Genomic DNA, 69,923 nt, shown 5'->3' with positions numbered 1-69,923 from the left:
TTTTTTTAATATACATACATACTTAAGTAATTATATTGATATTCGTTCAGAAATGCTGTATTGAGTATCTTCACATGAGCAAAGAATCTACACTGCTCACGTGGTACAGTTGTGTCAAAAGTGTGTCTTAAAATGTCGATTTTCACATAAGCAAAGTATTTGCACTGTACACGAGGTACAGTTGTGTCGAAAAGTATCGTAAAATGTTTAACACGCTGCATCGGTAAACTATACAATTTTTTTTTGAGGATTTTTTACACAATACTAAATAATAAAAAATTTAGGGAAAAAGTTAAAAGCCATTTTAATATATTTACAAGTCGGCGTGTAAAAACAATTTATTTATTTGTATAGTAGAATTTAACTGGGGCAATCTGGATGAAATTGAGGGAATTATTCTTTCTATCTACAATTTTTAGTGCCGTGTTAGTTTCGTTTTTCATTTTATTTAATAATTAAAATATATTGATTATCTTCTCTTTTAGTGAATGTTTTGGTGGTCCTGAAAAGGACCGATTGATGTGGGTTTTGAGTTTGCACTTTGTAGTAGATACAAATTTTCTTAGCCGCCGAAACCGTACAGAGTGCGGCCTTGCCTCTTCAGAGCGTACACAACATCCATGGCTGTGACTGTCTTCCTCTTGGCGTGTTCGGTGTATGTGACTGCATCACGGATAACGTTTTCCAAGAAAACCTTCAGCACACCACGAGTTTCCTCATAAATAAGACCAGAGATGCGCTTCACACCGCCACGACGAGCTAGACGACGGATAGCTGGCTTCGTGATACCCTGGATGTTATCACGCAACACTTTGCGATGACGCTTGGCGCCACCTTTTCCCAAGCCCTTGCCACCTTTACCACGACCAGTCATTTTACACTTTTAATATTTTACTTTACACTCAACGAAGTCAGAAAGATACTGTTGTTCGGTCCGACTCAAACGCCTCTATTTATACTCAAAGATACAAAAACCAGAAAGAGTCAGCAATATGTATCTACGTGCTGCTCGCACGCTGGCACGCTGGCATGGCAACAACCCGATCGCTCGTTCTCGTTCGGCAACCCACCACCAGTTTTACTATAAATACGAGAGCCGAGTCGCTTCGTCCGATTATTGTGTTTTTAACATTTGCTGTGTGAAGTGAAAATTGTGAAATAAAAATGGCTCGTACTAAGCAGACTGCTCGTAAATCGACCGGAGGCAAGGCGCCTCGTAAGCAGCTGGCAACTAAGGCGGCTCGTAAGAGTGCTCCAGCCACCGGCGGTGTGAAGAAGCCTCATCGTTATCGCCCCGGAACTGTTGCCCTGCGTGAGATCCGTCGTTACCAGAAGAGCACAGAGTTGCTGATCCGCAAGCTGCCTTTCCAGCGCTTGGTGCGTGAAATTGCTCAGGATTTCAAGACCGATCTGCGTTTCCAGAGCTCTGCTGTGATGGCACTGCAGGAAGCTAGTGAAGCCTACTTGGTTGGCCTGTTCGAAGATACTAACTTGTGCGCTATCCATGCCAAGCGTGTCACCATCATGCCGAAAGATATCCAGCTGGCCAGACGTATTCGTGGCGAACGTGCTTAAATTGTGACAACGTTGTGTGCGTTGTGCTTGACAAGCATCAAATTATCAAACAAATCGGTCCTTTTCAGGACCACAATTTTATTGAAAGAAGATTTACATTTTTCTTTAATTACTTCAGATTATATTAAAATATTGTACAAATTAAAAATAAAGAATAGGGCGAGTTTGGTAAATTGATACTATTGTATCTACATTTATATTAAATAAATCTTAGATAATAAAAAAAGCGCATGTCTATGCTGTTCAAGTGTGGTTTTATTTTCCCAAGCAATATGCAGTACAAAGAAAAATACATTTCAATCCAGAGACAAGATAGAAGAAGAAGATACATTACATTAAATAATTTAATCTTTTATTATAGATCAGTGTATATGAATAAAATAAAACATTTAAATTAACAATATTAAGATTAATAATACGAGGACGTAAATATTTATTAAATTTATTTTGCATTACGCTCTTCATATGTTGAATGTTATGTATCTGTTAGTACTTACTTTGTACTCTCCAATTGTAAAGACGGTTTTATACGAATAAAATGCATATTTAAATGATAGATTTTTGTAGATATTATACAAATCGATAAGAAAATGATATTAAACAAGTAATATATTTAAAAATTCTATTTTTTACATTTATTTCTATTTTTTCATATCAATTTTCAATAGCTTCTAACCATATGAGGTCGCTTGGTTTTCACTGTACATGGTCAAGTTTGAACCAAAATTAAAAATATGAGCAATAAATTATATTTATATTAAATAATACATTTAAAAACATAATTGTTCAAAGAACTTGTTTTCAGACTCAAATATTGTATTTTTATTGTTTTTATATTTATAAATCGAGTTTTTATATGATAATTGTTTTTGTGTAGACACAAAGTTGAATTTAAGTTGAAATTTTAAACACAGTGAGTAATTGTAGATAAATGCAAATTATTGTATATGGTTGGTCGAATATTTAAGCAAATATTTCGATACATCATTATTACAATATCATATTATTAACTATAGTAAATATTAAATAAAGTATAGGTTAGTAGCAAACTTGTTTGGCGGAAACGTTCACTGCTCTAAACATTCGCGTTGCGCCTTTCTACTCGATTCTCACAAAATCGGGTGACCAACTCATTTCAACCGCCAACTGTAAATTCAGTTAAGATTCATTTTAGTGTGAAAGTAAAGCAAAACAAAGTGAAGTGAAACATGTCAGACTCCGCAGTTGCAACATCCGCATCTCCCGAGGCTGCCCCACCAGCTACTCCCGCATCTGAGAAGAAGGTGGCTGCTAAGAAAGCAGCATCCGCATCGAAGGTGAAGAAGCCGGCAGTTCCACCATCACATCCTCCAACTCAGCAAATGGTGGACGCATCAATCCTGAACCTTAAGGAACGTGGTGGCTCGTCGCTTATGGCAATCAAGAAGTACATCAGTGCCACATACAAGTGCGATGCCCAGAAATTGGCACCATTCATTAAGAAGTACCTGAAGAGCGCTGTTGCCAGTGGAAAACTTATCCAAGCTAAGGGCAAGGGCGCATCTGGTTCATTCAAATTGTCTGCATCTGCCAAAAAGGAGCCGAAGCCAAAAGCTAAGGCTTCCTCAGTGGAAAAGAAACCGAAGAAGGTCGCTGCCTCAGCAGCAGCAGCAGCTAAGAAGAAGGCTGCCGGCACCAAGGCCAAGAAAGCAGCAGGGTCCGCTGAGAAGAAACCAAGCAAAGCTGTAGCAACCAAGAAGACCGCTGAGAAGAAGAAGACTGAGAAAGCCAAGGCTAAGGAGGCCAAGAAGAGTGGTACAGTAAAGGCTAAGCCCACAACAGCAAAGGCGGCGCCCAAATCGAGTGCTGCGAAGGCAAAAGCACCAAAGCCCAAGACCGCAACTGCCAAGCCGAAGCCAAAGAAGGCAGCGGCGGCAGCATCGCCAAAGAAAGCCGCAGTGGCTGCAAAGAAACCCAAGGCAAAAACTGCAGCTGCAGCCAAGAAATAAGAAGCGAGCACAAGGACATTGAAGATTGTCGTGCACAAGTTTCAAGACTATGAAATTTGTTATTTAACAAAGCCCTTTTCAGGGCTACTAATTTTATATAAAAAGAGAAATGAGTTTTCAAGTTACATATGTTACATTATGAGATGACTTTTACGATGATAACAGATACTTTAAAGCGTGAGTCAGGTAGCTAAATAAAAAATTCTTCGAACCCAAAAGTAAAATACCCAAAAAGGGTATAGCAACAAAAGTAACCTTTCTATGGCGCGCAATACATTTAACATGCTTCCACTTTTATGAAGTTCTCTGTTCTCATTAAACTAAAAAAGTACAGTCCCATCTCGGTTGAAAATTTATAAATGCTGGTGAAATGCCGTATTTATTTATTAAAAACTAGTCGAACTTCTAGGTATACCGTCATTAAGCACTATTATTACTATTCATATTTATACTATTTACATATATTTGAATTTTAACTCTTTGGATAGGTAATTTGTGGCCCTGAAAAGGGCCTTTTACTTTTTGTATGTAGGTTGTGCAAAGAAATCGAATTACTTCGAGCTCGTGTACTTGGTGACAGCCTTGGTTCCCTCACTGACAGCGTGCTTGGCCAATTCTCCAGGCAGTAAGAGACGGACAGCGGTTTGGATTTCCCGACTGGTGATAGTCGACCGCTTGTTGTAGTGAGCCAAACGGGAGGCCTCGGCAGCAATGCGCTCGAAAATGTCGTTCACAAAGCTGTTCATGATGCTCATTGCCTTCGATGAGATACCGGTGTCAGGATGGACCTGCTTCAGCACTTTGTAGATGTAGATGGCATAGCTTTCCTTCCTCTTGCGCTTCTTCTTCTTGTCGTTCTTGGTGATGTTTTTCTGCGCTTTGCCAGCCTTCTTGGCTGCCTTTCCACTAGTCTTGGGCGGCATGATTCGAATTCAAATTCACTTTCAAAATTCACTTCACAGTTGTTTTGCTAGGGATCCGAAACACACCCAATTTATACTTTTATTGTAGCAACGCTTTCCGTTAGACGAGCTCTCAACGTGACCGGTTATCAGCAGCAGCTGTCATCCCTTAACGGAACGAGTAGGTAGCTCGGAAAAGTATAAATAGCTGGCAATGAATTCATGTGTCCACAATATTCGAAATTTGTGTGTGAAACAGTGAAGTTAGAAATAATAAATAAAAATGTCTGGTCGTGGTAAAGGTGGCAAAGTTAAGGGAAAGGCAAAGTCTCGTTCCAACCGCGCTGGTCTTCAGTTCCCCGTTGGCCGTATTCACCGTCTGCTTCGCAAGGGCAACTATGCCGAGCGTGTTGGTGCTGGTGCTCCTGTGTACCTGGCTGCTGTGATGGAATACTTGGCCGCTGAAGTTTTGGAGTTGGCTGGTAACGCAGCCCGTGACAACAAGAAGACTAGGATTATCCCTCGTCATCTGCAATTGGCCATCCGCAACGATGAGGAGTTGAAACAAACTGCTTTCGGGTGTCACCATTGCCCAGGGCGGTGTTTTGCCTAATATTCAGGCTGTTCTCTTGCCCAAGAAGACCGAAAAGAAGGCTTAAATTCAAATTTAAACTCGCATATAACACAAATCAACTAAAACCCCAAAACGTCCTTTTCAGGACGACCAAATATTTATTAAAGAGAATCATTTTTTTAATATACATACATACTTAAGTAATTATATTGATATTCGTTCAGAAATGCTGTATTGAGTATCTTCACATGAGCAAAGAATCTACACTGCTCACGTGGTACAGTTGTGTCAAAAAGTGTCTTAAAATGTCGATTTTCACATAAGCAAAGTATTTGCACTCTGTACACGAGGTACAGTTGTGTCGAAAAGTATCGTAAAATGTTTAACACGCTGCATCGGTAAACTATACAATTTTTTTTTGAGGATTTTTTTACACAATACTAAATCAATAAATAAATTTTAGGAAAAAGTTTAAAAGCCATGTTTAAATATATTTACAAGTCGGCGTGTAAAAACAATTATTTATTTGTATAGTAGAATTTAACTGGGGCAATCTGGATGAAATTGAGGGAATTATTCTTTCTATCTACAATTTTTAGTGCTGTGTTAGTTTCGTTCATTTTTATTTAACAATTAAAATATATTGATTATCTTCTCTTTTAGTGAATGTTTTGGTGGTCCTGAAAAGGACCGATTGATGTGGATTTTAAGTTTGTATTTTGTAGTAGATACAAATTTTCTTAGCCGCCGAAACCGTACAGAGTGCGGCCTTGCCTCTTCAGAGCGTACACAACATCCATGGCTGTGACTGTCTTCCTCTTGGCGTGTTCGGTGTATGTGACTGCATCACGGATAACGTTTTCCAAGAAAACCTTCAGCACACCACGAGTTTCCTCATAAATAAGACCAGAGATGCGCTTCACACCGCCACGACGAGCTAGACGACGGATAGCTGGCTTCGTGATACCCTGGATGTTATCACGCAACACTTTGCGATGACGCTTGGCGCCACCTTTTCCCAAGCCCTTGCCACCTTTACCACGACCAGTCATTTTACACTTTTAATATTTTACTTTACACTCACGAAGTCAGAAAGATACTGTTGTTCGGTCCGACTCAAACGCCTCTATTTATACTCAAAGATACAAAAACCAGAAAGAGTCAGCAATATGTATCTACGTGCTGCTCACACACTGGAATGGCAACAACCCGATCGCTCGTTCTCGTTCTCGCTCGGCAACCCACCACCAGTTTTACTATAAATACGAGAGCCGAGTCGCTTCGTCCGATTATTGTGTTTTTAACATTTGCCGTGTGAAGTGAAAATTGTGAAATAAAAATGGCTCGTACTAAGCAGACTGCTCGTAAATCGACCGGAGGCAAGGCGCTCGTAAGCAGCTGGCAACTAAGGCGGCTCGTAAGAGTGCTCCAGCCACCGGCGGTGTGAAGAAGCCTCATCGTTATCGCCCCGGAACTGTTGCCCTGCGTGAGATCCGTCGTTACCAGAAGAGCACAGAGTTGCTGATCCGCAAGCTGCCTTTCCAGCGCTTGGTGCGTGAAATTGCTCAGGATTTCAAGACCGATCTGCGTTTCCAGAGCTCTGCTGTGATGGCACTGCAGGAAGCTAGTGAAGCCTACTTGGTTGGCCTGTTCGAAGATACTAACTTGTGCGCTATCCATGCCAAGCGTGTCACCATCATGCCGAAAGATATCCAGCTGGCCAGACGTATTCGTGGCGAACGTGCTTAAATTGTGACAACGTTGTGCGTTGTGCTTGACAAGCATCAAATTATCAAACAAATCGGTCCTTTTCAGGACCACAAATTTTATTGAAAGAAGATTTACATTTTTCTTTATAATTGCTTCAGTATATTATTAAAATAATGTACAAATTAAAAATAAAGAATAGGGCGAGTTTGGTAAAATTGATACTATTGTATCTACATTTATATTAAATAAATCTTAGATAATAAAAAAAGCGCATGCTATGCTGTCAAAGTGTGGTTTTATTTCCCAAGCAATATGCAGTACAAAGAAAAATACATTTCAATCCAGAGACAAGATAGAAGAAGAAGATACATTACATTAAATAATTTAATCTTTTATTATAGAACAGTGTATATGAATAAAATAAAACATTTAAATTAACAATATTAAGATTAATAATACGAGGACGTAAATATTTATTAAATTTATTTTGCATTACGCTCTTCATATGTTGAATGTTATGTATCTGTTAGTACTTACTTTGTACTCTCCAATTGTAAAGACGGTTTTATACGAATAAAATGCATATTTAAATGATAGATTTTTGTAGATATTATACAAATCGATAAGAAAAATGATATTAAACAAGTAATATATTTAAAAATTCTATTTTTTACATTTATTTCTATTTTTTCATATCAATTTTCAATAGCTTCTAACCATATGAGGTCGCTTGGTTTTCACTGTACATGGTCAAGTTTTGAACCAAAAATTAAAAATATGAGCAATAAATTATATTTCTATTAAATAATACATTTAAAAACATAATTGTTCAAAGAACTTGTTTTCAGACTCAAGTATTGTATTTTTATTGTTTTTATATTTATAAATTGAGTTTTTATATAATAATTGTTTTTGTGTAGACACAAAGTTGACTTTAAGTTGAAATTTTAAACACAGTGAGTAATTGTAGATAAATGCAATTAATTGTATATGGTTGGTCGAATATTTAAGCAAATATTTCGATACATCATTATTACAATATCATATTATTAACTATAGTAAATATTAAATAAAGTATAGGTTAGTGGCAAACTTGTTTGGCGGAAACGTTCACTGCTCTAAACATTCGCGTTGCGCCTTTCTACTCGATTCTCACAAAAATCGGGTGACCAACTCATTTCAACCGCCAACTGTAAATTCAGTTAAGATTCATTTTAGTGTGAAAAGTAAAGCAAAACAAAGTGAAGTGAAACATGTCAGACTCCGCAGTTGCAACATCCGCATCTCCCGTGGCTGCCCCACCAGCTACTCCCGCATCTGAGAAGAAGGTGGCTGCTAAGAAAGCAGCATCCGCATCGAAGGTGAAGAAGCCGGCAGTTCCACCATCACATCCTCCAACTCAGCAAATGGTGGACGCATCAATCCTGAACCTTAAGGAACGTGGTGGCTCGTCGCTTATGGCAATCAAGAAGAAGTACATCAGTGCCACATACAAGTGCGATGCCCAGAAATTGCACCATTCATTAAGAAGTACCTGAAGAGCGCTGTTGCCAGTGGAAAACTTATCCAAGCTAAGGGCAAGGGCGCATCTGGTTCATTCAAATTGTCTGCATCTGCCAAAAAGGAGCCGAAGCCAAAAGCTAAGGCTTCCTCAGTGGAAAAGAAACCGAAGAAGGTCGCTGCCTCAGCAGCAGCAGCTAAGAAGGCTGCCGGCACCAAGGCCAAGAAAGCAGCAGGGTCCGCTGAGAAGAAACCAAGCAAAGCTGTAGCAACCAAGAAGACCGCTGAGAAGAAGAAAACTGAGAAAGTCAAGGCTAAGGAGGCCAAGAAGAGTGGTACAGTAAAAGCTAAGCCCACAACAGCAAAGGCGGCGCCCAAATCGAGTGCTGCGAAGGCAAAAGCACCAAAGCCCAAGACCGCAACTGCCAAGCCGAAGCCAAAGAAGGCAGCAGCGGCGGCAGCGTCGCCAAAGAAAGCCACAGTGGCTGCAAAAAGAAACCAAGGCAAAAACTGCAGCTGCAGCCAAAAAATAAGAAGCGAGCACAAGGACATTGAAAATTGTCGTGCACAAATTTCAAGACTATGAAATTTGTTATTTAACAAAGCCCTTTTCAGGGCTACAAATCTTATATCAAAAGAGAAATGAGTTTTCAAGTTACATATGTTACATTATGAGATGACTTTTACGATGATAACAGATACTTTAAAGCGTGAGTCAGGTAGCTAAATAACAAATTCTTCGAAACCAAAAGTAAAATACCCAAAAAGGGTATAGCAACAAAAGTAACATTTCTATGGCGCGCAATACATTTAACATGCTTCCACTTTTATGAAGTTCTCTGTTCTCATTAAACTAAAAAAAGTACAGTCCCATCTCGGTTGAAAATTTATAAATGCTGGTGAAATGCCGTATTTATTTATTAAAAACTAGGCGAACTTCTAGGTATATCGTCATTAAGCACTATTATTACTATTCATATATTATACTATTTACATATATTTGAATTTTAACTCTTTGGATAGGTAATTTGTGGCCATGAAAAGGGCCTTTTACTTTTTGTATGTAGGTTGTGCAAAGAAATCGAATTACTTCGAGCTCGTGTACTTGGTGACAGCCTTGGTTCCCTCACTGACAGCGTGCTTGGCCAATTCTCCAGGCAGTAAGAGACGGACAGCGGTTTGGATTTCCCGACTGGTGATAGTCGACCGCTTGTTGTAGTGAGCCAAACGGGAGGCCTCGGCAGCAATGCGCTCGAAAATGTCGTTCACAAAGCTGTTCATGATGCTCATTGCCTTCGATGAGATACCGGTGTCAGGATGGACCTGCTTCAGCACTTTGTAGATGTAGATGGCATAACTTTCCTTCCTCTTGCGCTTCTTCTTCTTGTCGTTCTTGGTGATGTTTTTCTGCGCTTTGCCAGCCTTCTTGGCTGCCTTTCCACTAGTCTTGGGCGGCATGATTCAAATTCAAATTCACTTTCAAAATTCACTTCACAGTTATTTTGCTAGGGATCCGAAACACACCCAATTTATACTTTTATTGTAGCAACGCTTTCCGTTAGACGAGCTCTCATCGAAACCGGTTATCAGCAGCAGCTGTCATCCCTTAACGGAACGAGTAGGTAGCTCCGAAAAGTATAAATAGCTGGCAATGAATTCATGTGGCAACAATATTCGAGTTTTGTGTGTGAAACAGTGAAGTTAGAAATAATAAATAAAAATGTCTGGTCGTGGTAAAGGTGGCAAAGTTAAGGGAAAGGCAAAGTCTCGTTCCAACCGCGCTGGTCTTCAGTTCCCCGTTGGCCGTATTCACCGTCTGCTTCGCAAGGGCAACTATGCCGAGCGTGTTGGTGCTGGTGCTCCTGTGTACCTGGCTGCTGTGATGGAATACTTGGCTGCTGAAGTTTTGGAGTTGGCTGGTAACGCAGCCCGTGACAACAAAAAGACTAGGATTATCCCTCGTCATCTGCAATTGGCCATCCGCAACGATGAGGAGTTGAACAAACTGCTTTCGGGTGTCACCATTGCCCAGGGCGGTGTTTTGCCTAATATTCAGGCTGTTCTCTTGCCCAAGAAGACTGAAAAGAAGGCTTAAATTCAAATTTAAACTCGCATATACACACAAATCAAACTAAAACCCAAAACGTCCTTTTCAGGACGACCAAATATTTATTAAAGAGAATCATTTTTTTAATATACATACATACTTAAGTAATTATATTGATATTCGTTCAGAAATGCTGTATTGAGTATCTTCACATGAGCAAAGAATCTACACTGCTCACGTGGTACAGTTGTGTCAAAAAGTGTCTTAAAATGTCGATTTTCACATAAGCAAAGTATTTGCACTGTACACGAGGTACAGTTGTGTCGAAAAGTATCGTAAAATGTTTAACACGCTGCATCGGTAAACTATACAATTTTTTTTTGAGGATTTTTTACACAATACTAAATAATAAAAAATTTAGGGAAAAAGTTAAAAGCCATTTTAATATATTTACAAGTCGGCGTGTAAAAACAATTTATTTATTTGTATAGTAGAATTTAACTGGGGCAATCTGGATGAAATTGAGGGAATTATTCTTTCTATCTACAATTTTTAGTGCCGTGTTAGTTTCGTTTTCATTTTATTTAACAATTAAAATATATTGATTATCTTCTCTTTTAGTGAATGTTTTGGTGGTCCTGAAAAGGACCGATTGATGTGGGTTTTGAGTTTGCACTTTGTAGTAGATACAAATTTTCTTAGCCGCCGAAACCGTACAGAGTGCGGCCTTGCCTCTTCAGAGCGTACACAACATCCATGGCTGTGACTGTCTTCCTCTTGGCGTGTTCGGTGTATGTGACTGCATCACGGATAACGTTTTCCAAGAAAACCTTCAGCACACCACGAGTTTCCTCATAAATAAGACCAGAGATGCGCTTCACACCGCCACGACGAGCTAGACGACGGATAGCTGGCTTCGTGATACCCTGGATGTTATCACGCAACACTTTGCGATGACGCTTGGCGCCACCTTTTCCCAAGCCCTTGCCACCTTTACCACGACCAGTCATTTTACACTTTTAATATTTTACTTTACACTCAACGAAGTCAGAAAGATACTGTTGTTCGGTCCGACTCAAACGCCTCTATTTATACTCAAAGATACAAAAACCAGAAAGAGTCAGCAATATGTATCTACGTGCTGCTCACACACTGGAATGGCAACAAACCCGATCGCTCGTTCTCGCTCTCGCTCGGCAACCCACCACCAGTTTTACTATAAATACGAGAGCCGAGTCGCTTCGTCCGATTATTGTGTTTTTAACATTTGCCGTGTGAAGTGAAAATTGTGAAATAAAAATGGCTCGTACTAAGCAGACTGCTCGTAAATCGACCGGAGGCAAGGCGCCTCGTAAGCAGCTGGCAACTAAGGCGGCTCGTAAGAGTGCTCCAGCCACCGGCGGTGTGAAGAAGCCTCATCGTTATCGCCCCGGAACTGTTGCCCTGCGTGAGATCCGTCGTTACCAGAAGAGCACAGAGTTGCTGATCCGCAAGCTGCCTTTCCAGCGCTTGGTGCGTGAAATTGCTCAGGATTTCAAGACCGATCTGCGTTTCCAGAGCTCTGCTGTGATGGCACTGCAGGAAGCTAGTGAAGCCTACTTGGTTGGCCTGTTTCGAAGATACTAACTTGTGCGCTATCCATGCCAAGCGTGTCACCATCATGCCGAAAGATATCCAGCTGGCCAGACGTATTCGTGGCGAACGTGCTTAAATTGTGACAACGTTGTGCGTTGTGCTTGACAAGCATCAAATTATCAAACAAATCGGTCCTTTTCAGGACCACAATTTTATTGAAAGAAGATTTACATTTTTCTTTATAATTACTTCAGAATTATATTAAAATATTGTACAAATTAAAAATAAAGAATAGGGCGAGTTTGGTAAATTGATACTATTGTATCTACATTTATATTAAATAAATCTTAGATAATAAAAAAGCGCATGCTATGCTGTCAAAGTGTGGTTTTATTTCCCAAGCAATATGCAGTACAAAGAAAAATACATTTCAATCCAGAGACAAGATAGAAGAAGAAGATACATTACATTAAATAATTTAATCTTTTATTATAGAACAGTGTATATGAATAAAATAAAACATTTAAATTAACAATATTAAGATTAATAATACGAGGACGTAAATATTTATTAAATTTATTTTGCATTACGCTCTTCATATGTTGAATGTTATGTATCTGTTAGTACTTACTTTGTACTCTCCAATTGTAAAGACGGTTTTATACGAATAAAATGCATATTTAAATGATAGATTTTTGTAGATATTATACAAATCGATAAGAAAATGATATTAAACAAGTAATATATTTAAAAATTCTATTTTTTACATTTATTTCTATTTTTTCATATCAATTTTCAATAGCTTCTAACCATATGAGGTCGCTTGGTTTTCACTGTACATGGTCAAGTTTGAACCAAAATTAAAAATATGAGCAATAAATTATATTTCTATTAAATAATACATTTAAAAACATAACTGTTCAAAGAACTTGTTTTCAGACTCAAGTATTGTATTTTTATTGTTTTTATATTTATAAATTGAGTTTTTATATAATAATTGTTTTTGTGTAGACACAAAGTTGAATTTAAGTTGAAATTTTAAACACAGTGAGTAATTGTAGATAAATGCAATTAATTGTATATGGTTGGTCGAATATTTAAGCAAATATTTCGATACATCATTATTACAATATCATATTATTAACTATAGTAAATATTAAATAAAGTATAGGTTAGTGGCAAACTTGTTTGGCGGAAACGTTCACTGCTCTAAACATTCGCGTTGCGCCTTTCTACTCGATTCTCACAAAATCGGGTGACCAACTCATTTCAACCGCCAACTGTAAATTCAGTTAAGATTCATTTTAGTGTGAAAGTAAAGCAAAACAAAGTGAAGTGAAACATGTCAGACTCCGCAGTTGCAACATCCGCATCTCCCGTGGCTGCCCCACCAGCTACTCCCGCATCTGAGAAGAAGGTGGCTGCTAAGAAAGCAGCATCCGCATCGAAGGTGAAGAAGCCGGCAGTTCCACCATCACACATCCTCCAACTCAGCAAATGGTGGACGCATCAATCCTGAACCTTAAGGAACGTGGTGGCTCGTCGCTTATGGCAATCAAGAAGTACATCAGTGCCACATACAAGTGCGATGCCCAGAAATTGGCACCATTCATTAAGAAGTACCTGAAGAGCGCTGTTGCCAGTGGAAAACTTATCCAAGCTAAGGGCAAGGGCGCATCTGGTTCATTCAAATTGTCTGCATCTGCCAAAAAGGAGCCGAAGCCAAAAGCTAAGGCTTCCTCAGTGGAAAAGAAACCGAAGAAGGTCGCTGCCTCAGCAGCAGCAGCTAAGAAGAAGGCTGCCGGCACCAAGGCCAAGAAAGCAGCAGGGTCCGCTGAGAAGAAACCAAGCAAAGCTGTAGCAACCAAGAAGACCTCTGAGAAGAAGAAGACTGAGAAAGCCAAGGCTAAGGAGGCCAAGAAGAGTGGTACAGTAAAGGCTAAGCCCACAACAGCAAAGGCGGCGCCCAAATCGAGTGCTGCGAAGGCAAAAGCACCAAAGCCCAAGACCGCAACTGCCAAGCCGAAGCCAAAGAAGGCAGCAGCGGCGGCAGCGTCGCCAAAGAAAGCCGCAGTGGCTGCAAAGAACCCAAGGCAAAAACTGCAGCTGCAGCCAAAAAATAAGAAGCGAGCACAAGGACATTGAAAATTGTCGTGCACAAATTTCAAGACTATGAAATTTGTTATTTAACAAAGCCCTTTTCAGGGCTACAAATCTTATATCAAAAGAGAAATGAGTTTTCAAGTTACATATGTTACATTATGAGATGACTTTTACGATGATAACAGATAAAGCGTGAGTCAGGTAGCTAAATAACAAATTCTTCGAACCCAAAAGTAAAATACCCAAAAAGGGTATAGCAACAAAAGTAACCTTTCTATGGCGCGCAATACATTTAACATGCTTCCACTTTTATGAAGTTCTCTGTTCTCATTAAACTAAAAAAGTACAGTCCCATCTCGGTTGAAAATTTATAAATGCTGGTGAAATGCCGTATTTATTTATTAAAAACTAGGCGAACTTCTAGGTATACCGTCATTAAGCACTATTATTACTATTCATATTTATACTATTTACATATATTTGAATTTTAACTCTTTGGATAGGTAATTTGTGGCCATGAAAAGGGCCTTTTACTTTTTGTATGTAGGTTTGTGCAAAGAAATCGAATTACTTCGAGCTCGTGTACTTGGTGACAGCCTTGGTTCCCTCACTGACAGCGTGCTTGGCCAATTCTCCAGGCAGTAAGAGACGGACAGCGGTTTGGATTTCCCGACTGGTGATAGTCGACCGCTTGTTGTAGTGAGCCAAACGGGAGGCCTCGGCAGCAATGCGCTCGAAAATGTCGTTCACAAAGCTGTTCATGATGCTCATTGCCTTCGATGAGATACCGGTGTCAGGATGGACCTGCTTCAGCACTTTGTAGATGTAGATGGCATAACTTTCCTTCCTCTTGCGCTTCTTCTTCTTGTCGTTCTTGGTGATGTTTTTCTGCGCTTTGCCAGCCTTCTTGGCTGCCTTTCCACTAGTCTTGGGCGGCATGATTCAAATTCAAATTCACTTTCAAAATTCACTTCACAGTTATTTTGCTAGGGATCCGAAACACACCCAATTTATACTTTTATTATAGCAACGCTTTCCGTTAGACGAGCTCTCATCGAAACCGGTTATCAGCAGCAGCTGTCATCCCTTAACGGAACGAGTAGGTAGCTCCGAAAAGTATAAATAGCTGGCAATGAATTCATGTGGCAACAATATTCGAGTTTTGTGTGTGAAACAGTGAAGTTAGAAATAATAAATGAAAATGTCTGGTCGTGGTAAAGGTGGCAAAGTTAAGGGAAAGTCAAAGTCTCGTTCCAACCGCGCTGGTCTTCAGTTCCCCGTTGGCCGTATTCACCGTCTGCTTCGCAAGGGCAACTATGCCGAGCGTGTTGGTGCTGGTGCTCCTGTGTACCTGGCTGCTGTGATGGAATACTTGGCTGCTGAAGTTTTGGAGTTGGCTGGTAACGCAGCCCGTGACAACAAGAAGACTAGGATTATCCCTCGTCATCTGCAATTGGCCATCCGCAACGATGAGGAGTTGAACAAACTGCTTTCGGGTGTCACCATTGCCCAGGGCGGTGTTTTGCCTAATATTCAGGCTGTTCTCTTGCCCAAGAAGACCGAAAAGAAGGCTTAAATTCAAATTTAAACTCGCATATAACACAAATCAACTAAAACCCAAAACGTCCTTTTCAGGACGACCAAATATTTATTAAAGAGAATCATTTTTTTAATATACATACATACTTAAGTAATTATATTGATATTCGTTCAGAAATGCTGTATTGAGTATCTTCACATGAGCAAAGAATCTACACTGCTCACGTGGTACAGTTGTGTCAAAAAGTGTCTTAAAATGTCGATTTTCACATAAGCAAAGTATTTGCACTGTACACGAGGTACAGTTGTGTCGAAAAGTATCGTAAAATGTTTAACACGCTGCATCGGTAAACTATACAATTTTTTTTTTGAGGATTTTTTACACAATACTAAATAATAAAAAATTTAGGGAAAAAGTTAAAAGCCATTTTAATATATTTACAAGTCGGCGTGTAAAAACAATTTATTTATTTGTATAGTAGAATTTAACTGGGGCAATCTGGATGAAATTGAGGGAATTATTCTTTCTATCTACAATTTTTAGTGCCGTGTTAGTTTCGTTTTCATTTTATTTAACAATTAAAAATATATTGATTATCTTCTCTTTTAGTGAATGTTTTGGTGGTCCTGAAAAGGACCGATTGATGTGGGTTTTGAGTTTGCACTTTGTAGTAGATACAAATTTTCTTAGCCGCCGAAACCGTACAGAGTGCGGCCTTGCCTCTTCAGAGCGTACACAACATCCATGGCTGTGACTGTCTTCCTCTTGGCGTGTTCGGTGTATGTGACTGCATCACGGATAACGTTTTCCAAGAAAACCTTCAGCACACCACGAGTTTCCTCATAAATAAGACCAGAGATGCGCTTCACACCGCCACGACGAGCTAGACGACGGATAGCTGGCTTCGTGATACCCTGGATGTTATCACGCAACACTTTGCGATGACGCTTGGCGCCACCTTTCCCAAGCCCTTGCCACCTTTACCACGACCAGTCATTTTACACTTTTAATATTTTACTTTACACTCAACGAAGTCAGAAAGATACTGTTGTTCGGTCCGACTCAAACGCCTCTATTTATACTCAAAGATACAAAAACCAGAAAGAGTCAGCAATATGTATCTACGTGCTGCTCACACACTGGAATGGCAACAACCCGATCGCTCGTTCTCGTTCTCGCTCGGCAACCCACCACCAGTTTTACTATAAATACGAGAGCCGAGTCGCTTCGTCCGATTATTGTGTTTTTAACATTTGCCGTGTGAAGTGAAAATTGTGAAATAAAAATGGCTCGTACTAAGCAGACTGCTCGTAAATCGACCGGAGGCAAGGCGCCTCGTAAGCAGCTGGCAACTAAGGCGGGGCTCGTAAGAGTGCTCCAGCCACCGGCGGTGTGAAGAAGCCTCATCGTTATCGCCCCGGAACTGTTGCCCTGCGTGAGATCCGTCGTTACCAGAAGAGCACAGAGTTGCTGATCCGCAAGCTGCCTTTCCAGCGCTTGGTGCGTGAAATTGCTCAGGATTTCAAGACCGATCTGCGTTTCCAGAGCTCTGCTGTGATGGCACTGCAGGAAGCTAGTGAAGCCTACTTGGTTGGCCTGTTCGAAGATACTAACTTGTGCGCTATCCATGCCAAGCGTGTCACCATCATGCCGAAAGATATCCAGCTGGCCAGACGTATTCGTGGCGAACGTGCTTAAATTGTGACAACGTTGTGCGTTGTGCTTGACAAGCATCAAATTATCAAACAAATCGGTCCTTTTCAGGACCACAATTTTATTGAAAGAAGATTTATATTTTTCTTTAGAATTACTTCAGAATTCTATTAAAATATTGTACAAATTAAAAATAAAGAATAGGGCGAGTTTGGTAAATTGATACTATTGTATCTACATTTATATTAAATAAATCTTAGATAATAAAAAAAGCGCATGCTATGCTGTCAAAGTGTGGTTTTATTTCCCAAGCAATATGCAGTACAAAGAAAAATACATTTCAACCTAGTGAGATTTTTCTAGAAGATACATTTCATTAAATTATTTATCACTTACTTTTGAATATGAATAATATAATACATTTAAGTGAACCTTTAACAATATGGAAAATAATACGACAACGCAAATATTTATTAATTTTCTTTTGCATTGCACTCTTCAAGAGTTGAATATTATGTATGCAAATGTACAAGTATATATGTACATACTTTGTACTCTGCAATTGTAGAGACGGTTAAATACAAATAAAGTATATATTTAAATAATAGATTTTTTTAAATATTGTTCAAGTGGTTAAAAAAATTATATTAAATATATAATATTTTTAAAAATTAAATTTTTTACTTTTATTTATATTTTCCCATAGCAAATTTCAATAGCTTCTAACATTATGAGCTCGGTTAATTTTCACTGCACATGGTCAAGCTTAAACCAAAATTAAAAATATGAACAATGTATTTTATTTATATTTAAAAATCTTGTTTTCAGACACGAATATAGTATTTTTATTGTCTTTATATTTATAAATTGAGCTTTTATATAATAATTGTTTTTTGTAGAGACAAAGTTTAATTTAGGGTGAAATTTTGAACATAGTGAGTGATTTTAAAAATTTGGTTGAATATTTAAGGAAATATTTCAATACATAATTATTAAACTTTTAAATATAGTAAATATTAAATAAAGAATACGTTAATGGCAAACTTGTTTGGCGGAAAAGTTCACTGCTCTAAACATTCGCGTTGTGCCTTTCTACTCGATTCTCACAAAATCGAGTGACCAACTAATTCCAACAGCCAACTCTGTTAAGATTCATTTTAGTGTGAAAGTAAAGTAGAACAAAGTGAAGTGAAATATAAAAAACTCTTGCTGTATTTCCGCTAGGTGTCTTTGCAAGAGCGTAGTTCTAGTTTTATTAGTCGAACCGGTTCACGCTGGAAAGCTCTTTTCACGCGCTAACACGTGTTTGATTTATTGTTATTTGTTTGTAGTCTTTCGTGAGTTATAGCGTCGCAAACATGGATCACAATAAGGAGAAAATACGTCATATTTTACAGTACTATTACGATAAAGGCAAAAACGCAACTCATGCTGCCAATAAAATTTGTGCAATTTATGGACCCGATACAGTTTCCATTTCCACCGCACAACGATGGTTTCAACGTTTTCGTTCTGGTGCAGAGGTGGTCGAAGATGCGCCACGGTCCGGAAGGCCTGTCGTCGACAATTGCGATAAAATCGCTGAATTGATCGAAAGAGACCGGCATAGTAGCAGCCGTAGCATCGGCCAAGAGCTGGGCATGAGTCATCAAACAGTTTTAAACCATTTGAAGAAGCTTGGATTCAAAAAGAAGTTCGATGTATGGGTGCCACAGGACTTGACGCAAAAAAACATTTTTGACCGTATGGATGCATGCGAATCGCTTCTGAATCGCAACAAAATCGACCCGTTTTCGAAGCGGATGGTGATTGGCGATGAAATGTGGGTCACTTACGACAACGTGAAGCGCAAACGGTCGTGGACGAAAAGCGCTGAAGCTGGCCAGACGGTGGCCAAGCCTGGATTGACGGCCAGGAAGGTTCTTCTGTGTGTTTGGTGGGATTGGCAGGGAATCATCCACTATGAGCTGCTCCCTTATGGCCAAACGCTCAATTCGGACCTGTACTGCCAACAACTGGACCGCTTGAATGCAGCACTCATGCAGAAGAGGCCATCTTTGATCAACAAAGCCCGAATTGTCTTCCATCAGGACAACGCCAGGCCACACACATCTTTGGTGACGCGCCGCAAGCTCCGGGAGCTCGGATGGGAGGTTCTTTTGCATCCACCGTATAGTCCGGATCTCGCACCAAGTGATTACCACCTATTTCGGTCCATGGCGAACGAGCTTGGTAGTCGGAAGTTGGCCACAAGAGAGTTCTGTGAAAATTGGCTCTCCGAGTTTTTTGCCAAAAGGGAAGCGAGCTTCTATGAGAGGGGCATTATGAAGTTGGCATCTCGTTGGGAACTCGTCATCGAACAAAACGGCGCATATTTGACTTAAATCGCAATTTTATCAACAATTGAAAATTCCGTCGTTACCAGAAGAGCACAGAGTTGCTGATCCGCAAGCCGCCTTTTCAGCGCTTGGGGCGTGAAATTGCTCAGGACTTTAAGACCGATCTGCGTTTCCAGAGCTCTGGTGTGATGGCACTGCAGGAAGCTAGTGAAGCCTACTTGATTGGCCAGTTCGAAGATACTAACTTGTGCGCTATCCATGCCAAGCGTGTCACCATCATGCCGAAAGATATCCAGCTGGCCAGACGTATTCGTGGCCAAGGTGCTTAAATTGTGACAACGTTGTGCGATGTGCTTGACAATCATAAAATTATCAAACAAATCGGTCCTTTTCAGGACCACAATTTTATTGAAAGAAGATTTACATTTATCTATATAATTACTACAGTATTTTTAATATAATATAATTTTATTTATTTTTTTTTTAATTTTAATATAAATTATGTACAAATTGATAATAAAGAAGAGGGCGTGTTTGGTTTATATTAAATAAATCTTAGATAATACATATAGCTTATGTTATGCTGTCGAAGTGAGGTTTTATTTCCCAACCAATATGGAGTACAAAGAAAGATACATTTCAACCCAGAGACATTTCTCTAGAAGGGACATTTCATTAAATAATTTATTAAATATCTTTGAATATTAATAATATAATACATTTAAATGAACCTTACACAATAATAATACGAGAACGTAAATATTTATTAATTTTCTTTTGCATTGCACTCTACATGAGTTGAATATTATATATACAAATGTATGTAAGTTATCACCCAGCTCACATAACAAATCTTATTGGAAATATAAACACTTTCAATTTCTCACTTCAGCATATTTTGAATTAGCCCAATTCCAATGGCGCAGTGATTTTTGATGTAAACAATTATGCTTTAGCATAAAAACAATTAACGTAAAGCCCAGATCATAATGCGCAAACATAAATGTAAACTCAACAGCGAATGCTGACATGTCAAAAAGCAATTGTAAACACAATTGCATTTCACACTTCGATCTTTGATTTCATCATCCGTTTTGTATAAACATAAAGAAGCTTTGTCCCATCTTAGCTGACTTGCAGCATAAGTCCACTTTTGTACTTTAGTTCTAATTTGATATCCGAATAAAGCGGAAGCTTGCATTTCCCAACAAACAAATCTATTTTTTTTCTATTCAGTACAACTGAATTGATTAATTTGCAACCTAATTGCCGTCAAAAATTGTTATACAAATTTTAAAAAAGCGTGCTAGCGATCACGAACGGCAGACACATGATACAATAATACAAAAGCTGTCCGTTAACAATACCATACATACATACATATGTAAGTGCGAGTGAGACTCCGCCTAGTGAGTGCGAAAGAATCGATAGTCGTGCTTTTTGATTAACACTTAAATGGTGCATAGGGTTTAATTGTTCCATTATATTAAAAAGAGTTGAAGTGTTTTTTTAAACTAATTTTTAATAGTTTAGAATTTGACAGTAATCGTTGTTTTTGTTTTAGAATACTAATTTTTTTGTTGAGGTTCTTAATTTTAAAATATATACGATTCATAAAAAACATTTTTTTATGTCTATATTAATATTTACAGCAGCTAATAATAATTGTTCCTGTATATATTTTTTGTTGGTATGTAGCTTGAAATAATATTGGGAAAAACAATTTTCATCTGTTTGTAATGTGAAATTTTTGCTTGGCGCAAGGGTTAATATTTAGAGAAAAATCGTCCGCATACAACCTTTCCCTTCAAAAAGCGCGAGCGCACTGAATGTTAACGGACTGAAACCGAACGAACAGGCACGCGACGAGACTACCTTGTGTTATTGTATCATGGGCAGACCCACGTTGTTGATATCTTCCGAGAGAGAAATAAAAAAACTCTCTGTTGAGAAACGGAAGTTCGTGGTGAAATGCGGCTAGCGCGTTGCTTTCGAACGCGGGGCTTAATACTGACTCAGTATTACTAAGTGCCGAAACGCGAATGGAGAAAGACGTCTAAGTGCGGTACAAAGACGGTAAAGCAAACTTGTCGCGACAGAAGAAAACAAGAGAAGCCGCGAGCGATCGTCATCGGTGCCGCAGTCCATCCGATGAAAAATTACTTTGAGGCATTTGCGCGTTAACACTTAACTTATGAAATATGAACAAAATTTAATTTAAAAAATAATGTTATTTGTGGCAGCTAGAATGCATAGTAGCCAATTTGTCGACAACAACTTATCCTAGAATACATATTAAATCAAGGTTAGTAATTTTAATTATTAATATTCTTGTAACTTTATTTTTATTTTTTTTGACTCTGGTAACAGCTCTTTGCAATGAGGTTTTTGAAAATGTTGCTAATAACAAATTATACTTCTCTTAAAATGATGCCACAACAAACGCAAAATATTTTCTATTGTGGGTTTTCATTTTAAAAAAATATATGTAAACTAACCAATTCAGTTTATTGAATAGAAAAAAATATATTTATTTGTTGGGAGCTACAAGCTTCCCGCTTTATTCGGATATCAAATTAGAACCAAAGTACAAAAGTGGACTTATGCTGCAAGTCAGCTAAGATGGGACAAAGCTGCTTAATGTTTACACAAAACGGATGATGAAATCAAAGATATAAGTGTGAAATGCCAATTGCGAAATAAATCAGGGAAATTCTTATTTTTCATTGTTGATGGAAAATGCTGTTTTTTCAGTGTTTTCGTTTTTTATCAGAATTTGATGAAAACCTGATTCTAAATATATTGTTGAAAAGAATCGTGTTTTTCCAAGGTTAGATAATATTACTAGATCAGGCATTGGATACCTGTCCGGAATGGTATTATCGTTCAGTTTTTTGAAATCGATTACTAACCGATTTTGCGGAGTACCGTCTTCGTTAAAGCCTTTCTTTCCTACTACCCATACTGGAGAATTGTAGGGACTTTTACTAGGTCTTATTATGTTTTCTGCTAACATCCTATTAATTTCCTTGTTAACAAAATTGTTGGATGCGGATAAGGTTATTGTTTACAGTATATTGCATCATTATTCAACGTTCTTATTTCTCCTTTGATATCTATTCTAAAGGGAAAACACGTTTGAATTTTAGAATGCTTTGTTATTATGTCTTGAACAATTTGTTGTTCCAGATTGTCCAAGTTTTCCATTTAATTTATTTCATTAAATGAATGACTTGATTTGTTTTCTGTGTTTGTCTTTGAGGTTACCGACGTGTTTGAACGTCTGCTCTTTTTGACTTTCTTTTTTGCGCGTTTTGCTTTGAGTTGATTATCAGCGTCACTTGATGACGATGATTCATGATCAGATACTTGAAATAAGGAAAATGTTTTCCTTGCTTTATTTTGAACAATGTCAAAAGACTCATCTGAACTTTGCAGATTGCCTAATGTCTCTTGAGCATTTGTTTCGTCATTTATTTTTTTCGATTTTGTTATTATAATATAGATCTCCCTTAGAGAGATCTATTATAGCATTAATATTTTTTATTAGATTATAGCCGACCAGTAGGTCATGCGTAATAAGGAAATGCGTAATAAGGCTAAAGCCATTTACTGTTTTAACTCTTTTCTTAATTGCTAATTCTTCACCGTTATTATATATACCTTTTTTGATATAGCAAGCTGTTGCTCCAGTATCAATTAGTATTTTTAGGTTTTTATTTTCATTCTTATCTATTCTGAAGATGAATGGGAGTTGTCCCCCTGTTCTTCTAAAAAATGGTCCTCATCAAAGTTATTGATACGCATTACTTTATTTACTTGTTGTACAGAAACAGAAGCATGATCTCGTTTCATAGGATGTGAATGATTTTGATTATAAGGTTTTTTTTGAATTTGAATTGATGGATCTATTTCCATTGGTTCTGTTAACTGGTTATTACCTTGTACAGGATTTTGATTTTGGTTATTCACTGCTTGATTAAAACGGAGATTATTATTGTTTTTTCCGTTAAACTTTTTGTTATTTTGATTCACAGATTTAGATTTCTTTTCCTGAACCTTTGAATCCGAGTTATTATTACTTTGCACTGTATTTGCATAATAATTGTAAGCAAAGTTTGCTCTTTGATGGTTTGCCTCTAGCTCTTGGGCTTTTGCCAAGGCATTAGATAAATTTTCGGGCTTTAGAGAAAACAGAATTTCTGACAAAGAACATTTTAAACCAGTGATAAAGATCCGCAAGGCGTTATCTCTATTCTTTTTGTTCATATCTGTTATGACAATGGCATTGTTGCCATATGTCATGATTGTTTTATTCACCAGTAAGGTGAGTTTTTTATTATCCAAATTGTAGTATTCTAGCACGGTCATTCTGCCTTGCCTTAGAACACTCAATTCTTGTTCAATTATATAAATTGGACGCTTATCGCTATAAGCGAAATCCAATCTAGATAAGATGGCATAACTTTATTTGAGGTTTTTAGAACATTCGTTACTTGTTTGAGCTTCATTCACACGTCATTTCCAATTATAGGAAATTTTTAATGCTCTGCATAATTTGTGTTATTCATCACTTGTTTGGTTTTTGGAACACACGTTTTTTTCCGGCTATAGGAAATACAAGGATTTTATTTACGAATTCTTTTTTGTACGTTTTAACGCGAACCCCACGTTCGGGCGCCAATTAATGAATTCAGTTGTAGTAATAGAAAAAAATATATTGTGATCTGGGCTTTACGTTAATTGTGTTTATGCTAAAGCATAATTGTTTACATCATAAATGACTGCGCAACGGGTAATCGAAAATGTTTATATGTATTTCCAATAAAATTTTTTCTGTGAGCTGGGTGATAACTTGTATATAAAAGTAATAAATTCTTTGTAATCCATTCATATGAAATATGGATTTCTCTTTGACGCTTTTCCAATTTAAGCAATCTTCTTGAAGAGAGCTTTTTATTTCAAGCCTGATTAATGCGTCAACTTATCTTTAATAGATGAGTAAACATAGTAAGTGTATTAAAAGCTCGTAAGCGATCACGAACAAAGAGAGAGAAATACGAAAGCTCTGTGTTGAAAAACGATAATTTGTGGTGAAATGCGGCTAGCACCGCGTTACTAGGGGGCGTTGTAGCGCGTTGCTTTGGGCTCGGTACTGAGCTTCGAAAACGCGAATGGTGACATACGTCGTGAGTGCGGTGCAAAGACAATAAAGCAAAGACAATAAAGTCAGAACAGAACAACTGAAAGTTGTGGGCGATCGTCATGGAGGCCTATGCGTTTAATTAAAAAATAATTATTATTTGTGGCAGCCATAGTGTGTAGTGGGAAATACCATTAAGTGTTAACAGGCGATTTGTTGACAACACACACATTAAATCAAGGTTAGTAATTTTAATTACGAAAATTCCTGTAACTTTATTTTTAACAGCTTTTTGCTTAGAATAATGAATATATATATATATGTAATGAATATGAAAAGCGAGAATTTGAAGTTATTAATCAAAAAATTCTTTTAAAATCCATTGAGTTAATGTAGTTATGACGAATATGAAAAATATATTTCCCTTTGACACTTGTGAAATCTTTGTAGAGAGCTGTTTAGTTCAAGCCCGATTAATGCGTCAATTATATAGTGATTAAAAAAAGTTTTTTTTTATTCGTGTTTTTAGTAATTTGTGGCTTTCTTGTTTTTTATATAGTTTAAAGTCTTTTTTTTGGTTTTAAAATGTTTCATTATTTATTGCAATTTTTTCATTTAACAAGTTTTTAATTTTCTGTTTGCTGCTTTGTTGAATTATAATTAATTTTGTGAAGTAGCTCTGGCATTATACAATTCACAATATTGACGTATTATTCGGTATTTTAAATAATTGACAATTAATCATTTTGTGATTGAAAATGAAAAATGAAATGAAACATCTAATAAACATCTTTATAAATTTGTTTGCATAAAATTTATGATGCCGGCATTTGCTTTTGAAATATTATCTTGTAAATTTGTTTTATTGTCTATATAAATGTGTGATGTTTTACCGATCATATCTTGTAAAATGTTATCCTTCGCTCGTTGAAAGATTCTTGGTGTGTTTGTCAATCCAAATGGCAATCGAAGAAATTTGTATTTTCCATTATTGATGGAAAACTCTGTTTTTTCAATATCAATAATATACGAGAATTTGATAAAAACTAAAAAAACAGGTTAGAAAAGTTAATTTTTGCTCTCCTTGTTGAGAAATAGATGCTTTTGAAATAGTAATTTGAATTGGGTCACGATTATATTTATTCTTATTGCTAATTTCGCAATTTAATGTTTCGAAACCTCTACAAGCTCATGCGTGAGTTTATTCTATAATAATTCTTCTATTCATCTATACAATCTAACAGCTTAATCATTTTTATTTGTAATAATAAATACGAATTTGCTTGTAAGAGAATCTTATTTCTGACTGTATTTCGAAAAAGTATTCAGCAGTGCAATGAATTGTAAGTAAGTTTGTGAGTTTGGGTTGGATAAATTTTTGAATCAATGTTTATTAAATTCTCTTCCTGTTGAATATTTCGGAGCATTCATGAATTGTTATTTTTTTTTTTTAAATAAGAAGCTACTACGCATATTGGTTAAGTGCTTTATTGGTTTCCTGAATGGTTATTTTATTGAGGGCGAACTATATAAATATATGTAAATATAAAGGGCTAGTTCTTGCTAAATTTTCTTCTGGTATGTTATTTATGAAGGGTTCACTTATGGTGTTGTTACAAACTGACCTTAAAACTATGCAACATATTATATGTCAAATCTGCTGGCGATTCTTATTTATTGTTTACTTTATTCTGCGTAGTTTGGCTGCTTCTGTTTACAGTATTGGCTTAAGTGGTTAAATGTTTAAATGTATGTCAATTAGCGGTCTTTGCATATCCGTTATTGACTTAAGATCTGTTTATGTTTATTTCTTGTTACATTAAATGATGATTGCAAGCCTAGACCAAGTGACCGCTCTGAGTTTGTCTTGTGAGTCTTGTCTTGTGATTGGCGGGGAAAGGGAAAGTGCTGACAAATATGTAACTCGCGTCTTGCTTGAGTTTACAATCTGTTGTTTTTGAACAAGAAATTTCTTATAACGACTTACAGCTAGCATGATTGTATGACTCAAAGCGTGTGTTATTGTTTTTGATGCTAAGTACTCAAATTGCAATGGAAAGTTTTAAGTGATCTTTGGATTTTAAAGATTATCAATGCAATAGGATATTTTTGTTTGTGCTGATTGTCGCTGTTGCGACGATTGTTTATGTTAGAATATGATCTTTACAAGAAAGCCTTTGAAAGTTAGGGGAATAATTACGTGAATGTGTCACATTCGAGTAGTGAGTGCAGTAGTGGATGTATCACTCCCCCAACCTATAGAAATTAGCTTGTCTTCAAGCGTTTAATTTGGGGTACATAAGTGGGATTGAATTTTCTGTATTATTGATTTCAGCATTAGCACTTGTTTTTGTTTCATTTTTCTTGTAGATATTTCTATATGATAATAAAGTTAACATTAATACAATTTTGATTAATGAATAGTTGTAAATAATATTTTCTTTGATTTAATGTATTTATAAAATCGATGAGGTTGTTTGCTGAAATTGAATTATAAGCGATAATATTAATTACAGTAGGTCGGAAATGGGAATCAGTTTTTCTGCTCAACCGCAAAACCGGAAAACTGCAAGCCGTAATCGCAAAACTGTAAACCGGAAGTAGAAAAATCGCAATCGCAAAAAGCGGAAAGTGTGGGGCGCAATACTGGGGCGCAAATCTAGGCGGAGGTCGAAGCTTATCTGGAAGTGTAAGCTTAAAGCTTAAAAAATACTAAGATATTAAAATGTAAAACGCTGTAATACTACACAATATCTGTATATCTATATAATTAATTATTCTCGGAATACGAATGGTAAAAAAAATAAACGATTTTATTTAATTTACTTGTAGACAAACTTTATTGGGATTTTTAAGTAAGCGGGTTACGCGTCTTATCTGAGAAAAGTGTCTTTAAAAACTAAAAATAAAAAAGTGTCCGAACAAGTAAGAACGGAAATATTTTGTTTCCCATACATTAGTTAATAGTTATTTTTCTATTGCTGAATAATCTAGTTTATGTTCATTTAAGTTCCGCCTTGCATAGCAGATTGGTCTATGTTCTTGTGCCAGAACGGCGCCTATAGCGAAATTGCTAGCATCGGTTGTTAATGAGAAAAGGTTTCTCAAAATTCGGGTAAATTAATATTGGGTCAGATGTGATTAGGACTTTGATCTTTTCAAATGTGGACACATACATGTGGACATGTGGACACACTTCTATATTTATGGTTGCATATTTCTTCAGTTTAAGAGTCATTGGCTTTGCAATGTTTGCAAAGTTGGGAATGAATTTGCGGTAGAATCCAAATAAACCTAGAAATGACTTGATTTCTTTTGGTATTTTGGGTATTCGAAAATCAACAATAGCTTTGATTTTATTTGGGTATGGTTTTATGCCTTCCGTGATAATTGTATGCCCAAAGAATTCTGTTTCCTTTTTCATAAACTCACATTTGTGTAGTTGTAGTTTCAAGTTGGCTTCTCGAAGCTTTGAAAAGACTTTAGAAAGGGATGATATATGTTCCTCCAATGAAGTGGAGTAAATAATGATATCATTCAAATACACAATACAATCTTTGAAGCTCAAGTCTTCTAGTAAGTTGCTCATGCAGTGGAATTCTGGTGCAGTTTTTTTGCTCAAGATCATGATTCAGCATTTTGTGATAAAAAAAAACAGGAAGTAGATAAGCCGCGTTCTCAATTTATAAATCGTATGACCGTCTTTGGATGCAATAAAATTAAATTTTGCTTCTGATACATCTATTTCAGTACCTAAACAGTAAATTTGAATCGTTTTTTTAGGTGTAAATACATTGCAGGATATTGTGAAAGTTTAAATATTGTATGCCCAATCAATTAGAGTATTATCGAATAGACCATATATTTTAATCAACATATACTTGACTTCATCGCTGAGTATAAGCTTTAGTGAATTAAGCTTCTCAGGTTGAAACATCCCTTCCCAGCAGGAAACAGGATTTGTTTCGATATTAGGGATTATTCCATTCATACGTTCTATGAACCAAACCAAGGATGTCATCTTTCTAATATTAACGTCCAACAAAGAGTATTTAAATTTAAATAAAATGAAAAATAATGTTTTGTTTGTATGTTATATATGTTGTTTTATTATAGAAAAATACATCAACATTGTTATTGTTTTTCTGTGTTCTTGTTCATTCTTTCATTTAAATTGCGATAATGTTGCATTGTATTTAATGTTTCTCTTATGACACTCTCAATGGGATGACAAATGTTGCGAGGGTTGAAACAATTGTTTTGAATATATTGCTCCAACGAATTCCGCGGTGTTTCCATTGTTATTGTTGTTGTTGTTAGAGCTATAATTTTAGCGTAGCATTTAAATCTTTAAATCCTTTTCAGAAATTACATCCTGAAACTCCTGATAAAATTCATGTATTTGTGTAATTAACATGTCTAGCTGATCAGCGGTTGTACGTGTTGACATGTTTGCTTCCAATTTTATTACTGAACTGTATTTCATATATAAATAAAACAAATAAGAAATGTTTTTTTAATTTTTATTACATATATTACATATATTACATATATAGATTATATATAGATTATAACTATTACAGATTTAAATTGAGGGGTGGTATTCTTCCTCTTTTAGCTGTACTCGCCAGGGCTTTGTCCCATAATAAATTTTAAATATATATAGATGTGTGTATAGTATAACAATATTTTAAATATATATATATGTGTATGCATAAAACAATTATACAAAGTAGACTCATTGAGAAATACTTTCGTCAGTGTGATTTCGATTCCAAACACATATATATATTTAAAATATCTAAATATTAATATATCATGTGTAGTATAACAATATTTTTTATGTATTTGTGTAGTATTACAATATTATATATGCAAGTATGTGTATGTGTAGTATAACAATATTTTTTATGTATTTGTGTAGTATTACAATATTATATATGTATGTGTATGTGTGTGTGTGCTACAAGGGACCCCGATGATTTCACAGCTCCGGGAGATCTGGAAAACGCACTAACCAAGAGAAGAAAAAAAAAACAAAATTGTTAAGTTTCTTCATTTTTTTTTTTTTGCTAGGGGGTTCTATTGTTGTTTTTGGATATTTTTCTCTTATGTCCCTCAACCTTAAATTTATTATTTCATAATAATCATCTCTACACTTTCTACATACTCGATATTCATATAGATAATTATATTTATTTGTATACTTATCCCTTGCATGCAATGGATAATACATATTAGTCCTATCTTCAGCTATAGGCAACCCCTTTCTTTTAATTCTTTTTTTACAATGATCACAAAAAACATGCTAGTAATTATCATTCATTTTATATTTACAATAAGTACAACCACCTATTTTTCTAAGACATCGGGGATCATTATATATACTACTATCAACACCATCATCATCACTACAGTGCACTGTAAGGAGCATATCTATTTGCTTCTGATATTGCTTCCCATCCATAATATAATACAAAATTCATAAGTGATGATGGTTGTTCGCCCTCACTTTGATGTTGTGATGGATGCCGATGGTTCACAAAATGCCATTAATTGTTTGAACATTAATCGGGTTTTTATAAGTCGGAAAACTGAAAATGTTTTGTTTTATAAGATTTATTGAAGAACCTGTATCAATGATAGATACATTTTAGGTTTACTTCATTCATCTTAATTTTTATGTATGGTATATTTACTCTGCATTTTGTTCCGAGGCACTTTGATGAAAATTTTCACCTTGTTCCATCTTGAACTGGCCACTTTGGCTTTCCCTTTGTCTTTTCACTGGTGGGTTAGGCCCACGATTTGTTGAGGTGTCCCTCGAATAATTATAAGGGTTTTGGTTTTGAGCTTCTTTTAATTTTTTATTAAACTCTTGGTGTAGGTTTTCATTATTTTGGTTTGAATTTGAATGGTTGTTTTGTGGTTTATATTGGACATATCATCTGAATGAAAATTGTTTGAATAGTTTGCATAAGATCTGTTTTGATTTCTGCGACTATTATTTTCGCTCTTAGGGTGATTCTGAATCTCATAAGATTCATAAATCCCTTCTGCCTGAGCAATAGCTTTTAGCTTGTTTATTGTTGTGATATCATGCCTTGCTAAGGTCATGTGTATCCTATCAGGTAGTTTCCTAGTTATTACATTTTTGGTAGTTATTTTTAATGCGTTAAAGATTTTCGTTGCGTTTAAGATTTTCTTTCAAGTTCTTCTACAAACTTACGAAGACTTCCGTTCCAGTTGGTGTTATACAGTCTTCGTAGTAGTTCTTCGTAGGGCGTCTGCGTTTTGAATTCTTCGATGAGTGATGATCTCAATGATGTCCAATTGTTGGATTGCGTTATTTGGGCTGTTCGCAATGCTTCTCCATCTAATTGTCGTTCGATGGCTCCAAAGATTACGCTACTTTGATGTACATCGTTTGTTGTGTATAAAGATAGAATAAAGTCTATTCTCTTTATGAAGGCTGACAGATTCTCTGCGCCATTGTCGAATGCTGGCACATGTTTAATTTGATTCAAGCACTGGTTTAGGTGTGCTTCTGACAGTTCATTTGCCATTTTTGGTGTTGTTATTAATTCACACACACGTGGTTCGGGTTTTTTGAGTTTTATTATAACGGGTTTTTACAATGTTCTTTCGTACTACCGTTTCGATAATGCACTGACACACGTAGATGTTCTTTTGCGGATACGTTTTGTATAGTTCACAACTTATGCGCGTTTACCCAGGACAATGTTAGAGTCCGTTTAGCGGTTTACGACTGCTCGTTGATTCAATTACTATGACGACGTATCCTACCGGCTGCGCCAATTAAATGTTCGTGGTTTACGAACAGTAAAAAATAAAACAACAAAGATTTTTTTTTATTTACTTAGTAGACTACTTTATTGTTACTTATAAGCTCGCGGGCTACGCGTCTTAGGCGAGGAAAGTGTCTTTAAAAACTAAACTCACAATATGCAGAGCTTTAACATGAAACTTCTTATATTTAAAATATGTAAATATTAATATATCATGTGTGTAGTATAAAAATATTTTATATATTTGTGTGTAGTATTACAATATTATATATATATATATATATATATATATATATATATATAAGTATGTATGTAAGTGTATGTGTGTGCTACAAGGGACCCCAATGATTTCACAGCTCCGGGAGATCTGGAAGACGCACTAACCAAGAGAGGAAAACAAAATTTGTTACGTTTCTTTATTTTTTTTTTTTAGGATTTCCTATTGTTGTTTTTGTATATCTAGGGGAATTATTATCAAAATAGTGTGTATTATAATAGTAATTATTATCATTAAATTTTTTTTTTACAGCTCTTCTCTTTGCATTTTTTATTAAGTTTTCATAATCATTTGCACACTCTTTACATACTCGATATTCATATCGACTATCATATTTATCTTCATACATATCCCATGCATACGATGGATAATACATTTTAGTCCTATCTATAGGCAACCCCTTTCTTTTAATTCTTTTTTTACAATGATCACAAAAAACATGATAGTAATTATCATTCATTTTATATTTACAATAAGTACAACCACCCATTTTTCTAAGACATCGGGGATCATTATATACACTACTATCAACACCATCACCGTCATCATCATCATCACTGTAAGGAGCATATCTATTTGCTTCTGATATTGCTTCCCATCCATAATATGATACAAAATTCATAAGTCAGCTTTGCGAATTTTGTAAATAATAATTTATATCCATGTTACTTGACTGACTGACTGAACTTTTTATGCTGACTTTTAAAACTAAACGTTAAGCAGTAATTATAAACTGCAAGCAGTATTATAGAGCTTTGTTCGCTAACAGAACACCCTGTTTATCGTATACGACTTTTCTTCAACTTCTTAAGACATATGCTCTATTTTCAACAACTGATGATTTGGATCACGTTTCAAATAAATAAATTTAATTTGAAGACATTCGAATTAGTAGTAAGTCAGCAAACACATGCTAAAAAATGATTTCGAAATCGAATTCCAATGGATCATCCGAAGCAGCACTTAGAGTGGAGGAAAATCGGTTTTTTTCTTAGGGCTTTTGTAGTTTTTTTTATTGCGAGATAGAGGATTTTAGTTGCTTTTTCTTTGTGGTTTTTTTAAATTCAAGCCAAAAATTCAACCCAATTGCTCCAATACGTACATATCTTATGTTATAATTCGAATAGACGGTAGAATTCGAATAGGAATTCATTACAAAAAAGGGGGTAAGAAATGGTTGAAAACGCTTGTTCACGTAGTTTCCTTCGGCATAATAGCTGCTCACTTAATGTAATGCTATAATATTTATTGAACATTTTTAATTATTTGAGGAACACAAAAATTAAGTAAAGATTTTTGTTTGAAACAACAGGTTGAGTGGTAGGATCGCTTTATATTGGAGGACTATAGAAGGCCAGTGTGAAATCAGCCAATCAAAACGCACTTTACGTAGCTACAAACGGTATTAGGACATTTGAGCAACACAGATTGAAGCTGTGTTCAATTGAATTACTAGTACAAATTAACTGGTGAAGCCTTGTATTTAATCAGCGACTCAAAAGAATATATGGGTTAAATAGGGGTTAGAGACCGCAGAATATTAATATTAATATGTGCTCGAGTAAAAAAGGTTGGACTATCCAAAAATATAATATAGTACCTGGTGCTCTCGTTTAATTAAAAGAAAAAAATCAGAAAGCAGGGAGGCAGGGTGACAAAGCCCATTATAGGTATGGACGGGTTTTAAGAATGGTAGAGGTAAGGACCAGCACTGGAGTGGTAACGAAAACCACACACAATGCTTGTCCTTTTCCTGCCGGCAATGATAATATAGTACACCTCCTCAAAGAGTTAATAATCCCCTAAGTAAGCCCAAGAAAGCAAATACAATTAACTCTATTAAATATTTGTAATAAGTCATATTTTGATAAAACCTTTCATAAATACATAATAAGGGAGGGATCTTGTATGAAGTGTAAGGCAAAGTAAGGCAATCTGGAGGATTATGGATGATGTAACTTCTGGCCAATAAATGTAAAAGGCTTCAGCAGCAAACGCGGCAAAAACAGCAAAACCCAGGCAAGGATGGCGGATCGCACAGCAAGGGCTCACTATTATTGTTTTGAATTCATTTGATCGCTTACAAAAAGCCATCTAAACACATAGTCTAGAACACAAACCACAACTGGATACCTTGTAGTTGGAGACGTTGGCACTTGGGACAGGGTACAAAGCTACGACAAGAACAAGAAGCTCAGCGATCCATTTTAAAATATGTATATGGATTCCACTAATAAGCCACAAAAATCTTCGAGCATCTGAAATGAACGAAACCACACTTTGTGCGCAACGATATCCCTTCTTCAGATCGGCGAATAAGTTGAATCGTTAATATTATGCAACCCACGAATGTTTGGCATCACTTCTATAACGTAAACTCATGGTTGTGTTTAATTCCTGCGGAAACATCCGTTGATGATTTCTATGAGAGCAAGCCAAAATCAAACAGTCTGAGTAGGCAAGGAATCCCTCAATTTTAACCAGGAATGATTATTTGAAAACGTAAAAACAGAGGCCGGCTTTTGGATACCATTATTCCACTCAACACAGCAACTAACATCGGTTGAACGCTTGGTATCACCTCTACAAGGCAACTCCTACGGAAAGACCCGTTGAGATTTTCTAAAATCAATCAGTCTGAGTGAAGAATGAAATCTTCAACTTCAACCAGTATGCAATCTTCATTTGGAAGACGTCAGTCTATGTTATATCAATTTCCACTCAACACAGCAGCGAACATCGGTGGAATATTTGGTACCACCTCCATAAGGAAAACTCAATTGCCTCGAACTCTCCCGCCGATGTTGTTTGTGAGAGCAAGCTGAAATCAGTCAGTCTGTGTGAACAACGAAATCTTCAACTTCAACCAGTATGCAATCTTCATTTGAAGGACGTCAGTCTATGGGATACCAATTTCCACTCAACACAGCAACGAATATCGGTAGAACGTTTGGTATCATCTCCACAAGGCAACTCCTACGGAAACACCCGTTGATGTTTTCTAAAATCTATCAGTCTGAGTGAAGAATGAAATCTTCAACTTCAACCAGTATGCAATCTTCATTTGGAAGACGTCAGTCTATGTTATATCAATTTCCATTCAACACAGCAGCGAACATCGGTGGAATATTTGGTACCACCTTCATAAGGAAAACTCAATTGACGCGAACTCACCCGTTGATGTTGTTTGTGAGAGCAAGCTGAAATTAGTCAGTCTGAGTGAACAACGAAATCTTCAACTTCAACCAGTATGCAATCTTCATTTGGAGGACGTCAGTCTATGGGATACCAATTTCCACTCAACACAGCAACGAATATCGGTAGACCGCTTGGTATCATCATCACAAGGCAACTCCTACGGAAACACCCGTTGAGGTTTTCTGAAATCAATCAGTTTAAGTGAAGCGTGGCCGTCTTCCTGATACCAGTACATAATTCAACACATCATCATCAGTAGAATGTTTGATATCACTTCAAAACCGCAACCTCATGGTTATTTTAAATTCCTATGGAAACACCCGCTGATGTTTTCTATGAGAGCAAGCCAAAATCAAACATTCTGAGTGAGCAAGGAATCTTTCCATTCTTTTATGGAGGCCGACTTCCAGATGGCACTCTTAACATCGGTAGAACGTTTGGTATCATCTCCACAAGGCAACTCCCACGGAAACACCCGTTGATGTTTTCTAAAATCTATCAGTCCGAGTGAACAATAAAATCTTCAACTTCAACCAGTATTCAATCTTCATTTGGAAGATGTCAGTCTATGGGATACCAATTTCCACTCAACACAGCAACGAATATCGGTAGAACGTTTGGTATCATCTCCATAAGCAAAACTCATGCTTCTCTTCGCACGCGCTGAGGTAACCACGAAATCTTCAACTTCAACCAGGAAGCTATCTTGACTTGGGTTTTTGGAAACGTCAAAGCAGAGGCTTCCCCGCTCATTACACAGTTAGTGCTACATCGGCCAGATCATCGTGAAAGTTGCCATCCTTTTAAAGTGAGTTCTATCGATGCCAGTTCACTTTCTGCCTGCCGCTTTTGCTTTGCCCAGAATTGTTTAGTTACTTAATTAGGTATTCATTAAATAAAGATTAGTAAAATATTTAAAACATACGTATGTACATATATATTAATAATAACTTGTCATAATAATACCAAACTTAGAAAAAAAAAAAATAATAAAAAATAAGGGCTTACTTGGGAAGGCAAATTGAATACAAAAAACGAAGTAAATAAAAATATTATGCTTTAATAAGGTGAAGCCACAAATACATTACACATTAAAATATATTTAATATATATAAATGAATGCCATTCAAATTTATAAATTCAAAATTGTAATTGAGAAATATATAAGAATATCTAAATATACTTTTATTTAAAATTGAAAATTAAAACTGGCGTCTGAAGATGCGAAAGTAAAAAATTAAAAGAATCGAAAAACAAAAATCAAGATGTAAACAAAATGAAATAAAATTATTGTAATCTAGAATAATATCATATGTGAAGTCTTTAAAAAGTTCCATTTGTAAACATATAGAGTTTTGAAAATTACTGCTTTTAAGAAGGGAGGATGTTTAGTTTTGCAATATATAATAGAAATTTTCAACTAATAATAAATTCTAAACAACGTGTATTCGTAGAATATCTCTAATTGGCGAATCGTCATAAACTGACATAAGGAGACTTCGTACCATCTGCGTATGGTATTCAAAGAATGACATTGGTCAATATCGTTAGAGTTAATTTAGTTTTAAGATATTTTTATTCTTTAATAAACCTGCCGATGCGTTCGGTATTAAATTAACCAAAAAGTCTAGATCATTTTGCCGCTTTAAAATGTTTTAGTCTTTAAAGAAAATAATAATAAAGAGAAGGAAGGTGCTTATGTTATGATACCTTAAATTCTGAGCCATCTGCGTGGCAAAAATACCATTGGCAATGTAAGTATATGGTATGCTTTGGATGTTGAAAGAAACCAGATGCTCCAAGCACATGGAGCGACCTATTAATTGCGAGCAGCTAATCGGTAGCGTCCATAATCAAGGAATGCGATTCCGGTGATAACAGCAGAGAATATGACAACAATAGCCTCACATGGTCATCATAACATCAGTGCAGTCATCCAAAGTAGCCTCAGCATCATTGACAGTGGGAATGGAACCATCTGAATGATATATCCCAATAATATTAATATAACTTAAAATCCACAACAATTCGCAGGAATGTTTTAGCAAGTAATTATTTTATTTAGACGTTAACGTGCTAACGGCAGTACCATAAAGCTTGTTGACGCGCGACAAAGGAAAATAAATTTTGAGAAGCATGCATTCATTGAAATCCGTAAACGAAGAAAAATGAAAAAAGTATTAATATATATATTCTTAGATAAAAATAAGTAAATACTAGATAAATATTGTAGTATATTGTAGTGACGAATTGATTTACTCTAGCAAATTACGTTATGGAGATTACTATAATTCCCACGCGGAATACCGAAGGGATTATGGCAAGCGCAGTAAGTAGTTTTCCATGGAATGAAAAGAGGAAGAAAATTCCAAGTGAAGACTAATTTGGCTTAAGAAGAATCTTCCGAATAATTAATTTCTCCATTAATTAGTCCCTGAATAAAACCAACACCCTGCATGGTCATGGACCGTTTACGGCAAATACTCGTTAGATAAGGAAAGTTAAGTAATAAAATTGTTTCGGCATTGGCTCAATCTTATCATGATAGACTCTATTCTGGTGATTCCAGGCAAAAGATCCATACTCAAGTATAAGACGAACCAGTGAGATATACAAAGTTTTAGTGATGTAGGAACCGTTTAATTCTTTCGACCAGCGTTTTATGAATCCAAGCGCACCCTCGGCTTTATTTACATCGGATATAATATGTTTATCGAGTTTAGATTTACATCAAGCAGAACACCAAAGTCTGTCACGGACTCTATTCATTCCAGAGATATATCATATAAAATATAATTATTAACCTGGAGAGAATCTCTAAAGAATGTTAAAACCTTACATTTATTGCAATTCATTATTAGCTGATTTACTATGCAACAAGATTCATAATTATTAAGGTTACTTTGCAATTGTGAGCCCGCAAGACTATTATTGAATGTCAGGATACATAAGTACACGTAACAAAAGGAAGATCTTTTATAAACAAAGTGAGCAATAGAGAACCCAAGTGACTAACCTAGGAACACTGGAAGTAACTTGGTAAGTTTTAAATACAAAGCCATTGTAATAAACATGTTGAATTCTATTCGAAACATATGAGGAGATCCACTAAATTAGGTTATGAGGAAAACCTAAAAGATTAAGTTTATCCAGCGAGAGAGAATGATAAATAACATCAATTTGCTTTTTATTTTCATTGATGTTCGATTGTGGGATCCCGCCACACATTTTGAATGAAATGAAAATAGTGCGGTATTTATTTTTTATTTTTAAATATGTAAAATGAATAGACCACAAAAATACCTAAAATATACCATAGGCGATTATAGATATATTAAAACAGTACTACATTCACACTCTCAGTAAGTAGGCGTTTATGCTCATACACTTCGACAACTATCGTAATCAAATTTTCAGTCATCATAAAGAATATAGTTATTATTGTATCGCGACTTTAGCTTCATAATTACGCTTGTTATTAAATTTTTATCGAATTTCGGGGACAGAAGTGGGAGTGGTAAAATTTTAAACATACATGATCTGCGTGCAAGCATAACTAGAGATGTCGAAGAAAAATTATACATATATGTTATCTCTGAGATATAGGTATTCATATGGTTATACGGACATGGTTATATCGCCTCGGCTTTTGACCCTGATCAAGAATATATATACTCTAGAGAGTCAGAAACTCTTCTACTGCCTGTTAAATACATTTCAGGCCGGCACAAAGTTATAATACCCTTCTACCCTATGAGTAGCGGGTATAAGAATTTTTGGTTAGTGCACTTTACTAAAAATAACAAAAGTAAAACACTTGCTTACTTACAAGGTTTCAATGAAAGCCATGAAGAAAACAAAACAAGAATATAACACAATATTTTTTCCAGTCTTGTCAACGGAAACGTTGCTAGTAAGTGAAAATTAAAGTATCGCAGTGGTAAAAGCTCTGATGATAATGAAATTCAACTATATCTATAGCGTTAAACGTACTAATGGTAATGAATCTGATGAGTGTAAAATATAAATTAATTTTGAGAGACCGGAAACAAAAGTCACACAATGTGTTTGCTGCAGACCTAAAAATATTTAAAACTTCCAATAATGCAGTTACACAAAAGAATATCAAACTCAAGCAGCCTATACTGATTACTTACTATCAAATCTAGTTAAATTGAAAGCAAATAAGCGTACTATTTCACCATCATATCTTCAATTCTAAACTAATAAGTGCCATACGAATAAAATCACTAATGGGTTCGCTTACCGACAAATATATGGGTTAAAATAAACATAGCGTTAACCACTAAGAGAGTACTTACCTATTCGCGTATACCAATAACGCATTCTAATAAATGCATATCCATAAACCAATTTACAATAGCTATAATCCATTGATCAATGAAATACTTACTTTAATATTACGGTGCAACATACATTTGTTTTTCCTTATATTTCATTTTCATTGAATTTTCAAGCATCGTTTGTATTTTTATTATTTTAATGAAAGGGAATGACAAAATTGAATAACGAAACATTCATTGCACTTTTAATCGCTATTTTGATTTAAGAAATATATATATTTTTTTCAGCAGTCGAGTGTGTTCGACTTTCTACCTATTTTCAATGCAAATCAAATGCCATAGACTCTATGGCATAGAGTATTAAATAAAACAAATTGTCAACAAATGCAACCTGACTACAATAGCCGTATTTTTTCATATAAACCTGTGTTATGCTTGTTAAGATTTTTTTTGTTGAATTGCGGAGCAGAATTAGGCGTAGCAAAAAACTAAAAAAAAAAACAGATCCGGGTATTTATGCGGGCAGACGAACAGACAAACGGACGAACATGGCGATATTGTCTCGGCCGTTAACGCCTTTCGATACCTTTAAACGGTCCTTTAGCTTCTTACATACATTTTACGTTGCCCCAAATTTATAATACCCCATTTGTAGCGGGTTTTTTTTGTATTGGTCTGACTGTATTTGAGAGCATATGAACATAAATTAACATACTTATGTAAAAATAAATAAAAAAAAACCTATTAGTAAAAATATGCTGAGGATTCAGATTTCAAACGCAATGTTTATGGGATCTTTCGGACGTGACTGTTTGTGCAACATGATATTTGTAGGAATGCTTATTTAGCTCAATTGGGAGTTAGAGGAATAATGGAAATGTTTATGTGGAGCTAGTGTCGTGAATATAACACTATTTACATATATTTCTCTGTACTGTACTGAGACCTAAACATCGTAAACGAGAGCTGTATGTACATATGCATAAATACAGAAAAACAATAATATAATCTAAAATTCGTATTTATTTTGTTCACAAATCGATGCAATAAAAGCACTACAGTCTAAGTATATAGTTATATGCAGGTGTACTATTATTTAAGGGAATATAAAAAGGGGTGCCAAGAAATCCGACCATTTATACTTAGGGAGATTTGTAAATCTATCAAACTAACCCGTTTTTGAGATTAAGTGGAGATTTTGTTTTGACAAATTCATAAAACCTGAACGTCAAAAACAAAAAAAGTAGTACCCTACAACGAATACAAAATGGTTTCTAATATAATATCCTATGTTCTGCTGTAGCTTAATAGCTTATCATCAGTTGTCGTCCCCAGTCAGGACAAACAATTTTATGTAGTTCTTTCAACATCAACATCTTTTATAATAACAAATAGTACTTTTATAAAGTTTAGAGCCTTGATGAGCATCGACTTAAGCCGACAATATTATATTAATGGCCTTCTGATATTGTTATTCAAATTTTAAAGCAACCCCTACTCTTTCTTGAACAAGCGCACAAGGTATAGCAAACGGCAGACGGTGTTGATATCTTCCGAGAGAGAACTACGAAAGCTCTGTGTTGAAAATCAAGAGATCGAGGTGAATTTGAGAAAAACGGCTAGCGCGTGTTTTGGGAACGAAGGGCTTGACACTAAGTGCTGAAACATGAATGGAGAAGGAAGTCGTAAATGCGCAAAGCAACTTTAAAGCAAACACGAGCGAGACCAAGCCAACGAGAGTGCCGGTTATGAGCACAAAAGTGTCGCGACAGAACAAAGCATCAGAAATTTGAGGCTGACCGTCAAGAGCCATCGTCGTCATCGGTTCCGCAGTCGACGCCGTCAGAAAGCATGTGCGTTAATGTTTGTGTGTAACTTATAAAAAACAAAAAAAAATAATTTAAAAAAATTATTTTATTTGTGGGAGCTTTAGCGCGTCCCTCAGATAAGTTTTCCAAATAAGAACTCTGCTGCTATTTGCTGCCAAGCCATTTGTTTTACAATAAAGCTTATTTCTCAAAAATCAAGGCTTAGAAGGTAAGGCAAAACGAAGGTGTGATATGCAGTTATGATGACATTGAGTTTCATGTTTGCTAAGTTTAAGTTTAAGTTGTTTAAAGAAATTAGAAAAGTGCTCACGCCGCCAAAATGGAAACTGTTTCTTAAAACTTTTATGAATAAGCAATTGTGGTATAAACCTATGTTTTGTTCTTTCGTTAGTTCTTGACTAGAATTATTTACAAAAATGTGTTTCTTAAATTTATATCTAAGTACAATTTTAGTTATGACCGTGAAATCGCTGACGTCCCGACTATGATGTGTGGTTGGTATTCGCTGACAGAGAATCTTGTACTAGTCGGTAGATATTACATAAGTAAATCATATACATACATCTATATATAAATATATTATTATTTTGTTTACTTCTAACTTGTCTAGGTATCCAATTCATGCATCAGCATCATATAGTACAACACAACCATAACTGTATGCATTTTTTAACAATTAGAGATCATATATCTGATACGACATCTCCAGATAAATTAACATTTAAAAATATATGTTATGTAAGTATTTGTCAGAAGATTTGTCTATTTTTTTATATTCTTTAAATCTTCTTATTATTACAATTTTTTCCTTCAACAAATCCGAATTATTTTTAACTTTTATGAAAATATAGTTTCTTGCAGATAGTGCCCGTCTTACTAATGGGTAGCGTTTAATTTGGTTGAAACCGAGTAGGCGTATTATTAGGTTAGCGCCCCTAATGTTTAATGTTTAATTTGGATGAAACCGAATAGCAAAGTTAGCTGTAGAATAGCAGAAGATCTGCAAAGCTGACGGTAGAACAGCGGTTTCCGTTGTCATCAGCAGAATTTCTCTTATGCGCGTTACAATATGTTAAAGTAAATATTGTAGCGAACGTCGATTCAGTTCTAATTTTACATTATTTCTGACGATCTAAATAAGGCAACGTCTCATAGCTGCGCTGCCCAGAGTCGACAGCAGAGAGACGGCTAAGTATGTATGTATATCTTATGTACATAGTTATGTGCTCTTAAGCTGGAGCGCGAGGTATATGCACATATTCATCTTCGGCTCGTGTGACAGAATGCTGAGCGGACTTTCTGTGAGCGGATCAAGGCATACCGATCGGTTCATATTTCGAACACTTGGGTTTATGACCGGGACTTTGATTATGTAAACACTGCAACAAGTATTACAGTGTGTAGCATTGAAGTAGTCTTGGTACAGTAGGAATTCAATATATTGATATGCATATTACATCTCCCTCCTTCTGAAAAATAACGAAACAATATAAAATTATTTTATTAGTGTACTTAAAATTAAATTTTATTTTTTTTATATATATATAATGTTTATATGTTTTCGCGTTACACGAAGGGTAAAAAAATAAAACAAGCCATTTTGTTTTAAATTATTTATAGACGAACTTTATTTTTGAGAAAAGTGTTTTTATAAAACTAAGTTTATAATACGTTGAGCTTAAGCAAGAAACTTTTTATTGCGTGTTAATAAGATTATAAATGCAATAGGATATTTTTGTTTGTGACGATTGGTCGCCGTCGCGACGAGTTAATGTTAGAATATGATCTTTATGAGAAACTTTTAGGAGTTGGCGAAATAATTACAAGAAGTTGTCACGTTCGAGAAATGAGTGTGGTAGTCGATATGTCACTCGCCCAATCTATAGAAATTAGCTTGTCCTCAAGTGTTTAATTCTGGGTACATAAGTGGGACTGGGTTTTCTGTATTTGCAATGTCAGCATTAATACTTGTGTCCGTTTCGTTTTTTCTTATGGTAGATATTTTTGTTGTTGAAAAGTATTTTGATTTTCTTAATTGCTAAATAGTATATAACAATAAGAGTTAAGATTAATTCAATTATAATTATTGAATATTTGTAAATAATATTTTCCTTATTGTTATATAAAATTATGTCATTCATGTGTGATATTGGCTCTATTTTGGTAAAGTTATATTCGGTGAACATAGGTGTTGTGAAATGTACATTAGAATTAAAATGAATTAATTCAACTTCACTTGGGACAATTCTTCATTAAATATTTTAATTATTTTGTCTTTTTCAATGTATTTTTGTTGCCCATACAATTCTTTCTTCTTTCTTTCTTTTTCTATTGCTAAATAATTTAACTCATGTTCATTTAGGGTCCGGCTTGCATAGCAGATTGGTTTATGTTCTTGTGACAACACAAAAACAATTGATAGCATCAGTTGTTAGTGAGAAAGGAATAGAATCTCATCCATATTAGGTATGGGAAATTTATCGTCAACGGTTATTTCGTTGAAATTCCAGTAGTCAATGACTAGCCGGAATTTTTGTTTGCCTGAAGCGTCTAATTTTTTTTTAACGATCCAGATTGGAGAAAAATAGGGGGATTTAGACTTTTTAATTTTACCCTGGTCTATGATATATTTGTGGATATTTGTAAGGTCCCTTATAAATTGGATCCTCATGTTTTGTCTGAATTGAATGCTTGAAAGTACTTTTACAGTCGATTTGGGAGTTACTTTCAAATATTCACGTCCTTATAATAAATCATATTTTTCAGAGAAATTTTGAATATAAAAATTTTGATCTGTGTGACAAAGTTTACTAGGACCGGACAAAATATCCGATAGTTCAGTGATACCGTTTATGGTTTGGACTTTAATTGGATGTTTATTAACTTTAAAACCGAAAATATTTTCTTTAATGAGGTTTATAGAAGAGCCTGTATCAATGATACACTTTAAGTTTTCCGAATTCATTGTAATTTTTATTTAAGGGGTATTTATTCTGCATTTGGGTCCGAGGCATTTCAATGAAAATTTTCACCAGTCTCCATTTTAAATTGACCACTTTGGCTTTTTCTTTGACTTTTTATAGGTAGGTTAGGCCCACGACTATTTGAAGTGTCTCTTGTATAATTGTTAGGATTCTGACTTTGAGCTTCTCTTAGCTTTTGTTTGAATTCTGGATGAAGATTTTGATTACTTGAATTTTGATTTGAATAATTACTTTGAGGCTTACAATTGGATTGATAATTGGAAATAAAATTGTTGGGTGTATAGTTTGCGTATAATCTGTTATGGTTTCTTCGATTATTATTTTCACTTATAGAGGTGTTTTAATTTTCATAAGATTCATAAATTCCCTCTTGTTGCGCAATTGCTTCTAGTTTACTGATTGTAGCTATGTCTTGCCTTGCCAGGGTCATGAATATCCTATCAGGTAATTTATTCGATATAACATTTTTAATTGTTATTTTTAAAGCAACTGAATACAATATTGTGTTATTAGAGTCGTTTTCTAATGCTAATTTGTTAGTAATAATATAGGACTTGCGTAGATTTCCATTCCAGTTGGTATTGTATAATCGTCTCAGCAGTTCTTCATATGCGGTTTGGGTTTTTAATTCCTCAATTAGTGATATTCTTATTGCTATCCAGTTGTTTTATTGTGTGACTTGGGCTGTCCTTAGACCCTCTCCATCAAGCTGTCTCTCAATAGCTGCGAATATTACTCTATTCTGTCCAACGCATCTTGTTGGGTACAATGAAAGAATGAAATCTATCCTTTTGATAAATGCTGATAGGTTCTCAGCTCCATTATCGAGTGCTGGCACATGTTTTAGTTGATTCAGGAACTGGCTCAAGTGCACTTCTGAAAGTTATGATTTATTGTTATTTGTTTATACACGTGGGTTTTAGTGCGGGTTTTTGAGGTTTTCACACAATGTTCCTATTTTCCGTTTTTTGTTGCACTTACGCACGTAGATTTTTTTACGCGGATATGTATTTTAAAGTCAGAACGTTGTACGCGTTAACCCTTGGACAATTTTAGAATCCTTAAACGGACAGTTTGTTGATTTAGTACTTTTTGAACATATCCTACCGGCTGCGCCAATTATGTTTTCGCGTTACACGAAGGGTAAAAAAATAAAACAAGAGATTTTATTTTGAATTACATATAGACGAACTTTATTTTGTGTTTCAATAATGCGGTCTAAACTAAGTTTACAAGACGTTGAGCTTGAGCAAAAAACTTCTTAGTGCGACTTAAAGCTCACCATATGTGTAATGCTTTGTGTATGTGTCACGTTCGAGAAATTAGTGTGGTAGTGGATATTTCGCTACATATATAACATATATGTATATATCATACTTAATAGCAAAAGAAAATGAAATTACAAATAAATATTTTTACCTTTACATGGCTATACTAAATACAATTATGAAATACAAATTTTTAATCTATCCTTATGAACTGTTTGCTTCCTGTTATTATTATCTATTCTTATAATGTTATTTCTTTCTCCTATTTCCGTTACTTTATACATACCAGCATATTTATAATCTAACTAATCACCTACTGATCTATACATATTACATACTTTCTGATTATATACTTTTTTATTTGTGTTCTTGTTTTCTTCTATCGAATTTCTAGCTCTTTTGTATGCTACCTCTAGTCTATATTTACTTCGCTTAGTACAATCATATATATTGCGTATAGACACTATGTTATCTATGCTATTAAAATATTTTGGCAAATCACTTGTTTTACCAAATACTAATCTTTCGGACCACTTGAGATCTTGCAGGTAGAATTATGGAGCTATTACCAGAATTGTATGTTATTGGAACATAAATTGGGAAATTAATTATCATTTGGTCTTATGACAAGCCACTCTTCATTAGGTTTGAAGTCTAATTGACAATAGAATTTCTTTATGAAATCAATGCCTATTATTCCATAACATATTATTGCGAAATGCAAATCTATATATGAAAATAATGTGGAATTATATAATGATTATCAGCCAAATATTTGTTAATTCCATATATATATTTTTCGATTCTGCTTTATTAATAACGTTAGCAGTGGAATTCGTTAACTTAACTTCTACTAGACCCATATAGAGCTACATATATGTGATTGGCAAATCTTTTGAATATTTACTAATTGAAATATTGTTCATTTAGTCGAGCAGAAAAGATTCTGCACAACTTTGCAATTTATCTGATGTATTAATTAATTTAATTAAATTAATTTTTAGAAAATCAAGATCGGCCTGCCACGTGGGAGGCAGCGAGGTGTCTGACGCCATATGTCCGAGAATGGAACATATTAATACTTCAACTCAGGCTGGGATGTCAGCCCAAACGTCGGCGGAAGGCGTAACTGCTACCATCGGCGGTCACGGGAGGGAAAGTGTCGTCAGCGGTCACACCACTGAGGTTTTGGGTGTAGGCTACCTCAGTTGCAACAATACTCCCACAAACAACGATCTGAGATTCATGCGCGCGGGTACCGATGTCCTTGTTGATTCGGACCAAGAGAGCGTGGCGTCGATTTCATCTGCTGTAGAGGAGCGTCTTCTTCGGAGTCCACGACCTATCGCCAGCACCTCTAAGGTTGCGAAGCGGGGCACGTTGGGCCTAAAGGAAAAAGCCAAATACAAGGCGGCAGTCCGCATTCAGGCGCGGTTCTGCGGCAGAGCAAACCTGTCTGTTCAAGACAAGGAGAAGCTTGCCTGGGCCGACGCTTATTTGCGTGATAACCGCACCAACTTTTTAAAAATCACGCAAGTGCAGAGCGGTTTCATCGTGGCTGCCAATCCAAAGGTGGAGTCCATGACAAGCAAGCGTCAACGGTCTGCTGAGAGTCCCAAGCAAGGGGCTCCAGTAAGAAAAAAGCAGCGACCGCCTGGGCCACCCAAGCCAGAACAAAATACGGAAAATATTCCGAGACAGAACCCGAGAGCAACAGTTTCAGAAACTGCCAGGCGGCATCTGGCCGTTGCTCTCATCGACAGAGGAGACTCTAACGGGAAAATGTCCGCAGATCGGTGGCAGTTGACCCATGCCAAGCTGGTGGACGCACTTTTCGTCAGGATGGAGAACGCCCCAGACAGCCCAATGCCTACATTTAAAGGCGCGGGTTGGCTCAACGGGGTCAAAATCCTAACATGCAAGGATGTCCCAACGTTGCTCTGGCTGAAGAAAACCGTCCCCAAGCTGGACGGCTTATGGGAAGGAGCTAACCTGGACGTTGTAGATATAAATAGCATTCCATCCATGCCGAAAGCTAAAGTCCTCTTTCCTGTCGTAGTTCAAGGGGAGCGAGCACTTCAGTTGCTTAAGAAGCAGAACCCGGCCATTCCGACGACTGATTGGTCAGTGTTGAAGATCGATGAACCTTTACCAAATAATGGCGGGCAGCACATGATCCTTCAGATCAACAAGGAGGCCGAGGACATGCTTTATAAGCGGAACGGAAAAATGGCGTGGGGCGTAGGGAGCGTGTACCTACGTCTTAAAAAACGTCATCCTACTGACAAGGACACACACACGTTGAGGTCAGGGGAAGTTGAGGCAGATCTCGGTATAGAGAGTATGACCGACGCCACCCTGCATCTCAACTTAACTGACAAGATGGTGGAGGAGGGGGAGGAACTGTTTGTGCAGGCGGACCACACTGCGAGTGTGCAAACCTCTAATGAGTGTGCTGCAACTCAACCACTACAAGTCTGAAATGGCTTTGGCGGAGTACTTCCTCGCCCTTGAGCCGCTTACGCAGCTTTGATCCAGGAACCGTAAATTGCGTCGGACTACTAGGTCCCCGGCCTAGAATAGCCTAACTCTTCATCCCGTCAACGGTAAGTGTAACGAGAACTGCCATCCTTATAAGAAATGAGTTACACGCTCATCTACTGTCTAATTTTAGCACTGACGATTTAACTGTTGTTTCCTGGAGAGCTGAGAGGGATGTATTCCGCTAAGATTCTGTTACAACAAATCTGGTCCTTTGGTATTAATGGGAGAGGTCTGATTCTCCAAGAAACAGCTAGTCGTCGGCATGGACGCCACCACCCACCATAGCGTTGTGGGAATGCCAGACATCAATAAAAGGGGTCTCCGTAATTGATTGTACCCTAGACAATAAGTTAATCGTAGTATAAAAAAGGGAGGTACCCACTTACATTGGAATGTGTAAGATTTCAAGATTACAAATGAAGGTTCCTATGATGAAGATGTCTTGTGTACCTTATCTCTGGAGGAAATATTATATTATTATTATGACATATGAAACCCTCAGCACGTGGGTCGCTTCGCAAGTTGCTCGCCTGAGCGTGCGAGGGCAATTCGACGAATGACTGGGAGTGACGGCTTTTAACTATTTCCCTCTTAAGATCGTGGCCGGCCCCGGTAACGTCAAGTTGGGTGATGGCCACTTTTAACTTGATTGGTGTTGATGCATGGCGATTGTTCCGAAAAAAACAATCATCAATCAGCTATCATCCTAAATTGACTTCTACTGAGAGTTGATGGATGAAATTTATGTTTTGCTGGATCATCCGATGCATTGAGGATAGGCAAGTAGAGGAGTGGCGAAGCAGCGATGACTGAAATTTTCTCCACCAAAGAGTTGTGGTTCAAATACCTCGTATTGTTTATTACGGGCTCTGCTGTCTCGTATTAACTTCTTGCAAAAGGTGGCGAAGTTTGTAGGTTTGCATTTGCTGACAGCAAATATTCCATCGTCGTACTCCACCACTATGTTGTCTTGGACTTGTAGGACAGTTTGGTTATCGAATACCGGGAAAATTATTGTTTTCTTACATATTTGCTTAACTCTAGGGTACTCAATTAACATGTAAATTTCATTATCAGATTGTAATATTTTGATTTTGAATACTTCCATTAAATTGACTATGGGGAGTTCTGGGGAGATTATTTGCAAGCGTTATTGTAAGTATTCAATTTTGAATTTCTGTAATGAGCATCCGTAATTAGTATTTCAAATAGATTGGATTATTTTCTTTACTTCATCTGAAAGTTTATTAATCTACCTTTGCATTTCTGTATTAATAAGTATCTATCTATTTCTTGAATCATTTAACTTATTCTCTGCATTCTTATTTTATCTAAGACTTCAGCGTCCGGGTCGACATCGTCTCCGATTTCCGCGACCGCAGCTTCGGGCGCGTCTGCAAGCTTATTGTTTGCGTTTTGTTGAGCTTTATTATTAAAAATTAAAATTTTTTAATGTTCGCGTAACTTTGAGTTCGAGTAACTTTTTATGATATTCGTTACTTTTGATACTACTTGATTCTCGCGAATTACAAAGGATTTCGTTTTGTGAATTCTTTTTTGTAACATTTGGACATATAAAAAATAAACGTAAGCTAATGTTCAACATTTTTCATATGCCCTTACCTACTTACTTACTTTAATGAATTCCATAACATTATGTAAAATCATATTGTTAGAAAAATCGAAAATAACATTATTATTATTGTTGCAAGATATTATTCAGCAGGGCAGAAAGTGCAACCATTTTTGAGATAATTTGGCATCCCTTTTAAATTTACTTAAAAATAAATAGATTCATAAAAATATTTCTTTTTAGTTTTATACCATTTATAATACGTATATTTGTAATATATTTGGTTTTATTCTTTTAATCTTAAGCATAAGCAAGATTTTGCCTTCTTGGATCAATTTTAAGATTTTTCCATTCCATTTATTTTTCTCATTGAAGTCATAATAAATCCTTTGTAAAGTATATCCAATCTACAATTATTATTTTGATTTAAGATTTTGCCTTCTTCATTCAATTTTAAGATTTTTTCGTTATTGAAACAATATTATAATATAATTGACTTTAGTGGTGATGAGAGTTGCTAGCAACCTTTCAGTAGCAATGTTGCAATCCAGCTCGTGGGCCAGATTGTCCCATCAAATAACGTGGAACGTACTTATAGCCTTATAGCTTATATTAAATATATTATATATAGCACTACAATTAACTAATAAATATAGACCTAACTTGTAAATAGAGTTGACTGAAGTCTTAGCATTGTCTTTTTTTTTGTCATTAGCAATTAAGTAAGAATTTATTTTATTTATTTGTATCTTAGAATCTTAGAATTAAACAGAGAAACTGGAAGCTTCAGGGTGAAATTGATAGACTTATTTTATATTGTTTATTAAAATAAGTGATAATGATAATGATGAGTAGGCACTACTTATGTTTTACCTTTTTATTTGCAATTGAAAAATATTGATTTTCTTCATTGTTAGTGAATTTTTCGGTGCTACTGAAAAGGACCGTTTGACTAATAGCCACATCAGCTTTGATTTTGCACAAAATACAAATTTTCTTAGTCACCGAAACCAGATAGTTTACTAAGTTGCCGACACAAGAATATCCATGGCAGTGGCTGTCTTCCTTTTGGGCATGTTCGGTGTATGTATGTGACCGCATACGGATAACAATATCCAATAAAACTTTCAGGACATATATAACACCATAGATACGCTTCACACTTCCACGACGAGATAAACTGCCACGATGTCAGCAATATGTGTCTACGTTCTTATATTTCAATGAACTAACAACCACTCGATTGCTCGCTCTCAAACTAGCCCGGCAAGCCACCACCATATGCAGTGGGGTTCGAAATTCGAAATTAGTCTAAAGCTCGAGGGTTCGAAGCTCTACTATTTTTCGTCGATTAACGCAGCTTTTACAGCAAGCAGGTTGTGTGAACTGTGTATGCTGCTAGGAAGCAGTGCAAAGCGATTGTGTCAATAAGTGCCGAAAAAATAATATTTTTAAATGGTATTGGCATATTGTTGTCATTGCTAAAATCTTGAACGTTTAACTTTAAACCTTTGTAATTCAAAAACTTTTGTTTCCATTGTTACTGATGAATTGGTCTTAACGTTGCATTTATTTATATTTATGTACATATACATATGTATCTGGTGAGTTGTATTCTAACTTACTTCCAGATTAAGGTTTGTTCAGCTTTCAGATTGCTTTGAACATGTAACCATCAAATTTTCAAATAGCTAATGACGTGTGAAATGCATTTTGTAAGCTGATGCTAATGTTGTCTATGGCAACAGGCAGAAGGCAACGAATACCGATTCCTAGCACAGAACAGTCTTAGCCACTTAACGCGTGGCTGCCACACAAACATTCTCGCTGTCCGCATCCTTTTCGTGGCCCAAGCAGTTTTTCAATTTCACGCGACCCGCCGGAGGACATAAAGAAAAGTGCAAGCGTTTCATGTCGGCGCGTTGGCAAACGACTCCTCGAGTGGTCCAGTGGGAGCTCAGGTGCACGCTGGCGACAGGGACTGATCACTGAGGGGGTTCAGCTCCCAAATAGACATGGGAACGTCAGCAACAACGACGTTGACGTCGACGACGATAGCGGCGGCGTCAACCCCAATTTGCAATGCGCGTCACGTTTTTAGCTACTTTTGGGGCGACAGGCGGCAGACGACGGTGAGAATCGCGTGCAGATAAAACCCCTAAAACGGGGCACGTGTGTGCATGTGCATGCCGCACCACCGTCAACCCAAAGCAGTCCCACCCCTGGACGAACGTCGACATTTTCAAGTGCATTTTTAAATTGCGAATAATTTTTTGTAATATTATGCGCCATTTATAGCCGTTAGACCCGCTTGATAGGTTATTATTCAATCAGCCAATTTTATGTGCCTAGACTACAGTGAACTATTGCTAACAGCAACTCAAAGAGAAAGGGAAGGATGCTCTTACCTTTTAGGCAAATTGAAATCATTTTTTGGCTCTTGTAATTAAATGAGCAACTAATTGTCTTGGCAAACTCCTCACATAATTCGTACGTTTTTATTGGTACCAGAGGCATGTTCTTTCAATGCAGGCAGAACTGTAGCTAATTACGTTTATTGTACTGACACATAATTACAATTGGCGCATTTTATTGTTTACTTTATTTCGAAAGTTCTTTCCCTATATCGCCCCTTTGTAGAAGTCTTTTATATTTCCAGGGTTCCTTTTTATTTGGCACAGCACTGGGGAAAACTTTTTGCATTTGGCTGGCAGTTTCATGTGGAGTTTATTTTTTTTGTTCTACAAATTTATGCTGACAGCTGTAAAAATTATGCAAATTTTGTTTGCCTTCAAAATTAGTGCAGACTTTAAGGCGTTTTATGGCCTGAAAACTGGGTCCCGCATTTTGTCATAATACATAAATAAGACTTCATAAAATCAAATGATAAATGTGAAGTGTGGATTACTAAAATATTAAATGTTGTGTTAGAAAAGCAAATTTGGATACCAAATCTAGTACTTGCTATAAATAAAATATATATAATATTTGTATTTAGTATTTGAATTTTAGAGGTAAATGAAAGTATATTATTTCAATTAAATAAATAAAACGAATTTAGATTATATTTGGGAGGAGTGTTTGTTTTAATTTTAGTATATTGTAAGTAATTAAAAATAGTTTCAGAAGAAATTAAAATATGTTCGTTATTCAAAGGAAAACAATAAATATTGATCTGATTAAATTATTAAAAATTAAATTTTTTTTTTAAATTAAGATAAGAACATTTTGTCAAGAACTTTCGTCGATGGAACTTTTTTTTAATTTGGGATAATACTATTTGTTTAAAAGTGTTTTGTATTCCTAAGCTATGCCCCGAATTGTGCACGTAGCTTCTATCTGTGAGTGTAATACACTTTATTTAAACAAGTCCATTACATTACATTGCATACTCATGCTCGAATTCCCGCTCAGCCATCCCCCTGGGTGCGACTGGAACAATACATCATCATTTACGAAGCTTATAAATTTTATAGGGATGTCGAAACCGCTACGTACAACGGAAGTCTTCGAAAACGAAAAAAACTGCAAATACTTTAAAATAGAGAAGCAAAACGAAAGAAACGTAAAGAAAGGATGAAGAGAGGAGAAAGAAAAGGCTCGATTGAAATATAAAAACCACAAAACAGGCAAAGGCAACAAGGCAGACAAAAATGAGACTCTGAGAGAGATAGCGAGTGAGAGAGGGAGTGGTGTGTGGTGGATGTGGGGTCCTGGGTCATAGGACAACACTAAAAACAGGCAAATTTTATTTGCATGCGGCTTTTCAATTCGTCTAAGAACATAAAACGAGCCAAAGGACTGTTGAGGAATGTTGGGGGAACCCTTTCGATGATGCAAAATAAAGTAAAGCTGTAAAAAACGATGGCAAGAAATAGAACATGTGGAACAAAGCAGAAGAACGAGAAAGAGACTGAGAGATGGAAGGGAGGAGTGGAGGGAGAGATTCGTAGAGTGAACGGAGGCGCGGCGTCTTAACAATTTCCTGCCAACTTCTGCTTCATTGCATATTTCCGTTTCCGACCGTGTTTGTCTGTCTGTCTAGCAGTCTGCGCGTCCGTCCCTCGTCTCTCCGTTTGTCCGTTCGTCCGTCTGCCTGAATATCGTCTGGCGGGGCACACATGAGCGCTGAGCATTGAGAACTGTGAACTGAGAGCTGTGAGCTGCGAACTGCGAACTACGAGTATGCATGTAGAGAGTTGTGTGACGACAGCCTCAAATTTTTTTTCTTTTACGATTTGCAATTATTTTTGCTCATTTCAGCAGAAGCAAACATGCCCGCAATTCCCTAAGGACAACTAAAGGACCAGGCGCTCTTTCCCCAATGTAGTGGCAACAGTGCAGTCAACAACAAAGAGGACAGAATCAGAAGGGGAGAGAGTGAGAACTAACAAGTTCTCCAAGCTGTCCTTCACATTACAATTTACATAAGTTGATACCCGGCAGTTGATATTTTTCGACTTGTTTTCTCTCTCTCTCTCTTACTCATTTGTTAGCCTCTTCCTTGCACGCTCTGTGCGTATTTTCAGTTATTTGTCCGCTTGAGCAAAGTTCTTGAGCAGTTTACATGAAAAGCATTTTAACTGCAACGAAGCGAACGACATAAATCGGCATTGGCAACATTCTCGCTCTCGTTCTCCTCGATAAGCCCAGTCCACACCTACTCCGGATGAGGTTGTGGTAGGGAAATCATTGCTCTAAGGACTGGCTGCCAATTGTCTTTGCACAGCATGCTTGTACACAAGAAGTTCAATTCGAGTTGCAATTGCAGATGTTTCTCTTCAGTCTGAGCAGCTGTTATTTTGTCGAAAGAAATATCTCGGAGTTTATTTGTATAGATGGAGCATTGAAAGTTATTGTATGTCGACTGGTTTGGGTTAGAATTTTTTTTGTTGATATATATTACTCAAGACGTTTTCTCTGGAAGAATCTCTGTCAAAGGAATGTCTTAGGAATTATATAGCTCTGATCTGTACATCCATTACCATTTCAGATTTCTTTGATAATTCAACTAACTGTATTGACCTTCAATTATTTCTTATATAATCTTGATTTATTATATAATTTTTTAATTATAATTTTCAAATCAAATAATTTTGTTCAAGTGGTAAGCTTCAACTCTTTTAATTAAATTTTAAAACTTACCGGATTGAATTGAATATATCCACCATTTCGACAATGGTTTCTCTCATTTTATTTTGTTTCTTCTTTTTTGCATAATGTCAAGAGCTTGCCATGTGGCTGGCCTTCAGGCTGTCAACATGTGACGCCTCCAGCTCCTCCTTCATTCGTGTATGTCCCTTTCAACCTTCTATCTCTCTTCCTCTCTCTATTTCCCTTCGGTTTGTCGCGTTTCGGCTGAGTTCTTCGCAAATTGGCCACGTAAAAAAGAAAACAACAAAATCCCTTTTTGCATTGCCAAATGAAAAAATACGAAGTGAAAGTAATACTTTAAATAAAAAAATTACCAACTCTGAGGTACCATGTAATTTTTATTTTATGTTTAAATTATATACTTATTTGCCATATTGAAACTAATCTTAAATTACAATAAAAAAATAATAATGTGCAATACATAAGTTTAGTTCTTTTGTCTGTCATAATAGAGATAGGAAGAAGTATTTTATATATTTTCTGGGAATTTCAATATTTTTAAATGTAATTCAATGTCTTGTTGTTACCTAAATTGAAAAACATTTCAAAATCATTTCAGTCCAACAGTTGCCCCATTTTGACGTATTTATTTCCGCATGGTATAGCCCATTGCTTGAAGTACAGGGTATACACGGAAAAGTGGCAAAACATTTGCCTTTGAAGTGCCTTCCCTTCTCGTCGAAATGTACCGAAAGCGTGCAGAAAATCAAAATAAAACGTTTTTCGTTTCATTTGCAATGAAATTCGCAAGTGCTGCCTTTGTTTTGTTTTGCTAGTATTTCTATATCTCTGTCTCAATGTTTGTTGTTTGTCCTTTGTCTATTTGTTTGTTTGCAGCTCAGACTCAAATCGTTTTCCAATACAGAGGAGGGATGACGCCTCTCTTCATGGCTATTTTCTATGCACACGGCATGTGGGCAATCGGCAGTCGGCAATCAGCGGCCCGCTTCCGTGTCCGGGTGTCATTTCCATGTGTTCTCTCTTTCGCTGTATGCGTGTGCGTATGTGAATGTGTGTTGGGTTTCCGTTTTCAGTTTTATTTCTCGCCCTGAAAATGGCCCTGAATATTTAACTAGCTACAATTGACTATGATTGTTATGTTTGTTGCCTAGTTGCCTCGACAGCTTCGAATCCACATTTTACAATTAGACTGAGAGGGTGCAGGATATGAGAGGCAAAGGAGGTGCACGGGGCTATTGAGGGAACGAGGTGATTACATGGGTTTTGCTTGCTTTTTCATTTATCAATTTGCTTAACATTTTCCTCCTCTCGAAGGCATCTCACAGCATTTGCTTTGAGCTTCGGCAGAGCAAAAAGAAAAAATTGCAATTTTAACGCATGACGGCGCATTTTCAATACGCTCCTGCTCCTGAGGCAAAATTGTGCTTGAGATTTCAACTTCTACTTAGACATCGTCGCGTAATCGAATATAAATTGAATTTTTTACAACAAATGGATTTTACCAAAGGTTTTTTCTACCAACGTTCTTTTCTAGTATTCTTCTGCTGCTGTTGGGCTGCCTCTTAACTTCATTCAAACGAAATAAGCATCAGGATTAATATATGCATTAAAAAATATAAGCAAAACTGAGGCAAACAAAGCACTTTCCTTCTTTCATATTCTTACAGCCAAAGGCCAATGCAGTCCTAGCACTATTGATAGAGCTGCCAACAGTTTGGATAGAATAAGTCAACAATCAACCCACTCAATGGAAAAACAATTCAGAGCTTACATGATTAGTGTCTTCCCGCCACAGCCACGCCCTTTTATTTATACTGTGTTCGCTGCAGAGGATTTGGCATAATTAAATTCTTTTGGCTCGGTTCCATTTGCGTGACTGTCATTGTCTGTTTGCAGCTCTGAATGTGATAATTTATGTGCTATATCTACTTGGCGAGGAATTTATTGAGACCGGTCAGGCACACATTAATCAGCCTCGATATTGTTGTCTTCACTAAAAGCTATTTTGCCACTTAACCAAATTTGTTGAAATTTATATTTTCTATTGCCTTTATTTGCGTGATCGCTTAATGTGTATATGTATTCTACAGCACTAAAGATTTTTTAATTATTTGAATTATTTTTTGAAGTATTTAATATGAATGCGTCTTGCATCTCTCTCTCCTATGTACATCTGGTACAAAATGGATTTCAAGTTTCGTTCGACACATTTTCACATTTTTTGCACGCATGTTTCTCATTGCCCTCTGCCTTGACGTGGTTCCCTTGAGTTTCCTTCTCACGTTGTCTGACTGTCTGATTGAATATTTTTTCGTTTTCATTTTTGGCGTTTTTGCTGGCGTTCGCACTTTTTCCAACCGACACTTGAACGCCTTTTTCTATGGCATGTTTTGCACTTTATGCATATTTTTTGCATTTATTGTGGCCAAACATATAGACGAGCCTGGTTTTCCCCAGCTAGTGTTGGGTCTATCCTGGCTAATGTATGCTCGTCACGTTTAGCCACTTGTGTCCTGCATGCCCCCTCTTACTCTTGTCTTCGTGCTGTTGCTATTGCTCCGTGTCTTCACATTCACTTAGTGCAAGTCTTGACTAAACCTTTTTTGCATATTGATACGGTTACATGTGAAATCCACTTGGCACCCTCTCTCTTTCTCTACGCATCGCCCCCTTCTGGCTTTGTAATGGAAATTAACAGCAGTTTATGTCGGCCATTGCAAACACTTCAATTTTCCAGACCAGTAATGAGAAAAGAGCCAATAAAGCAGACAACCATGAATTTAAGAAAGGTTGAGGTTGAAAAAATGTAGACATACAGAAAGGCCAAAGTTTTGTTTAACAATTAAATTCAATTTGAAAGTCAAACATAAATTGCACTTTGGCTCACTTCTCCTCGAGCACTTGGTTTAATTGCGTGCATTTGGCATTGCATACTTTTGGGGGCCGCTTCAAATAAACTCGACGCGTGCTCAAGTGCATTTTGTCTGCTTGCTACGAAACTAAACAAATTAAAACGCAGCGCTCGAAAGTAGGCAACAAAAAAGTAATTGTAGCTGAGCTTGCCTTCGCGTTCAATGCTCCGTCCACTGAACTGACCAACCCTAACAATAGGCGACAGCCAAACATTTTTTATTGAAATTTGTTGCAAATTGTTTGCCCATGGGCCATAAAAATGCACATTAAACTAGAGTAGAACTGCCAAAAACGACCAGCCCTCACTAGGGCTTTGCATACAGCACGCAAAGCAATTAAAGCAACGAGCCCGCACTGCATGTGGAAAAGTTTTGGCGCCCAAATGGCGCACGAAGGCGCCTCAATGTCAGCTCATTAAAGTTTAGTGGGCGGTTTTTGCATAGTACTTGGAGAGTGACGCCAAAACACGCAAGAGAACTGCAGCCACGAACAGAATAGAATGGAATAGCAGAGAAAAATGGAGAAACTAGAATAAGGCAACTGACAGACGTTTTGTCGCTGCCACGCCCACGTACACAGAGAAAACTTTCGCAAGCTCATCAAGTGGAGGCGAGAGACGCAAACTTTTTCTGGTTATAAATCAAATTTTAGCTTGTTAACTCGCTCGTTTAAATTAAGTTGAACATTAGCCCAGACCAAAGGCGAATCCTAGAAAAGTCCTTCCACCAATTCGGGCTAAAATTTTATGTAATTTAAAGAATTTCCCGGTAATTGGTGGGGAAAAACCCCAAGGAAAAACTCATAAGAAATGCCCAAATACGACCAGCCCTGGCGTAGCTGACAGCTAATAAAAATATTTGGCAACTTGGCTTGGGTTGAGGTCCCTGGGGTAGAACGAGGTGGGTGGGTAATTAGCGTAGTGCATATTTAAGGGGCTTAGTTGTCGACAAAGAATGTGGCAAAAATGGGATAAGAGTCGGAAAGAAACTTGAAATGAGTTAGCAGAATGTTTGCCAAGCAGAAATGCATAAAAACTTAAGGAAATGCGATTAGTTTCGTTTGCAATGAGAGTGAAGCGAAGTACAATAAAGTTATTAAGTTTATGAAAGGAATGGTTAGACGTAGGATCTAAATACACAGATACTTCGCTTAACTGCCTTTCCATTACCCAAAGAATTGACCATTAAGGGAAATGATGATAGCCAAGACAAAACAAAAAAATAAAATTCATTGGTTCCTGTGTTGTTGTTGTTTTAGTTTTTTATTGTGTCACCTTTAATACGATACTGGATTTTCTTTGAATACGAAAATACGATCTGAAAACATTAGGATACACTCACCATTATTATATATAGAAAGTTTTTGTCTGATACTGCTTAAAACACTGCAGTTATATCTCGACACTATTATGCAGCTCGAAAGGCGTCATATATGGTGATGTTATCTAGCGCTCTGACATCCATCAAAAAGTGTTTGCCCCATGCGACCAGTCGCAGGTCAACAGCTCGTTTCATGTGATTACCGAGAGCACGCTACTCCGAGGGGGCGGTGGGTGATAGGCGAAGAGGGGTTTCTAATCACAACACACAACGCCCATGACTAAGGTCCCCAATCAGCTTGCCCAGGCCGCTTGTTATTGTCATTGTTATCAACAATGTCACTGCAAACAGAAACAAATTTTGTTCAACAGCAACTACAACAGAAAGTTGAGCTTGGAGGTCGGACTGTTAGATGGCTGATGGGCGAAGGAATCAGCAGACTGGCTGGGTTTGGTTTTGGGTTTGGGGTATGTCTCATGTGGGCATATGTTAAACATTTTGACACTTTTGCGCACGGTTGAGCCGCCGACGCCTGTGTTGAACTCTGACAATCTAATGGAACTTGATGAGGGTTCACTTCCGCCTATGCTCAACTTCAACAACAACAACTAAAACGGCTTTAGCAACAGCCATATCCTTTTGCTGGCCATTGCGAATTTATTTAAATTTAAAAATGCCAACTGCCCAAATTTGTAACAATTTGCAGTTGTTGTTGTTAGCGGACATGTGCAGGTGCACTGGTTAGCGATAATCAGCGAACTAAAATCAGCGACTGTCGGAATTTCGTTACATTTTGTTGGCCAAAGCGGGGGAGAACAGGATGAGGAGGGTCGAGGGCACATAAACCAAACCGCATTAGCGGTCGCCACTGAGCTTTGCTGTGGCCTCGCGCACAGTTAGCGGCAGATTGCAGCTGGGATCTGTGCGAACTGTTCTAACTGGTCTCTAACTGGACAACTGAAACTTAATTAAGTGTTGGTTGAGGTCCTTTGGGCCGCTGTTGCGACGGCCATCGAATGCGAGCACTTTACCAAAATGTTGTTCAGTGGCCGCCGATAAATGTTAACAGTTTTGGTTTTTGCGGATTTGCAGTTGATTTCAATGGAATAGAACGTTGAAAATACATTGCTGCTGAATGTGTGCTTCTCAATCTAGCCTGATTGCATAGTTTGCTTTTCGAGTGAGCAACTCTTTTCGCACTTCAAATTCAAATCCAGCTTCCAGCAATTCTGAAAAAAAGGGTTCAGCATTAATGCTTTGCCTATGATAGATATTCATTAAAGATAAATCGTTTAAACAAATGTTAAATATATAATTTTAATTTTAAGATGAAAAGTGTAAGTTATCTGTTAATTAAAAAATGTTTAATGGTAATTTTAATCACCTTAACTTACATTTAACATACAATTTTTAACTTAAAATAACAAAATTTATGATTTATTTTATTGTTTATACATTTGTATTATTTAAAGAAACATTTGTAAATGAAACTGGAGTCAATGTAGGTGTACATTAAGCAAAATTGGAATTTTTAATCTAAAATGTTTCATCCATTGTCATCCTTCACTTCTAAAATTTTCAGAATTTCCTCACATCTTAGATCTAAAAATTGTTTCCTTTAAAAAGTTCATAAATCATCACGTGCTTTCTTCACATGTAAAACACCATGATTACTTACACATACTTTCATGTTCTCCGGGTATAATTATGCATGTAAGGGCATAGCTTCCGTATGCCCGCGGGACAAAGTGACGTCTTATCGCATGAAGTAGAACAATTGTGAATGGATTCCTTGGGGACTACGCATGCTATTCGCAGGCTTAGCGCGGGTTCGCTGTGCTGCCAATTTTCGTTATCGTTTTCAAATTGAAAATTTGCGTAATCACATTTTAAGTGAAAATCGCTTTACAAATGAAATTAAATCGATTTTTCAGCCAGACACTTAAAGCGACAGCGCGATAGGAATCGTTGGCAAAAGTTACGCATACGCCGCGTTTGGCGTTTACATTATGGCTTTTCATATCCGTTTCCGTTTGTGTTTCCGTTTTAGAAACTTTAAGTCCACTGCACTTTTGTTTGAAATATGCGGCGTCTTTTCCCCAATTTCTTTTTCTCTGTTCGTCTTTTTGTCGACTCGATGCATTTCAAAGCCCCATCAACGTCATCAAATCGTTAGTCAAATACGCAAAAAGAACTTTTGCCGTCTTCCTTCTCATGGCAATAAAAATGATGAAGTGCTTCGCAAGTTCTCTAAAGTGCATTCATTTCACATACACAAGTATAGACAGAGAAGGTCTCTCACTGACGTAGCTTTTTCTCGAGTTTGTCTTTAGGCACTAACTGAGTGGGCATATTTGATATTCAACTCAATTTGTCTCTCGCACGTTTACCTAGTAGCCTTATATGTACTACTCAAATGTGCTTTTATGAATTCCATTTCAATTGGAAATATCTTGCCATGAAACTATTTCTGTATATTTGCTGTCTGGTTTTTGTTTTTAGAGCTGTTAGCTCATACAATAAAGTCATACGACAACGTGAGTATTCTTAGGCCATTAAAACTGTGATCGGCTTAATAATATTTCTACTTTTTTATGTCCTAGCCAAGTGCTTGTATATGGCCGATGTGGGACCTTGTGAGGATAGCATTAAAGTCTATGGCTATGACTATACAACCAATCGATGTGTACATTTCTTTTATGGCGGCTGCGGTGGCAATCCAAATCGATTTGCCACAAAGGAGGAATGCATGCAAGAGTGTCATGTGGAGTCTGAAGAAAGCGCAGAGGACGAGGAATATATTCTAGACGATATACACATGAGAAGCGATTTATAATTATGAAAAGTAGATATTGCCAAAGATGTGTATTTGAAAATCCAAATGAAGGGCATTACAACTTCGTATTTATTTTCTTTAACAGCGCATTCTCGCAGTTGGAACTTCTTTTCCTCTCGAGCTTGAAGTAATGCATTTCCTTTTGACGCTAACTGTCTCCAGTTCAGTCTGCCACCATTGGCTCCCATCTACGTATATCTCTGTAGATGTCTGTTTGCTGCCAATCTGAGCGGCCATTAAGACGAAACATCTGAAGTTATTTAACAGCTGAGCTTTGACTGCGCTCAGTTTGTCAGTTATGTTGCTTCGGCCAAGACTCTTGGCACTCTCTATATTTTTGACATGCAATTTGTGCTGCAGGCTGTAAATAAGTTTGCTCCCAGCTCCGTTTACATGATACTTTCCACTCATCTTTCTGCTGCACAGAATTTGCATGTAATCCCAGTTATCTGACTTCTGGCTGCATAAATATCTCTGCGTGCATATCTAGCAAATGGACGTTGCGCTTTGTTCAGTTTATGGGCAATGCGACAGTTGCTAAACTTTACTGCTAATTACAATCAATTTTTGCAAATGCGGCAATCAACTTTATTAAAGCTGAGCCGCGTTTAGTGCGCACAAAAAGTGTTGCCTACTTTTGTGTGCCTTTTCAGAGTGTTCGCTCATTAACCGCTCAAAGACATTTTGCGGCTTAATTAGCGACATAAAAGCATCTCACACCCAACGAACAAGAAGAGACCTAGTTAACTAAGCAACATTTCCCCACCAACAGATGGTCATGTGACACTTCTGGCCAATGCCAAGCTATTTAACGTGCTGCTCACGTTGCTGTGCTGGGTCGGAGGACAGAGGACGGGGGACGAGGTTGTGGTTGTGGGTGACTTTTATGACTGATTATGTTGTTTTTCGGCGTTTAATTGCCACTTGGCCTGTGTCTATGTGTGGATGTGACTATTTTTATGGCTAATAAGCAACTTGAGGTAACCTCCTGGTCTATTTCTGCTGGCATCAGGTGTATTTATGTTGACTGCTCGCTGGTTATTATTATTGGAGTGGGTAAACGGCAGAAGGAGAAATGCCTGCTCATGACCAATAAAATGCATGAAATTATGTGACGGTTGCCAAAATTGAGTAAAATTAAAATGAATGGATCGTTGAAGCAGACTGGAAAGGAGTGAGAAAGGGTAGGAAAAGTTAACGGGGCTTAGATGGTCCAAATCTCGAAAGCTTAAAGAGCGTCTAAGTAACCCAAAAGGGAACTGGTATATAAATTTAAAAAGTCCCTAACTGTAGACTCTTAATATAATTTATAAAAATTTTTATATTCGAGACATATAAATGTTATGGAAATATACATTCAAATAGAATTTTTTAGAATTTTAAATTATTATTATTAATATTCGCTATACAAGTTATATTAATTCGTAAGTACTTGCAAACTAACTTTAACAGAAGTTTTGTATCTTACTTTCTTTGTAGTAATGCTTAATATTTTGTTGATTTTTGTGCTCAGAAATTAGGATAATTGTTTGCTATTGTCTACAAAAAACATTTTATACTGAAAACAAGTAAGAAAGCTGCAGTCGAGTCTGCTCAACTGTGAGATATCCGTTACCCCTTTTTAATAATAGCAAAACATCTTATTTATAAAATATATCAAATTAATATACCGAAAAGCTCTATTTCTTATAATCTCCGAGATCTAGGTGTTAATACGGAAAGATAGACAAACAGAAGGAAGGACAGACTGACAGACGGACAGGGTTATATTATCAAGAATAGTTATGTTCATTATAGGGATATGCCTCTTTCTGTGTGTTACATAAATTTCCTGTAGGCACAAATTAAACCTATGAGTAGTGGGTATAAACATTGAACGAATACATCGATAACAGAAGATTTTGTTGGATAAGTTACAATTTAAGCTTCCGCAAGTAGAAACTATTAACATTATAAACTCCGCATCAACTACATTTAAATGTCAATCCTCTCATTGTTGTCCCATCTCAAAGCACTCACTCTCCTACAGTCCATTAATTTTCGGCACAAATTGATGTCTCAATTTATAGTGCAATCAAACGTCTGACGCCATCGCACATCGCACTTCGCACAACGAATATCGTACCACACCACCACAGTGTGACACCCAGAAAAGCAACAGCTTGAATCATTGAAATGTATTTCACAATAAATTAAATTTCATACACTCTTGAGTCGACGCTCAAAATTTAAATAGGTCAAACATGCATTTAATTTCCGCACGAATGAAATGAATTTGTCTGCTCTCAACTCTGAGCTCTCAGCCTACAGCTCAGAACTGTCTGTCAGATACACAAAGCATACGAAGTGAGGCAAACGGAAACAGCCGCTCGACAGTCACCTCCTGGCACGCCTACGCAAATAGCAGCCCCAGAAAGGACACGTGAGGCTGAGACTGAATTATTCTCGAGTTGTGTTTCACCTTCTGTTCGCTTTGGTCGGCAGCTGCACACTTAACTTATTTGGCTCCATTAAAATCTTGCTAAATAAATATTTAATGCGTGAACAACTGGGAAATTGAACTGGGAGGATGTTAGATGGCAGCAAGGAGTCTGTGGAATTGTAGGAGGTCGGAGGTTGCACGTTGAATACGGCGGAGCAACAGCCTGCCAGATGATTTATGGGCTTCACTTGTGCTGGCAACCCGCATGCCACTTGCCACAGCCACAGCCACAGCCACAGTCACAGCCACAGCGACTGTGCCACAGTTTGGACTGCCTTTTGTGCTGGCTAATGGCTCATAATTGATTTTTATGCCTATTGTTGCTCTGGCCCTTTAAATGGCGCGTTGTTAATGCGACGCACTGCAGCAGTCTCTATGCTCTCCTCGTTCATTCCTCCTCGCTTCTGATCATAAATGCGAAACGAGTCGAGCACGAGGGCGAGGACGAGAACGAGGACGGGGTATATTAAAATCTTATAATTTCAGCCACATTTGAAGTGTGCATAAATTAGTTTTAATGCCGCAAAACTTGCGTTTAATGATGCAGCTGCTGAATGGTCATTTGCGTGACTCCGTTGCTCCTTTTGGTCACTGTAAAACAATTGACCGTACAATTTAATGAAAAGGAAAATATTGACAATTGCAACCGACATTCGAGTATTTTTTTTTGTGTTCATAAGACCTATTTAAATATAATATAAGTATGTTATACATGTACTGCTGTTACCGATATCTTAGTGCATACTGACTTGCTAATGCCAACCGAGGTCCATAGGGTCTATCAATTAGCTTCCACCACTGCACTATGAAAAATTTGACCAGTTTCTTTAGGATGTAAGCGTTTCATATATGCACGTGTGTTGCATATGTTATATATATTATTATATATTGCTTGAATTTTTTTCCCATCCTATTCCACTTGATTTTTATATTTATATCTTCCATATTAAAATAAATACATAAATATGTTTGGTAAGGAAAGCTAATTTCCTTCGGACTTTATAGACTTGTTCAATTTAAGAATCTGTGTATACTTGGACTTATATATAATAAATACATAGGTATATGGATAAGGTTTTTTCGAGAGTTTTTCTCAAGGTACAAAAGAATACGGATTGGAATAATGCGTCAATCATCGCGTTTTTGGAGAGGATTCTACTCAAGTGTCAGTTTCAGGGACTTTTTTTCGTTGGAACCGGGATTCTTTTAACCCATTATTAAAGAGGATTTTAAGAAAATACGCCTACTCCATTAACCATAATAAGAATCTCGACAGACATGAGATATCTGATAGGTATATCTAATATTAGGTTTATAATGAATTAGTTTGATTGACCACATTTTGAATCAAAGTTGTGCTATATATATTAACTAATTCCTTTATATCCTATGGTAATTGTTATGGTTTATTATTTGTTCAAATAACAGTTAAAAAGGTCTTTGGCAGTCAATACTTGATTGTAGTTATTCGAAATAAATTTATTTCTCTATACTCTGTTAACAGGTTATATAACAGAAATTATCCCTTCTTATTCTCTCTGCAACGGGACGCAAGCAACTTGATTTAATAATTCTAATAAGAAACAAAGCAAGGACATCGCCTACCGCCCACCGCCTCCGCCCAACAAGAAGATGTTGCCTTCAACAAAAATCTAAATAAATAAATGTCCGTCTACGACACCTACGTACGTACGTGGCCATCACATGCCAAGTCGTGGCTAGACTGAAGCGATGGCAGTGCCAACCCTGTCCCTGTGCAGACTTGGCCAGGCTCTTGTCTATCCGGCCAAAGCGTGGCACCTTTGGCATGCCAGGCATTTCATGCGTTCGCTTTAATAATGCGCATAAATTGGTAGCCCCGTTGGACCTTTTGACTGCTTCATTCCCTTGCTCTTGACTCTTATATCTGGACCTGGCCCTTCAATGGAGGGCTACTCCTCTAGCCAGAGACGCGTGCGTTCATTTCATTTAGCTTTTGTTTGACTTGGCCCCGTCCACATCCATCTCTGGCTTGAGCTCCAACTCCAATTCGAACTCCACCTCCAACTTGTACTTTCCTTCGTGCTTCTAGTTTTTTTCTTCATCCGTCTGTCTGTCTAGCAAAGCATTGTTTTTGGATCGTTCCTTTCCTCTCTTGCTTGTCTGACCCCTAGCATATTTTTGCAAGCGTTTAATCTTTAATTTGCCACTACTGTGTGGGCTAGCCACAGTGCTTCCTCCCCATTGTTTCTGCCTGCTCAGTGTCTGCCTGTCTATCCAACTGTCGACTGGCAGTTTCTCCCCCTCCCCTGGCTGGTGTTCGCCTTTTGCCCTCGGCTCAATTTATTTGTTTTGAGCTTAGCTTTTTGGGGGCTGCATTAAATTAAATACTTAGCCGTTGGAATAGTAAAAATTATGCCAGCATTTAAGTGTTTAATATCCGCCAGAGACAAGCGCTCAGAGCTTCCCTATTTTGGGGCACAACGACTTGGATATTTATTAGTCGACTTTAATGGAAAAATGGCGGACTGTGTTGGCAAAACAAAATTGTTTTCGGTTGCTGAGTTATGAGGAACCATAAAGTGCTTTGGGTTATCCTTTTCGCAGATGTCACCAAGAGGCAGAAGCATTTCCGAATTCATGGTAAATTGACTACAAGATCTAATTAGAAATAATATATTAAAGTTAAGCAATTTAAACAGTTGGCTAAGCAAGATAACTTTGAGACCAGTGTTCGATAATATGATTATTTAGCTCTATCATAAAACCAATAATATTAAAAGCGTACAAGCAATAGTTTACATCTCTCCATCTGAATGTCTATTTAATTTAAAAGCTACTTCAACTAGTGTGTGGTCTGCACAAATACTTGAATCTTTTGTACACCTTAAGCGAATGGAATAGCTAACCAGCCAAGAAGTCCAACTATATTCAGACTATGTACGTTGAATGGTGCTTTAGTTGTGCAACTGAATGGATGGGAATAGTTGTGTTGTAGCACGAAGCAAACCACAGACAGAACCCAGAGGGCTTCCATCGACACTCAACAGAGCAGAGAGAAGAGAACTGCACTCGACCTCTGGCTGGCTGCTGTTGGCAGCAATTGTTAATAAGATTTGCACATCATTTCACGTGTCTCGGCCAAATGTCTGTCTATGTATTGTATACTATATTTGCATGCAAAAAAGCCACAACTGGATCCAGTGCAGCAGGCAGCAGGCTCTTGGACATGGAAATGGACCAGCTTCCCACTGGCAATTTGCATTGTCTGGTGGCATTTTATGGCACGACGCATTTGGAGCTACATTTGTGGATAGTTGCTGGCAAAATGGTTCGTTTGTTCATGCTTCTTAGCCAGAGAATACAAAGGGGAATACTTTCTGGAAAGAACGATTCCCCCTCGCACGGTGCAAACTGCAGTTCGTGTCTAAGCCAAGACGATTTCCTGTCTATTATTGCATATTTGAGGGCAGTTTTTGACACAAATTAAATGAGTTTTGTTAGATACGAATTCACACAAACCTTCTGAAAGTGACTTAAAAAAAGAAAATCATTTCCTTCGCTTGGGTGAAATGAAAAGTATACAAAGTAATCGGGCAATTTGTTATAAATAATTGATGCGAACCTCAGTTGATTTACTTTTTTGCTCGGCAATATATTTTACACTCTTTGCATAATTTATTGGGTGTCTTAACCCGACACAAATGCATTTACAGACTGTGACTAACGAAAAGATATCCTCTACTTGCACAGTTTAAATTCTCTCATCAAGCATTATTTTTGTCTACTCTACTTACAGATTTTAGCTGCGTTTTGCTATACCTTTTATGGTCATTTTATGCGAGCAGGGTATCGAGAAAGGGCAAATTAAATTGCCATAAAGGAATGATTTGCTTATTTTTATTCTGTTTTCTTGCGAGCACGAATGGGAGATAATAAAAACAAAAACAGTGGCCAGAAATGAAAAAAGGTCTCACAGATAAAATGCGACAAATTAATTGAAATTTATTGCGTAGAGGCGTGTACATCTAAAATGTGGAATGGGCAGCATTCGAGGGGGGTAGTTAGATGAGTTTTTGGCTGGAATTAAGGAACAATTAGAGTGGATTACTCAGTTGACACATGTTGAATTGGATCTACAAGCAGTCCTATCAATTTATTCTTAAATCTTATTTTTATTCTCTAAACATTTACTTGGCATTTTAAGCTGATCGCCTCAGGCAGTTTGTGTCTAGGAATTCTGTTTAATGTCCTTTCTTTTCACATGCAGATATTCAGATATTCACAGAGGATTATGTCGCCACAAAGCCAACTTTTGTGAACCTCACCTGCGGTAGGCATTAACGAGCTACGGCAAGAGTTTTTGCAACTCAGTTTTCAACTCATTCAGAAAGGCAAATTCAATGTGACAACAGACTGGCGCCTAAAGGAATTCTCGAGGTAAAAGCCAGACCCAAAAATTGACTCAATACAAAATCCATTAAAATATCAACAAAACTCAACGATGGCGCCGAAGACGACATCAAAATGTAATTTTCAGCCGGCGCACAGCTTACGCATAATAATGAGATGAGGTTCAAGTTGTGGATGCGGATACGGATGTGAATGAGGATGTCAACCAATAGAAGGTGCAGCATGTGTGTGTTGAGGTCTTCCTAACACCTAAGCCTTTTTTCCATGGCACCAGGAGAGGGGATAATACGAGTACATATGAGTATGTGGGCAACTCCATAACAATTATCCATGCATCAACATAAGCTGACGAATTATGCCGGGACTGAAGTGGGCTGAGGCATGTTAATGATTATATTAATATACTCACATTCTCAAATGATTTAGGGGATTAAAGCTGCCTGAAATATTATTTTATACACATTTCGAGTCTTTCTCTAATCCAATAATTCTTTAAACATTTCTCTTTCGAGGCACGTTTCCCATATATTTGATGACTCAATTCCAAGCCAGACACATTTCTTATATGCGTGTACACAATTTCATTGATTTTCATTACCCCAAAAGCAATCGGTTTCTGTTGCCAACCGACAATTGAGCAACATTTCCGTTTCCTTTTTCATTTTCCTGAATTTCTTCTTGCTCTTCCCGGTGCACATTTGACAATGTCAGGGCCACCAAAAAGGTTCTAAAATTGAAGTTCAAGTGCAACAAACTCCTGTCGCACGTACTCGCTCCTAAGGTTATTTATATTTATAAGTTTCTATAGTAATTTTTGCGCTTGTGTTTGCTTTAAATTTAAGCAAATTATTTTCGCAATCTGGCACACGGCAACTGACAGCAACTAATTGCAAGTTATTCTCGCAACCCAGGAGATCCTATGCACTTGCTGTTCTTAGTTTTCTCTTGTCTCGCTTGCGGCTTGCCCTTTGGTTTTTCACTTTTCTGCTTGTGTGCTAAATTTTACATTATTCCTTGCCATGCTCGCGCTGCTCCTTTCCGTTGTGAAGAGCCTTTTACCTGCCCTCCATTCTTCTGCTCGCTTGCATGTAGTGCGAATAATTTGCTGTCATCGCCATTGTCGACGCTGGCTGGCAAGGCACGGAAATTAAAAATCGGTAGAGTGTTATTTATAATTCGCTGAATGCAACTGCAGCCACAACTACAACTACAGCTACAGCTGGTAAGTGAGGCACTTAAAGCCATAAACTGGATGGCAGTCGGTGTCTGCCTCATAAATATATCTGTCGCCAGGCCAGACAAGGAACCGAAGATTGCATTTTAAATAATAAATTAGCCAAAAGAGCTTTCTGCATGCAATTGTGGGATAAATGTCAAGTCAGAAAATCGAATTGTAATTTCAGTTTTCCATTTCCATTCTCCCAATAGACT

The 69,923-nt window shown here is 36.8% G+C and overlaps 12 protein-coding genes and 3 pseudogenes across 12 annotated transcripts; 8 read left to right on the top strand and 7 right to left on the bottom strand.

Moving 5' to 3' along the window:
* Positions 1–499: 499 nt before the first annotated feature.
* Positions 500–927, bottom strand: LOC117564301 (histone H4). The gene has a single exon (XM_034242998.2). The coding sequence runs from the start codon at positions 872–874 to the stop codon at positions 563–565; it is 312 nt and encodes a 103-aa protein (XP_034098889.1). The 5' UTR covers positions 875–927; the 3' UTR covers positions 500–562.
* Positions 928–2,738: 1,811 nt separating this feature from the next.
* LOC117564272 (histone H1-like) lies at positions 2,739–8,866 on the top strand (annotated as a pseudogene).
* LOC117564274 (histone H1-like) lies at positions 2,745–3,646 on the top strand. The gene has a single exon (XM_034242976.2). It carries the CDS (start codon positions 2,784–2,786, stop codon positions 3,561–3,563), a length of 780 nt encoding a protein of 259 aa, XP_034098867.1. The 5' UTR covers positions 2,745–2,783; the 3' UTR covers positions 3,564–3,646.
* On the bottom strand, positions 4,065–4,549 carry LOC117564292 (histone H2B). The gene has a single exon (XM_034242990.2). The coding sequence runs from the start codon at positions 4,484–4,486 to the stop codon at positions 4,115–4,117; it is 372 nt and encodes a 123-aa protein (XP_034098881.1). The 5' UTR covers positions 4,487–4,549; the 3' UTR covers positions 4,065–4,114.
* On the top strand, positions 4,714–5,196 carry LOC117564287 (histone H2A-like). Its single transcript, XM_034242986.2, is given in 2 exon segments — positions 4,714–5,027; positions 5,029–5,196. Coding segments are annotated over 2 exon segments (375 nt in total). The 5' UTR covers positions 4,714–4,748; the 3' UTR covers positions 5,125–5,196.
* Positions 5,720–6,117, bottom strand: LOC117564299 (histone H4). Its single transcript, XM_034242997.2, has one exon. The coding sequence runs from the start codon at positions 6,089–6,091 to the stop codon at positions 5,780–5,782; it is 312 nt and encodes a 103-aa protein (XP_034098888.1). The 5' UTR covers positions 6,092–6,117; the 3' UTR covers positions 5,720–5,779.
* Positions 8,867–9,286: 420 nt separating the features above from the next.
* On the bottom strand, positions 9,287–9,763 carry LOC117564293 (histone H2B). The gene has a single exon (XM_034242991.2). It carries the CDS (start codon positions 9,705–9,707, stop codon positions 9,336–9,338), a length of 372 nt encoding a protein of 123 aa, XP_034098882.1. The 5' UTR covers positions 9,708–9,763; the 3' UTR covers positions 9,287–9,335.
* A 145-nt stretch (positions 9,764–9,908) lies between these two features.
* Positions 9,909–10,361, top strand: LOC117564286 (histone H2A). The gene has a single exon (XM_034242985.2). The coding sequence runs from the start codon at positions 9,970–9,972 to the stop codon at positions 10,342–10,344; it is 375 nt and encodes a 124-aa protein (XP_034098876.1). The 5' UTR covers positions 9,909–9,969; the 3' UTR covers positions 10,345–10,361.
* A 571-nt stretch (positions 10,362–10,932) lies between these two features.
* Positions 10,933–11,363, bottom strand: LOC117564298 (histone H4). The gene has a single exon (XM_034242996.2). The coding sequence runs from the start codon at positions 11,304–11,306 to the stop codon at positions 10,995–10,997; it is 312 nt and encodes a 103-aa protein (XP_034098887.1). The 5' UTR covers positions 11,307–11,363; the 3' UTR covers positions 10,933–10,994.
* A 1,804-nt stretch (positions 11,364–13,167) lies between these two features.
* Positions 13,168–14,063, top strand: LOC117564275 (histone H1-like; annotated as a pseudogene).
* Positions 14,064–14,526: 463 nt separating this feature from the next.
* On the bottom strand, positions 14,527–14,970 carry LOC117564294 (histone H2B). Its single transcript, XM_034242992.2, has one exon. It carries the CDS (start codon positions 14,911–14,913, stop codon positions 14,542–14,544), a length of 372 nt encoding a protein of 123 aa, XP_034098883.1. The 5' UTR covers positions 14,914–14,970; the 3' UTR covers positions 14,527–14,541.
* Positions 14,971–15,160: 190 nt separating this feature from the next.
* LOC117564279 (histone H2A-like) lies at positions 15,161–15,649 on the top strand. The gene has a single exon (XM_034242978.2). It carries the CDS (start codon positions 15,170–15,172, stop codon positions 15,548–15,550), a length of 381 nt encoding a protein of 126 aa, XP_034098869.1. The 5' UTR covers positions 15,161–15,169; the 3' UTR covers positions 15,551–15,649.
* Positions 15,650–16,139: 490 nt separating this feature from the next.
* LOC117564297 (histone H4-like) lies at positions 16,140–16,526 on the bottom strand (annotated as a pseudogene).
* A 24,650-nt stretch (positions 16,527–41,176) lies between these two features.
* LOC117564271 (uncharacterized) lies at positions 41,177–50,087 on the top strand. The gene is made up of 3 exons (XM_052002153.1): positions 41,177–41,274; positions 46,323–47,924; positions 47,993–50,087. The coding sequence occupies exon 2, from the start codon at positions 46,384–46,386 to the stop codon at positions 47,797–47,799; it is 1,416 nt and encodes a 471-aa protein (XP_051858113.1). The 5' UTR covers positions 41,177–41,274; positions 46,323–46,383; the 3' UTR covers positions 47,800–47,924; positions 47,993–50,087.
* An 11,082-nt stretch (positions 50,088–61,169) lies between these two features.
* LOC117564830 (U-actitoxin-Avd3r) lies at positions 61,170–61,691 on the top strand. Its single transcript, XM_034243755.2, has 2 exons — positions 61,170–61,319; positions 61,386–61,691. The coding sequence occupies exons 1-2, from the start codon at positions 61,199–61,201 to the stop codon at positions 61,616–61,618; spliced, it is 354 nt and encodes a 117-aa protein (XP_034099646.1). The 5' UTR covers positions 61,170–61,198; the 3' UTR covers positions 61,619–61,691.
* Positions 61,692–69,923: the final 8,232 nt, after the last annotated feature.

Source organism: Drosophila albomicans, chromosome 2L (assembly GCF_009650485.2).
Source record: "Drosophila albomicans strain 15112-1751.03 chromosome 2L, ASM965048v2, whole genome shotgun sequence".
In the NCBI taxonomy this organism is placed as follows: Eukaryota; Metazoa; Arthropoda; class Insecta; order Diptera; family Drosophilidae; genus Drosophila; species Drosophila albomicans.
Note: the sequence above shows the minus strand (reverse complement) of the source record. Positions and strands in the feature narration are given on the sequence as shown.

Excerpts from the sequence above, each read along its gene's own strand:
- LOC117564301 (XM_034242998.2), bottom strand. The coding sequence starts at position 874 with ATGACTGGTCGTGGTAAAGGTGGCAAGGGCTTGGGAAAAGGTGGCGCC.
- LOC117564274 (XM_034242976.2), top strand. The coding sequence starts at position 2,784 with ATGTCAGACTCCGCAGTTGCAACATCCGCATCTCCCGAGGCTGCCCCA.
- LOC117564292 (XM_034242990.2), bottom strand. The coding sequence starts at position 4,486 with ATGCCGCCCAAGACTAGTGGAAAGGCAGCCAAGAAGGCTGGCAAAGCG.
- LOC117564299 (XM_034242997.2), bottom strand. The coding sequence starts at position 6,091 with ATGACTGGTCGTGGTAAAGGTGGCAAGGGCTTGGGAAAAGGTGGCGCC.
- LOC117564293 (XM_034242991.2), bottom strand. The coding sequence starts at position 9,707 with ATGCCGCCCAAGACTAGTGGAAAGGCAGCCAAGAAGGCTGGCAAAGCG.
- LOC117564286 (XM_034242985.2), top strand. The coding sequence starts at position 9,970 with ATGTCTGGTCGTGGTAAAGGTGGCAAAGTTAAGGGAAAGGCAAAGTCT.
- LOC117564298 (XM_034242996.2), bottom strand. The coding sequence starts at position 11,306 with ATGACTGGTCGTGGTAAAGGTGGCAAGGGCTTGGGAAAAGGTGGCGCC.
- LOC117564294 (XM_034242992.2), bottom strand. The coding sequence starts at position 14,913 with ATGCCGCCCAAGACTAGTGGAAAGGCAGCCAAGAAGGCTGGCAAAGCG.
- LOC117564279 (XM_034242978.2), top strand. The coding sequence starts at position 15,170 with ATGAAAATGTCTGGTCGTGGTAAAGGTGGCAAAGTTAAGGGAAAGTCA.
- LOC117564271 (XM_052002153.1), top strand. The coding sequence starts at position 46,384 with ATGGAACATATTAATACTTCAACTCAGGCTGGGATGTCAGCCCAAACG.
- LOC117564830 (XM_034243755.2), top strand. The coding sequence starts at position 61,199 with ATGTGCTTTTATGAATTCCATTTCAATTGGAAATATCTTGCCATGAAA. Across the intron at positions 61,320-61,385 it reads CAATAAAGTCATACGACAAC|CCAAGTGCTTGTATATGGCC; the intron begins GTGAGTATTCTT and ends TTTATGTCCTAG.